The sequence below is a fragment of the Cervus elaphus genome, chromosome X (genome assembly GCF_910594005.1).
Source record: "Cervus elaphus chromosome X, mCerEla1.1, whole genome shotgun sequence".
Lineage (NCBI taxonomy): Eukaryota > Metazoa > Chordata > Mammalia > Artiodactyla > Cervidae > Cervus > Cervus elaphus.
Genome location: NC_057848.1, coordinates 26,125,043 through 26,196,917, shown reverse-complemented (window position 1 = coordinate 26,196,917; position 71,875 = coordinate 26,125,043). Strand labels below are relative to the sequence as shown.

Here is a 71,875-nt window from a genome sequence, read left to right as displayed (position 1 = left end):
TTGGACTGTAGGACATCAGGCCTCTCTGAACCTCACTGTCTCCCATATTCTCCCTGAGATCATATCCTTAGAATCGCTGATGCTATCCAAACTTTTCAACCTCTCTCACTCACTGCTCCTCCTGCTTTCAACATTTCCTAAAGATCATGGTCTTTTCTAATGAGTCAGCTCTTTGCCTCAGATGGACAAAGTTTTGGAGCTTTATTTTCAGCATCAGTCCTTTCAATGAATCTTCAGTGTTGATTTCCTTTAGAATTCACTGGTTTGATATTCCTGCAGTCCAAGGGACTCTCACAAGTCCTCCCCAGCAGAGCAGTTCAAAATCATCAATTCTTTGGTGTTCTCACATCTGTACATGTCTACTGGAAAGACCAAAGATGTGACTCTTATAGGCCTCTATTGGCCAAGTCATGTCTTCGTTTTTTAAAACACTTTCTAAATTTGTCATAGGTTCTCTGCCAGGAAGCAATCATCTTGTAATTTTAAGGCTGCCTTCACCATCTGCAATGAATTTAGAGCCACAAAAAATGAAATCTGTCATTCTTTCTGCATGTTCCCCTTCTATTTGCCTTGAACTGGTGGGAACAGATGCCATTATCTTGCGTTTTGTAATACTGAGTATTCAAATGTATTGCTTAGCAAATGTTTCCCTCTAAACAGTGGCAATTATTGTTTTCTTGTAACTTTGTTTTCCCTCAGTGTTTAGAGTAAGAAATTATTCTCTAAGTGTTTTCTAAGAGTCTGGCTGCTCATTTTATGTAATACTGATAGCTTTAATTTTCCTGCTGGAAGCATATGCCCTATGGTTCTGTGACAACTGGGTGACGTGTTGATAAAATACCCAGCCTATAAAATATCTCCACATTAACATAATGTCTTGAGCCTGTTCAAGGTATCTAGCTGGTTTTTCCCTAATATGGAAACTAGGCAAATACAAAGGATGACAATACCAAGAAGATGTGATATGGAGAGGGGGCAGGCAGCTGAACCACCATGGCATGAAGGGACAGAAGTTTGGTTCATCAATGCTTTCTATTGTAATATTTAGAACAAAAAGTTAGTGATGAAGGGAAATTTTACCTACTGAGATATGGAGAAGAGCTTCTGATTTATACATCATTTAATTGCAAAGTTAGGCTATCCAGAATAGCCTGATTATGGCCTATGCACTGTGCACTCTGCATCTGTTTTACCCATTAAAGCGAAATATATTTTTTTGGGTGGGGTAGCTCTTATCCCAAAAGCAACTAGTTGACCACTGGGAATATTATTCAGATATGTTCCTATGTTACTGGAACTTGAATTTTAAAAATTTTATCCAATGTAAGAATAGCAGCTGCTTTCTTACAACAATGTCTTTAAGCACCTGACAGTTGCAATTTTATGGGCTCAAGGTCTCATCAGATGTATGAAACCCATCTCTTGTTACAGAAAGAATAGCAGAAGATGAGCCAGATTATGGCATAGCCTTTCAGCAACAGGACCTAAATTATTCAGCCAGAAAGTTATTAACAAATCTTAGGTTGCCCAAATAGTTCATTTACTCTCTTGGGAGTGCAAATTGTTTGGCCAGTTTAATAAAGATGCTGTAAATTATATTTTGACAAAAAACAAAAACAAAAAAGTTGGAACAAGATACAAGTCCTGAAGCCATTTAAAGTGGTATTTACTGTAGATTTATAGCATACTTTACTTGAGAAGCATAATTTCTACTATTATGTAAGTTTTTAAAACTACGAATGGAGGGGGATTATTTGATGCTATTAACTTTGTATGATTAAAGGAATCAATTTTTATAGTTTAGCTTTGTTTTTCTGATTTACCTGGGTTTAAAAAGTTACTAAACAATTTTCTCCTTTGGTTTCAGCTGCAGCTCTATCATAATCCAAATTTTGTATGAGGTTATCCCCAAATTTGGTAAGAATGAAAAGAAGAGTTGAGAATAAAAATTTCTCTACAGTATCTTCATTAGTCCTAGATTGTAAGAAGCATGTTAAGCAAGGGGTAATGTGGATGATCATAACTCTGACTTTCATCCTGAAACTAGAGGGGAGAATGTATTTTCTGCCTGCCCAAGTTTAAGTATGCCATTCCTATGAAAGCCTGCTACCATCCAGACAGTTGCTGATACAAGTGCTCCAACTCAAAATGTTTTCTCTTCTCCATCATCAATATCAGTTAGACCGCAGAAGCATATTGTGATACATCAACCTGGTGCTGCTGTCGTTTTTAATTGAAGGGTAATTGCTTTACAGGATTTTGCTGTATTCTGTCAGACCTCATAATGAATCAGCCATAGATATACATGTATTTCCTCCCTTTTGAAACTCCCTCCCATCTCCCTCCCCATCCCACACTCTAGGTTGAGCATTTTTCATGGGATTTCACATAGCAGCTCCACTAAATCAAATGGCCTGAATGAGAATTTTGCAGCTATGTCTGCTTCTATTTCTCAGTACCACATCTTATCTCCATTACAGAACAGTTACTTTGGACTGAGGGTAGAGACTTCTACCTTTCCAGGTTTGTACGGTAATATGTCAGCCCATGGAGAAGGCAATGGCAACCCACTCCAGTACTCTTGCCTGGAAAATCCCATGGGCAGAGGAGCCTGGTGGGCTGCAGTCCATGGGGTCGCGAAGAGTCGGACACGACTGAGCGACTTCACTTTCACTTTTCACTTTCCTGCATTGGAGAAGGAAATGGCAGCCCACTCCAGTGTTCTTGCCTGGAGAATCCCAGGGACGGGGGAGCCTGGTGGGCTGCCGTCTATGGGGTCGCACAGAGTCAGACACCACTGAAGCGACTTAGCAGCAGCAGCAGCAGCATGTCAGCCCATGACGGTCCTTTTCCTAAACTACAACACGCAGGCAATTCATGTTTCCCAGTGCCAAAGATCCCTGATAATATCTGCTGCCTCTCTTTCAAGGTCAACTCATCAACCATCTTCATTATTTGAAAATCATCCTAATAAAACTGAGCTACCAAATAGGTGTCAGATTATGCACGATAATGAAGATTAGAATTATTGTTGGGAGATAACAACAAATTCCTACAATTCTCTTATTTGAAGAATAAAGTTACATGTTCATTTTCATAGTGTCAATTTCTATTTTGAAATAATTAAGAGTAAAATGAGTCTTTATTTCAGTACCTGGCTATTTTACTGTGCTTTAATATAAATTCTTCTGTTCAAGGAAACACTCAATATGCATCCTATGTAAATTACACCTAACGAATTATTTGAAAAAATAGAAAATGAGAACAAAGTGAAAAGAGAAATGTAAATAAAGTGACTTTTGAAATCATCCAGGCTGAATTGACTGGGTGTCTAAGTTAAGATAGTATGGGAGAAGGAACAGATACAAATCAAACTTAGAAAAAGCAAATGAAGAATATGTAGTTTAGTGCTTTCTCAGTTTTATTATATTATGTTAGTTATCAGAAAGAAAGCTAAGAGGTTAGACAGTAGGTTGTCTTCATTAAATAAAAATTTGTTTCATACTTGAAAATATAGATGTAGCCTACTCAGTAACCATGATCACCATCATACCATCACTGGAATACCAACAATAACATGACATAGTCAAAGATTGCACCACAGTCAGCAAATGATAGGTATTTTACAAGTGGTTTTATAAAGGGTCATTTTTGCTTTGCTCTCCTTGTATCATACCTTTATTTCATCCCACCAAGACACCACCCTATTTTTCCTAATGTATATTTTGATGTTGCTTTCCTGTTCCAGAAAGACAGACTTGAATCTTTGTGGCAAAAGCAGCAACTCAGCATGGTTAACCAGTTCATGGAAGACATGGCATCTGTTTCCCTTAGTAGCTTATCTATCTGTTTTGCTGAACATCTAGAGCTACAATCAAGCAAAATATTTTCAGTCATGCTTAGCCACATTTCACAACTTTTCCTAAACTCTCACTTGGGATTGGAAAGAACCTGTTTGCCTACCTACCAGGTTAACCACAGATATCAAATTCTTCTATATGTTTCGTGTCTACCCAAGTTTCCTTATGTATCTTGCACATCAGCTAAGACTTGAAAGAAAGAAAGCACAGTCGCTCAGTCATGTCCGACTCTTTCTGACCCCATCGACTGTAGCCCACCATGCTCTTCTGTCCATGGGATTTTCCAGGCGAGTATACTGGAGTGGGTTGCCATTTCCTTCTCCAGGGGATCTTTAAGACTTAGTGCCTGCCAAATGATGTATTTTAAGTACTTACTGAATTAGCAATAAAGAGATGTAATAACCAATCAAAAGCTATACACATTATTCAACAACGTCCCATAGCCTCTACTATTATCATAATTGACTTTTCTTATTTAATGAAAATTTAGTAAGGTGATGTGTCTTCTTGTTAATGCAATGTCTAGGTTTCTCTTAGATTTTACATCAAGAAGCAAGTGACATTTAATTTGATGACCACAGTCACCATTCTTAGTGATTTTAGAGCCAGAGAAAATTAAGCTTGTTGTTATTTCCATATGTTTACCCCTTCGATTTGCTGAGTAGTGATGGGACCAGATGCCCTGGTCTTTGTTTTTATGATTGTTGAGTTTTCAGCAAGATTTTTCACTCTTCTCATTCACCCTCATCAAGATGCGCTTTATTTCCTCTTCACTTTCTTTTTTTTTTCTGTCTTACCATCTGTATATCTGAAACCTCAGATATTGATGTTTCTCCCAACAACCTTGATGACATCTTGTGATTCATTCATCTGGTATTTTGATAGTATACTCTGCATATGTTTCACATAAGCAGAGTTATGAACAGGTTTGTCACTCTCGTTTCCCAGTTATGAACTGATTAATTGTTCCATGTCTGGTTCCAATTCTTGCGTCTTGACTCATTTAAGGGTGGTTTCAACTTTTACCTCCTCAAGAATTTTCCATGTACCACACGCCCCCCATTTTTTTTTGTTTTCTCTGTCTAGACACCTGTGATTCTCACTGTGGGGCATTTTTTTCATCTATTTTTATTAGTTGGAGGCTAATTACTTTACAATATTGTAGTGTTTTTTGCCATACATTGACATGAATCAGCCATGGATTTACATGTGTTCCCCATCCTGAATCCCCCTCCCACCTCCCTCCCCATCCCATCCCTCTGGGTCATCCCAGTGCACCAGCCCCGAGCACTTGTCTCATGCATCCAACCTGGACTGGAGATCTGTTTCACACTTGATAATATACATGTTTCGAAGCTGTTCTCTCAGATCATCCCACCCTCGCCTTCTCCCATAGAGTCCAAAAGTCTGTTCTATACATCTGTGTCTCTTTTTCTGTCTTACATATAGGGTTATTGTTACCATCTTTCTAAATTTCATATATATGCGTTAGTATTATGTATTGGTATTTATCTTTCTGGCTTACTTCACTCTGTTATACAGAGTTTTATCATCTCATTAGAACTGATTCAAATGTATTCTTTTTAATGGCTGAGTAATATTCCATTGTGTATATGTACCACAGCTTTCTTATCCATTCATCTGCTGATGGGCATCTAGGTTGCTTCCATGTCTTGGCTATTGTAAACAGTGCTGCGATGAACATTGGGGTACACGTGTCTCTTTCAGATCTGGTTTCCTTGGTGTGTATGCCCAGGAGTGGGATTGCTGGGTCATATGGCATTTCTATTTCCAGTTTTTTTTTAAGGAATCTCCACACTGTTCTCCATAATGGTTGTACTAGTTTGCATTCCCACCAACATTGTGAGAGGGTTCCCTTTTCTCCACACCCTCTCCAGCATTTATTGCTTGTAGACTTTTGGATAGCAGCCATTCTGACTGGCATGTAATGGTACCTCATTGAGGTTTTGATTTGCATTTCTCTGATAATGAGTGATGTTGAGCATCTTTTCATGTGTTTGTTAGCCATCTGTATGTCTTCTTTGGAGAAATGTCTGTTTAGATCTTTGGCCCATTTTTTGATTGGGTCATTTATTTTTCTGGAATTGAGCTGCAGGAGTTGCTTGTATATTTTTGAGATTAATCCTTTGTCTGTTTCTTCGTTTGCTATTATTTTCTCCCATTCTGAGGGCTGTCTTTTCACCTTGCTTATAGTTTTCTTTGTTGTGCAAAAGCCTTTAAGTTTAATTATGTCCCATTTGTTTATTTTTGCTTTTATTTCCAATATTCTGGTAGATGGGTCATAGAGGATCCTGTTGTGATTTATGTCAGAGAGTGTTTTGCCTATGTTCTCATTCAAAATGCTGTGCTGGATGAAGCACAAGCTAGAATCAAGATAGCCGGGAGACATATCAATAACTTCGGATATGCAGATGACACCATTTTTATGGCAGAAAGTAAAAAGGAACTAAAGAACCTCTCTCTTGATGAAAGTGCTTTTCACTCTCCTCTGTCACTTTCATCAAAAGAGAGGTTCTTTAGTTCCTTTTTACTTTCTGCCACAAAAATGGTGTCATCTGCATATCCGAAGTTATTGATATGTCTCCCGGCTATCTTGATTCTAGCTTGTGCTTCATCCAGCGCGGCATTTTGAATGAAGTACTCTGCATATAAGTTAAATAAACTGGGTGAGGATATACAGTTTTGGTTTACTCCTTTCCCAATTTGGAACCAGTCCGTTGTTCCGTGTTCGGTTCTAACTATTGCTTCTAGACCTGCATACAGATTTCTCAGGAGGCAGGTAATGTAGTCTGCTATTCCCATCTCTTTAAGAATTTTCCACAGTTTGTTGTGATCCACACAGTCAAAGGCTTTGGCACAGTCAATAAAGCAGAAGGAGACGTTTTTTTCTGTAACTCTCTTGCTTTATCTATGATCCAGTGGATGTTGGCAATTTGATCTCTGGTTCCTCTGCCTTTTCTAAATCCAGCCTGAACACCTGGAATTTCACAGTTCATGCACTGTTGAAGCCTGGCTTGGAGAATTTTGAGCATTACTTTACTAGCTTGTGAAATGAGTCCAATTGTGTGGTCATTTGAGCATTCTTTGGCATTGCCTTTCTTTGGGATTGGAATGAAAACTGACCTTTTCCAGTCCTGCGGCCACTGCTAAGTTTTCAAAAATTGTTGGCATACTGAGTGCAGCACTTTCACATCATCTTTTAAGATTGGAAATAGCTCAACTGGAATTCCATCACTTCCACTAGCTTTGTTCATAGTGATGCTTCCTAAGTCCCACTTGACTTCCCATTCCAGGATGTCTGACTCTAAGTGAGTGATCACATCATCGTGGTTATCTGGGTCATGAAGATCTTTTTTTGTATAGTTCTTCTGTGTGTTCTTGCCACCTCTTCTTAATATCATCTGTTTCTATTAGGTCAATACCGTTTCTGTCCTTTACTGTGCCCATCTTTGCATGAAATGTTCCCTTGGTATCTCTAACTTTCTTGAAGAGATCTCTAGTCTGTCCTATTATAGTGTTTTCCTATATTTCTTTGCATTGTTCACTGAGGAAGGTTTTCATATCTCTCCTTGCTATTCTTTGGAACTCTGCATTCAGATGGGTATATCTTTCCTTTTCTCCTTTGCCTTTCATTTCTCTTTTCTCAGCTATTTGTGAGGCCTCTTCAGACAACCATTTTACCTTTTTATGTTCCTTTTCCTTGGGGATCACTTTGATCAACACCTCCTGGACAATGCCATAAACCTCTGTCAACAGTTCTTCAGGCACTGTCTATCAGATTGAATACCTCCAATCTACTTGTCACATCCACTGTATAATCGTAAGGGATTTGATTTAGGTCATACTTGAACGGTCTAGTCATTTTTCCCTACTTTCTTCAACTGAAGTCTGAATTTTGCAATAAGGAGTTCATGAAATGAGCCACCGTTGTTTTTGCTAGCTGTATGGAGGTTCTCCATCTTCAGCTGCAAAGAATATAATCAATATGATTTTCATATTTACCATATGGTGATGTCCATGTAAAGCCATCTCTTGTGTTGTTGGAAGAGCGTGTTTGCTATGACAGGTGCATTCTCTTTGCAAAACTCTGCTAGCCTTTGCCCTGCTTCATTCTGTACTCCAAGGCCAAACTTACCTGTTACTCCAGGTTATCTCTTGACTTCCTACTTTTGCATTCCAATCCCCTAAGATGAAAATGACATCTTTTTGGGAGTTAATTCTAGAAGGTCTTGTAGGTCTTCATAGAACCGTTCAACTTCAGCTTCTTCAGGATTAGTGGTTGGGGCATAGACTGGGATTACTGTGATACTGAATGGCTTGCCTTGGAAATAAACAGAGATCATCTGTCACTTTTGAAATTGCACCCAAGTACTTCATTTCAGACTCTTCTGTTGACTATGGGGTCTACTCCACTTCTTCTAAGGGATTCTTGCCCACAGTAGTAGATATAACGGTCATCTGAATTAAATTTCACCCATTCCAGTCCATTTTAGTTCACTGATTCCTAAGATGTCAATGTTCAATGTTGTCATCTCCTGCTTTACCACTTCCAATTTTCCTTGATTCAGAGTCCTATGCATTATTGTCCTCTACAGCATTGGGCTTTACTTTCCTGCCAGACACATCATCAACGGAGCGTCATTTTCCCTTTGGCCCAGTCTTCATTTTTCTAGAGTTATTAGTAATTGCCCTCTATTCTTCCCCAGTGGCTTATTGGATACCTTTCCGGCCTGGGGGTTCATCTTGTGGCATCATGTCTGAGAAATTTCCTCTCCTTTTCTTCTAAATGATAGTCCTCCTCGGTAGAGAATCCTAGGCTGTGGGGTTTTCCCTTTAAGGGCTTTGAATTTATCTTGCCACTCCCTTCTAACTTGCAATGATTTTGGAGAGGAATCTGCTGGCAGCCTTGTGGGGGTTCTCTTGTAATGAATCCTTTGTTTTCCTCTTACTTCCTTTAGATATCTCTTTCACTTCTGACATTTTTATGACCCTCTGTCTTGGTGTAGGTCTGCTTGGGACCCCATCCTTTGTGGGGGTGCAGGCAGGCAGCCTTGGTGGCTGTCAGGTGCTGTGCTCACAAAGTCACCAGTGCAGATCCTCTGAAATCAGTAGTTGTGCACCTGGACCTGCCATGGAAGCGGGGAGCAGCTCAGGCCTGGCCCGGCCCCCGTGTACACCCACAAAGCCCACAGCTGCCCGGGCCCAACCTGTCCCAGCCGGGGAGCCCCCGCTGTCTGCTCGTGTGTCCTGCAGGCACCAAGTGGACAGAGCTAGAGGCAGTGGTAGAGATTGGTCCATGGCACAGCGATGGGGAGGATGATTTCAGCTCTGCCTCCGTGGGTGAGGGCCCTGCTGGTGCCAGCATGCTCCCAGAGCTCGTGGAGCCAGTGCTGTGCTGGGTGAGTGAGGAAGAGGTTGATGGGGGCCCTGCCCTGCTCTCCACACACCCCTTAACATCTGTGCTTTGCTTCTACGACAGCTGGGGCATCTTCCATGCCACCCCAGTTGCGGCCATACCACATTCCAGCCCTTCAGGCTCTTCATGCAGCCAACTGCAGTCCTCTCCCTGGGTCAGTCCTGCAGGAATCAGCAGGCACGCATCTCAGGCTGGAGATTGTGTGCAGGTAGCACAGAGCCTCTCTCCTGGGCTCTCTGCTCTGCCTGCTCCATGCTCCTCCAAGTCTCTGAAGACCCCCTCTCCATCCCGGCTGGTCTCCGCTTGGGAGAGGGCCTTTCAAGGGGAGCAGAACCTGTCTATCAGAGCTTCTTCCCAGGGTGCCGGGCCTGTCCTTCTTCCCTTTTTATCCCCCCTTTCATCCTACGGTGTTACGTGGAGAACTTTCTTGTGCTCCTTGGTGCCTGAGCTTTCCCACTAGGAGGTATTGTGAGATGTGTAGATGTATTTGTGTGAGGAGGTGATTTCCATTTCCTTCTGTTCTACCATCTGGATTCAAAGTTTCCTACTTGTCTACACAAAGGTATGATATGATCCTGGGCTTGTTCAGATACCAAGTGTGCCATTTTCAGTGGCATCCCTGTTTCTCCCACCTGTTTGCAAAGTGAAACAGTGGAGACCAGCCACACCAGCTCACCATGCACTGGACATATGCCTGGTGTGAAAGATGGGCTCAACTGTCAATCATCATTAACGTTAACTTTAAAAAAAAATAAACCCTACACGTAAAATAACTTGGGTATGTAAGCCTACTTTTTGAACTGTAAGTGCTGTGAAATCTAAAGTATTTTAAAAAAAATTTTAAATATTACTTGCAAATTAAATAACACTTCAGGTATATTAAACTATAGAAACTAAAATCTAAGAGCATTTTTATTGTGGCTACTAGAAATTTTTAAATTACATATGTGGTCTACATTATACTTCTACTAATTCTTGAGTCAGACCAAACAACAGGACTGAAAGACTTCCTTTCTTATTTTATAACCTAATCAACCTAACAAATTGATTTACTTTATCATTTTTTTTCTTAAATCTTCATATGTAATTTCCTCTGATCCTCCAAGTCAGTGTTTAGCAGCTGTGCAGGTCTTGGAGTTTTTAAGGAGTATTTCTTGGCAGCTTTTGAAAAAAAACACTCACTGAAAGGTTAATCAAGTCAGTCAGACTTGCATGGTGCTTAAACAAACCCCGTTCTTCACTGAAGACTGAACAGATGCATAGACTCTACCCAGAGGCTTTTATGCCATTATCATGTTCACTTTTCTTCAAGGGTATAAGCAGCAGGCCCATACTCTGAATACTGTGCAATCAACATTTTGTGTCAACTCATGAAACTCCTCTGTACTTTCAGGACCTTGTGGATTCTAAATTCTTTCACATTAACATTCATTCCACTTGTGGGTCGTGAGAAGACAGTCAGTTCTATAGATAGGTTTGTTTGCTTAGGTACAAAAGTAGGAACTGAAAAGGACACACATTGTGAGATAGTCTGTTAAAGATGTAAGTGCCAGCTGGGTGTGTTTTAAAGAGCTTGATAGATTGATGTTTCCAGGAGACCATCAGCATGTCATCCACGTGTGCTGAGAGACTTAAGGGTGCCCACATGGTAAGAGACGGGTCACGGGAAAGTCACCACAGTCCAGGGCCTAGAGCACAGGTGAGGTCGCAGGTGTGGAGCCTCACTTCACAACTGTGACACTGAGTGGTGATTTGCAGGACTAACTCCACGTGGCTCCAGGTCAGAGCCGGGAGGACATCCCACGTAACTAAGCGACTCCTGAGCCTTACGGCAATGCTGACAACTCCTGTGACGTGGAAGTCCTAACGTGTTTAATGCATGTGCTCCACCTAAACTGCGTTCGGGAATTAAACTGTACAGATTGCACAACTGGAGAACAGACTGGAGCCAATTACAGCTCCTTCTAGGAAGACACCTCAGCGGTTGCCGTGGAGGCAAATTCAGTGTCTGAGGAGCACACTGATGGGCAGTGACATTGGGGCAGGGCTGAACCTCTGTGACAGCACTGGTCTTGAGCACACTAATACCTGTAGTATATTAAACACACTTGTATGTCAGTAGTCACTGGTAAGACGATGGTCTCCACTTACGTTTTTGTACCTACAACCCGACAGGAAGTGTATTAGAACCATATCTGGAACAAAAGCAGGAGAGATGTGGGTTTCTGTGGTATTAATGACTCTGGCCAGTCTGTGCCTGTGGTAATAACTGCTAATGTTCTGAACATAGCTCTGCTCAGGAGTCTATGTCTCACCTTGATAGGAAATGGCTACCTTCCAGAAATTACTTCCACAGGAAAAAATTCTACTAGAAAATATTTTGCCTTGAAATTACTTAAAATGTGATCCAGCTTAATGCAAATCCTATAAACTATACCAAAAAAATGTGTCATAATAAAGGATCACTCAATTCTAAGTAAAGTTCAAAAGTACATATATTTAAAATGTGGGCAAGATTTCAATATAATAGAAAAGAATATAAGAAATAAAAATAAAAGTACAAAATATTTCAAACCTTTAACATCTATAATTTAGAGATAGCAAGGTCTTTATTTGCATCATTTTATTTGAAGCTAAAGTTCCATTAACAGTGTTATGAAAACATTCAAAAACCTGGCAAATGAATCATAAAACCTAACATAGGCTCTTTAAACTCATATAATACAAAACATGATTTATGTTTCCTCAGAATAAAATTACACACCTTAATAAGATGCAACATATTTAATATATTTGTCTTCATGCTCAAAAACACTTGTCTCAAACAAAGCAGCTGAAAAACAAGGGCGTCTGAGGGAGTAGGGCCAAGGGCATGCCTGTGCGGCTCCTGGCACCAGCGCACGTGCATCGGTTAAATTTATATGTAGGCGTGTTGAGGAAAACAACTTCCCACAGCAGTGTGGACCGCTGTCAACACCCAACAAGGTTCCCGAGTTCAGATAAAGAGCCCAGGTGCCCGAAGCCATGCCACAGAAAATCAGCCCCTCCCTTCTCCTGCAGGGCACATGCCAGGCCCTGCAGCCCAGGCCACCGCCTGCGGCAGGACGACACGGCTGCTCTCAGGCTGCAGACGCGAAGAGAGGCCCAAGAGGTCACCCACAGATGGCTCAGGTAATCTTTACACTAAGTCTTCCTCCCACAAGGAAAGGCAGGGCAGATGGGCATTCAGATCTCAACATGGAGGGTGGGAAAGAGCCTGGAAAGATGTAAGAGCACCTACTCTAGAAGAACAGCCTACGAAATTCAATGGGCCTCTCAGCAGTTCTATCACTAACCCTGGCAATAGTGCCCTAATCTGTGGGCTCATGGAGCGCATGCAGCTCTGACACTAACGATGAGAGGGGCCCACCCACCACCTTCCCAAAGGATATGACTCGTAGTCCAGTGTCTGAGTGAGCACTCCAGTGAGAACAAACTCTGCATTGTGAACATCTGCAAGGAACAAAGACAAAACCTGTCAAACAGACGCACCTGCCGGCACCCATGCACACCAACACGCAACAGAGCAATGAACATACCTAATCCTCTGGCAAAATATTCTTGACACAAGTGAAGGTCATTTTCACAGAATATTAAAATTTCTGATAGACTCTAAGAAAGAGAAAAGCAGCTTCTTGGTTATTGAGCCTCATACATGACACTGATGCATTCAACAGTGTTACACTTCTGTGTACCTTATCCTCCTTATGTTCCATGAGTTTCCGGAAAGATGGCTGTTTAGACAATACTTTGCCTCCTGCACATTCCATAATCATTTTCATGGTTGATAGACTTGGGCAGATCCCAGGAGTGATGTAAAAGTACTTCACCTAAAAATGAAAATATGTGTACTGGTTTCAAACTGAATTTTCAGTGTGTGTAATTTTTCATTCTACCCAAGAATTTTGACAAAATGTCTAATTTAATGGAGCTACACAGTACTAGACCCCCCTAGTCCCCAATCTGAAGTGGACCTGGTGAACCCAGACATGAAATTTCAGAAATAAGCACTCTCATATGCTAAGTGTGACCTATAATTATTAAAAAGTGACTAGAACTTTAATTCCTGTAAGACATAAAGTATTCTGTGATAAGAGCAAGAAAAACATTTTCCACAATTTCTAAAGCTCAAATGGATTACAAAATGATTTTGAAGGTTAAATTTTTCTAACACCTTTACTCTTAAATGTAACAAAAGTACCATTTTGTTTTAAACTCCTCAAACATTTAGAAAAACACAGACTATTTTAGGTAATGTACTCTTAACTCAGTACTGAAAATCTCTTTGAATTCCAAAGTTGCCTCCTAAAGAGTAAAAAAAAAAAAGAAAGAAAGAAAAACTGATTACCTCTATTAATCTACTAAGCCACTGTTTGATACAAAAAAATTTCCAAACTGTTCTAACTTAGAAACATTTAAACATTGTAGTTTAGAATTATTAGACACGTATTCAGTAATATTTTCTCAAGATTGGTCTCCATTTTCCAGCTGAATATACATTTTATGAGAATAGTATTAATGTAAGTTGGTAAAAGCAAAAATAAAAATGTAAATCTCTTATACACTATTCATAGCATACTCTTTGAACCCGGGTTATTTGTAATGCATCTCTCCCCGTATCGATTCTCTTCGACCCGGAACAGAACCTAGAGGAGGCCTGACTGCACAGGGGGAGTGGGGAGAGCCCAGCTCTCTGGGTGTAAGCCGCCCACTCCGTCATGGTTGCCCAGCTGCAGCAGCTGATCTGAGTTCCAGTCCAGGCGTACCTTGAAAAGCGGAGAAACATGGGCCCTCCTCAAGGACTCCTCCAAACTGAAGGAGAAAAGCACTTCGGTCTCCGCATCTCGGAGAAGGTAGTTCTGCTCATCTGAAAAGGAAGACAGCACAGCCTTAGAAAGTGCGTGGCACTGGGATGCATCACATGTGACTGGCTCCAGGTGCCCCAGTGAGCCATGTGCTGGCATTCACCTGTGAAACCTGTGAATGAGTAAGTCTCCCCGATTATATTTCATTTACTTTCCTCCCGAAAACAGCCAGCCAGGCCAAAGACACTCTTCCTCCTGGATCAGTGTTTCTTAGCTTTTAGGAACAAATGTTCTGACAGCCGTCCATGGACCCTCCTCTCATCCCTGGGCAGCTCCCCACTCCCCGCTCAGCTGTAACTTCACACTGTTGGGGGGCCACAGCGCCCCAACCCAGACCCAGGTGAAGAGTGCCAGCATGGAGGGCCAGGCCGGGAACCAGCTTCACAGCCAGCGTGTGCTCACAGGGACCAATGACTTCAGAGCCACTGGACTCCAGCTGAGAGTCAATTAGCCATATTTTACAGATGTACCAAAAACAAGTTCCTTTTATACATGAACATGTACAGCAATTTGTAAAGAATGGTTTTACCAGATTTTGAGGATCTAAGAATTTTTAAATAATACCTAATTTGTGAAAAAGTAAAGATCACAAAATGTTTTAATCTTCTTATGAATATATCTTGTTCAGAAAACCATTTATTTCATCATCATAACCAAACTAACAGTCCAGGGTCAGGCTGAGTCACACTGTGGGTCTGCCAGTTGCCCTTCTCTTTTTAAAACAATACCTTAAAAATGAGAAAACCATTCTCAGCTCAGAGAGCATAGTTGCTGACTCCATCAGGTCACTCAGGAGACACTGAGATTTAACAACTGCTAGAAATGCAAGTCCATCAGCCACCAGCAGAAAAAGAAGGCACTACACTAGGTGAAAGAAGAGAAGAATGTCTAAAAAATGAAGTTAAGAAATGAACAAAGAAGTATTGTCATGCATGAAGTTACATACTTAAATGAAGTGATGTATTTGAAATGCTAGTTTCTACAGCAGAATGAACATTGCTGTGCCTGCTGAAGAGCTGTGAGGGATGACAGGAAGCAGTCCCTGTTTAGGTGAGAGATGACACTGAAAGGAACACAGTAGCTGCAACAACCTTGGGTTTCTAAGAGGAGCAGCAGAATTATATTTACTTGGTCGGAGTTGTGGCAAGAGTCAAACTTTCCACAGCAGTGCAAAGGGCATGTGTATTCCAGAAAGAAATATCCTACACAATTAGTGTCCCAAACTATATAGATATAAATACAAAATGTCAAAATACCCCTCCCCCATGATAGGAAGCATCCAGTCTTAAAGCTGTCAGAACCCAGGCGGGGGCAGTGTGCTGCAGGGGTGGGAAGGCAGGGGTGGCCAACGGGGGCTGACTACATGGGACTCGTCCAGGAAGCTAATGTATTTAGGACATCAGGAGCAGGCGTCTCACTGCTGGAGTACAGACACGGGAAGTGAGAGACGAGCCTGAGCCCTGTGGTGTGGGACTGGAACCGGACAGACAGACACGAGAAGCACTGTGTGAGTCAGCTTGGCATAGGCAGACCCCATGGGCCTGAGCGCCATCAGCTCCCCAGGTCTGCCCTGAGATTGGAACTGGGGGTGGGGTGGGGGGTCCCTGGGACATGATGGTGCCAGAACCAGGGCAGAAAAGCCTAAGACAAGTCTAAGACACTCTTGTTTTGCCAAAAGCTACCAGGTGGTCACGACTGATGGGAAGAATGGAGAGGAGACCAGCAGTCACTGGTCACAGCGGGGCGACATGGAAACAGTGACAGCCCCATGGTCAAGAAAGAAAGGAGACATGTGAGGAAATAGGGGATAAATGAGAGTCGGTTGAGGAGCAACAGCAACTACAGACTTCAGAGTGCTTCCCACAGATGACTCGAGAGCAGCACCAGGTGACAGCAGGCAGAGCGGAGAAGGGACCACCATGGACACCACCCAAGGACCACCTATGCAGCCTCTGGCAGGAGGCGTGTGGGAGGGGGGCACAGAGCAACGGAATGAAGGTCCCACCACAGATGCCCCTGCCTGTCCTGGGGGTTGGTGACCCACACTGTCCCCCCAGGCCACTTGCCCCATGTTCGCAGGACACTCCTGGGCTCCCTGGCCCTGCTCCATTCACTGTCCCACACCTGGAACCCCGTTCAACAGCCAGCATGACATACAGGACGTATCATCAGGAGAAGAAGGCAAGGCTACAGAGCTCTTCCCCAGTACTTCCCCAATTACCACAACCTTCCTATTTCACAGTAAAATGCACAGATATCAAATGCCTCACTGGGACATGAAAAAATTTGTTATTTATCCATTTAAATTCACAGAGTTAAAAAATGAACTTGATGTGTGCTGGGATGAAAATGGGGACAAATTTGAAGGCAAAAACCCTCCTAACTGGGCATCCAGTGCACAGGGTGCGGCTCGGCCACTTACTGATGAACTTGCGGCACTTGAAGCACTCCTCCAGCCACTCTGGGGTGACGATGTGCTTCACCACGGAAACGGCCATCAGGAACTTGACGGTCCGCGTCACCTTGCTGGCGATGAGGTGGGTGCACTTCTGTGCAGACTCGGCGACCTCCCCACCCAGGATGTGGAGCTTCTCAGGGCCGGGAACACAGAGCAGAGGTGAGACCATCTGGTCTGCAGAGCCGCCCGCCCAGCCTCAACCCGGGACTTGTCTAGACCGTGAATGGGGCTCTCGGCAGCACAAAATGGTGAAAGCGGTGAAGCCAGACCTACGCCACCGTGCGAGCAAAGTGGAAACTGGAAGTGACAATGTACATTTCCCTAATCCGTGCCACACAAGTCAAGATTAAAGCAGGACCTCCACTGGACACCAGGAGGACACCCCTTTGAAGAAGTAGAAAGCTCTGAGAACAAGGCAGCTCGCTACATAAGGAGTGAACCTCCCAGGCTGTCTACGCCAAAGTGAGTATTGATAAGGCACGTTAAGACACAGTCTCTAAGAAATGATGACATAAAAATCGACTTAAGACATAGACGTGTAAAAGATGATCTCTTCATACCCAATTTTAAAAGTAAAAAATAATTTTATGGTAGCACTTATAATTATTTCTTTTCCTTTAAAAAAAAATAAAGGGAAATGTTTGAATCCCTGTGATACAGGTCAACTATATTTTAACCATTCCCTCCCCAGACACAAGCCCACAATCCCTCCTGGTGTTACTTCCAGAAGTGCATTTATGTAAATAAATACAAAAACACCTGTGACCCCTGGGCCCGCCCCACCAGAGAGAACAAGTCTTGAGAAGATGGTGGGTTCATTTAGGAAACCTGAAGGGGCACAGCTACTCTCATAAGCTAATGCCCTTATGAAAATGATATTTGCGCGGCTTTGCTAATGTGTGATTACAAGACTGCTCTTGGTCTCCTCACCTGAGTCGTCCTAACAAGAAAGAAAGCGTCTAAGGAGGAAGTAGCAGCAATAATGAGGCGGGAAAGCAACGATGTAATGATGACGCAGTTTATAAATAAACACGATGAACAACGTTACAACATGATATTCCTAATTACATGTTAACCTAATAAAACTGCTAGCCTAAAGCAAATATAAACAAAAAGGAACATTCCTAAAAATCCTTATGCGAAATAGAAGGAAATTTCACCTTTATGTACTCTTGAACTTGAACAGACTCAAATCCAGTGAAAAGCACAAAACGGGTCAGTTCCGGTGGTAACTTCTTGGAGGGAGGTGGAATATCTTCCATTCTATGAAACACACATAGAAAAGAACGGCTATTACTTCCCTAATATGTTCTTTACCAAACAAGACATTTTAATTTTAACAGTGTTAAGAAGCTCTGAGAGCTTTACCTGTGTGTGGTTTTCTGTTCTTAAAGGGAAAGTGCAGTGATTCACCTGCTCTTTCTTTCCCACCATTTACACAAAGTCACCCCAAAGGACTCTCAGCTGGCACCCCTAGGGGAAGGGCTGATCAGGCACCACCCCCCACCCCCCAGCCTGCACTGTCCCTGGGGGTCTGTGAGGGTGGAAGGGAGGGCTTCCAGGGCCCTCTGTGGTCCCCAGTCCCCCACCGTATCCCACAGGACCCATCTCACCCCAGAAGCTCTGATGCAGAGCAAAGCTGGTCGACTCAAGCACACACTCTATATTAAACTTCTTTGCTTAAATCTGTTCAAGCCCTATTTTTAGCTTATATTTGAGACAGTCTATGAAATAAAAAAAAAATCTGTAGTGTTTTAATGATGTATATAATCACACAATTAGGCTTTTGCTAAAGAATCCAACAATCCCCAGATTGGGTGGCTGTGGGGACTGGAAGGAGGGGACTGAGGAGCAGGGAAGAGACAAAGACCCTCACTCAATGCAGCTCAGAGGGTCTCTCGGTTCTAGTTAAACCACCGGCTTACCTCCACCAGGTGAGACCAGAGCAAGTCTGACAACACCGCCACCCCAGCCCCACAGAGGGGGCTCCATCCCCCATCCTGACCTGGGTCAGGGGTCGGACGTGGGCTCCCGGGCACACACTGAGGATGCCTAGAGCCGGGTTCCAGTCCCCCCACCCCCATCCCACCACAGCAGCTCGTTTCACACAATGGGGGTTCTGGCAAGATAGAAAAAAGATAAAACTGAAGATTGGACTTTTTTTTTTTTAATAAGAAAGGAAAAGACACTGGCTAATCCCTGTTTATCTCCAGTGATGAAACGAGAGATGTCATGATACAGCTGCAATTCAAGCAGCGCATCCTTCCAAGTCCTGGTGGTTTAGTTGCTCAGTCGTGCCCAACTCTTTGTGACCCCATGGACTGTAGCCCGCCCGACTCCTCTGTCCATGGGGATTCTCCAGGCGAGAATACTGGAGTGAGTAGCCATGCCTTCTTCCAGGGGATCTTCCCGACCCAGGGACTGAACCCATGTCTCATGTCACCTGAATTAGCAGGCGGGTTCCTTACCACTAGTGTCACCTGGAAAGCCCTTCCAAGTGAAAATCTTAGGAATTTCCCCAACTGCCACCATTTCCTAGAACAGACTGTAAAAGATCATCAACCATTAAAAAAAAACCAAGGTGATTCTTCCTACCTGGCTCTTCTGGAAGAAGGCTGGATATTAGTTACTTCATTCTGCTTCGCTTTGGGAGGTAGTCTTACACCCTGTAATTAACAGATGATTTACCTTAGTCAACCTCCCCAGTGACACAGCAGCTTCTGAGCGCTTCCTACCCATCTCACCACACACAAGAAACACTCCCCAAGGCACAACTGGCAGAGACCACGGGCACATGCAACTGTCCAGGGAGGCCCTGGCGCTGGCCACCCTCTCTATTCACCAGACCCAACAGTTCTTAAGATGTCTTCACCCCTCTCCTAGCACTTGTGATAGATTTAATTAATCCTCAACCTTGAACTTCTCAAAACACTTTTTACTTCAAATACTTTGTGTCTCAATGGAATCTGGAAAACACAGTGATTGCAATTACACCCCTCCAGAAAGACGGAGGTTCCCCTATGAGGGTGCAGGACGGTCGGGTCACAGGACACTGGAGGGGAAGGCAGGCCTCTGACGGCCACTCTGTGTCCCGGGCACAGCGCCCGTGCTCCTAAAACCAGCTGGAGGCCCTGACGTGCAGAGATGTGGAGCCAGTGCCCCTAGAGGCCCCCACAGCCAGCCTCCCACTCTGGCTGCTGCCCCCTCACCCCTTCCTTGCCTCTAACCCAGTCTTTCTTACACAAGCACACTCATTTATGTTCTACTATGGGGAGCAACCACCTCTCCATCTGAGATGAGGGTGGAGATGACCCTCCCCGCCAAGTGAAAGGCAGCCCTACCAGAGCTGCCTACCAACCAACCCCTGGCACTCCAGTGCAGAACAGCCCATCCTGAAGGCAGCCCATCAGAGACCCCAGCCAGTGGCCTGGAAGTCCACCACCACAGTGAAGTGCTGCGGTCAGGGCTGACACTCTGGCGCCCCAGTTCCCACCTCCTGAACACCACGGAAACACACGGTCTCCCTGTATTCTGCTCTGCGGTTCTGTAAGCACTCACGTAGCTCTCTGAAGAAGTCATGGGGCTAACGTGTGTCATGTGACTGAGTAACTCCCAATATCACCAACGGAGAGGATAAAGACACAGGGTGCCCTGAACAGCTTACGACAGGCGAGAAGATTCAGCCTTCATTGGTCATGACGGCCAATTACTAAAAGAATTAGTTACAGATACAAACATATCCCTACTTCTTTGTAACACAGTAAGTAAGGTGACTAACTTGACATACCATCAACAACTCTGCTGACACTTTCAACGGAACTCTCCAAGCATCTGAAGAGAGAAACAGGTTACTTTTCAGAAACACTATGTACATAAAGGAGCCCTTATCAATATAAAAGCCCTTTCAGGACACACACACACACTATTATAAAACAGGTTAACAATAAGGACCTGCCATATAGTACAGGGAACTCTACTCCGTACTCTGTAATAGCAACGTGGGAAAAGAATCTTTAAAAACAGTAGACGTATGTACAAGTATGACTGATTCAGTTTGCTGCACACCTGAAACTAGCACAACATTATGAACCAACCGTATCCCAATAAAGAAATTAAAATGGAAGTGTATCAATAATAGCAGAAATGAGAAGCCTCTCCAGGTGTGGGTCATCCTGGACACGCAGCGGCTCGGGTGATGGCCTCCAACAAGGGGACCGTAAGGACTATTCCTGAGTTTACAGGGAAGCCTGGCGGGGGCCGAGTGTTCCGTGCGAGACCAAGCTGAGCAAACCAGCAGCCTGTGGCCCAGTGCAGGCACCACCCACCCGCATGTGCTGAACCCCAGACAGTTCCGGGAGCCCCGTGGTCTGGCGTCCTAGAAACTGACTGTGAGGAGCACAGCACGTGGGGGTGGCGGCCCGGCTGGGCCCTCAAGGACACGTGTCCACCGAGGAAGGGCCTGGCGTCTGCACCACGGCTTCAGAGTGGACGTCATAGCCAGGTCTGTCCCAGGGAAGCAGGCTGGCTGTGGCTCAAAACCAGAAAGGGATTTCTTGCGACTGAGACCTTTAGGACCAGAACTGGACGGGCTCCTTCATGGGAGCACATGTTAAAGCAGCGTTCGAGCGACCACTTCCTGGAGTGACGCTCAGGTGGGTAAATGGGGTTAAGCACCATCTGGTGTACAGTCAGGGCAGTGGGCCTTCCTCGGGATCTGTGCAGCAGAAAGTGGGGGGCGGGGGGTGCCGTTTCTCACAGAGCAAGTTAACTGAGAGCTGGCTTGAAAGACAAGACCAAAAGGCTTTCTAGTGTTCCTTCCACTTCTGAGAGTCCATTTAAAAAAAGCAAACAAGAATACAAGCCAACAAAACGTCTGGGCTCAGTGCAGTGGGAGACAGCATGGAGAGGAAACAGGAGAGGAGATAAAAACTGACGTGACCCTGAAGCCAAGAGCGGTGTCTGGAGCCCCAGCCCACGGCCACAGGGAGTTGGCCTGCTTACCCAGAAGGTTCACCACCAGGTGTGGGGTCGGGGCGAAGGGGTCCTGCAGGCCAAAGGTGGTATAGCAGCCATACTGTGTCTGCTGCAGGGCCTCGAAGTTCCCCAGCAGGATGTCCCCCAGCCACTTGACATTCACGCACGGGATCTGCCACTCTTTGGCTTTCTCGTACTTTAAACCAGTTGGTCTTTTTTGGTTGGGGTCGGGGGGAGAGAAAACACATTCATTAGAGTTATCGGCGTTCAAATTTGTACTTCTGTTAACACAAACCAGCCCACACTTGCTCACACTGGACATGGCAGGGACGGTTCTGCAGAGCTGATCGGGCTGTAAGGAGGTGTCCATGTGATCATGAGGTCATCGTCCACCCTGCTTTCACCTCACCACTGTCACCTAATTTGACTGCAGCCTCCTTAATCATATGCTTTCCTTCTTCTGCTAACATTACGACAAATATCACTGCCATTCTTTCAACAGACTCTGATGTCCACCATGGAACTCTGACAGACTGAGAGATCCAGAATGGCCCTGTGCAGGCCGAGACAGAACCTCGGCTGACTGAGGGGCCCGGAGCGGCCCTGTGTGGGCAGAGATGGAACCCTGGCTGACTGAGGGACCCCGAGAGGTCCCATGTGGGCTGAGACAGAACCCCGACTGACTGAGGGACCCTTAGAGGCCCTGTGCGGGCAGAGATGGAACCCTGGCTGACTGAGGGACCCAGAGTGGTGCCAAGCAGGCTGAGGGCGGACGTGGCGGTGGCTGCGTTTACTCTCTGCAGATGAGGATGGTGTTGCTGCGGCACAGGTAGCCCGTGTACTTGGCACCTGCCAGGTACACCATTCGCTTCAGGTCGTCCCTGTCGCTGTTGACGAACCCAGTCACGGAGATAATCTGGGGGGGAAAGGTCCAGTAAGGTCAAGATGTAATGATGGTTTAACCCAGTTAGTGTGACTCTTTCTTCTCCCTGTTGGTTGCGCTACAGACACACGTGTTTCCATTCCTCCTCCGGCATTGAGGGGCACTTGGCGACATCACCTCTGAGAATGCTGTCACTGCTGACAATGCTGCACATGAGACAGCAAGGGGGGGACGGAAAGCAAACATACCAAATGGAGAATGCCTTCCTGTGTTAGCATGACACTGTTCCGATCATGTTAATGAAGTTACTTTACTAAGCCTACGAATATTGGTCAGTTCCTCTTACTGATCCCGGTTTTGGGCTCATCTGACAGGGAGAACCGACAGGAGATGATGTCCGCCCAGCTGTGGCCACTTCTGGTGTCAGACGCTTAATTGTAAAGTGAAAGTGAAGTCGCTCAGTCCTGTCTGACTCTGCGACCCTATGAACTGTAGCCCTCCAGGCTCCTCTGTCCATGGGATCTTCCAGAAAAGGATACTGCAGTGGGTTGCCATTTCCTTCTCCAGTGGATCTTCCCAACCCAGGGATTGAACCCGGGTCTCCTGCATTGCAGGCAGGAGCCACCAGGGCGTAGGCATTTATTAAACAGTGTCAAAGACTTGGGGGAACCTGTTAAATGTCAGGAAGCTGTGACTGTTACAGGGGGACAGAGAAGGAAACAAGATGCTTATTCTGTTCAGGGAGGCAGGGAGAGCCTTACATGCTGGGAGCACGGCTTGTCCCCCAGCGGGAAGGCCAGTGGAAAGTGCAGGGCCCGATGGGGTGGCACCAGCTTCTTCTTCTTCAGGACCGTGTTCAGCCAGTGTGCCGTGATGCACCTCTTCCTCTCCTTTATCGCCTGCAAACACAACAATACGGGCCGGTCGTTGGGGGCTTTACTGCAGGTGACATACAGAACTGTGTAACTACAAGGTCATTTTTACTGGAAGTCCAATAAATATAGGAATTTCAGGAGCTTAGCACTCAATTTACTAAGTTAATAAACTACAACAGTGTCACAGGTTAACTTGAACACAACCTGAAACACAGGAACAAGAGCCGACCACGGGGAGGAGAGCTGACAGCCCAGGAAATGACTTTAATGATGGAAAGAGATGACACTCCCGATCATCAGAATTCAAATTGCCCCGTGAGAACACAGCGAGTTATGAAAACGTAACTGCCCCTGAAGTTAACCGCGGGATGACCCCTACGTGCTCTTCACCAGGCATTTCTCAGAGGCCATGTACCACATACACACTAACAGCAGTCAGTCTATGAACAAGAACCCATCAGAGAAGAACAGAAATGAGCCCTGAGGGGATGAGCACAGGCCGCCCCGAGGGGGAGCTGCCTGTCAGCAGCTCCGAGCGACCCTGCTCCCGCCGCTCCATGCTCGGGTGGCCCTGCCGGGGCGGACAGTGTCCACCTCCCCCTTATTGGGAACCTGCCTTTCCTCCCCAGTCCTCACAGACAGAGAAGCCAGGGGCCAGAGGTGTCCACACGCCAAAGGTGGATGGAAACCAGTGAGAAGTGGTTTCCTGTCTTCAGAGGTGGGAGAAAGACCTTTCCAAGCATGACCGTCCCAGCATCTCTCAGAGTCCCCCAGTCCCAGAAGAGCTGAGCCCTCACCTGTGTGAACAGCCCGCTGACCTGACTCTCGCAGAGCAGGTGGGTGCAGCGGCTCGAGAACGTGGGGTCCACGGCTCCTCCATGTGTCTGGATGATCTGCACACACATGAGACCCATGGTCAGTCAGCTCCCACGCCTGGGGAAGAGGGACTTGTGATCTCCAGTCGGACAGCAGTTCACGAGACCCACCACATCATGTACACAGTGTATTTCCCAAAGTGTGAATGAACTATCAGTTATATCTATGGGCTTTCCCATCCAGCACTACACAGCAAAAATGAACTCTAAGCCCCGTTTCATCTGAACTTCTGGAGGAAGAGCGGGATGCTCTCTTTCTAAGACAGGGCGCTGTGGACGTTTTAGATAAACCAGCTGATCTGAGCTGTGGGGCGTCCCACGTCTCAGGGGGCCAGCTGCACCCCGACCCTCACCCCAGGTGCCATGAGCACTTCCCCTGCTGGGATAGCGAGAAAGGTTTCAGACATCACCAGCTGGTCCCTGGGGCCAGAAGCATTGCCTTTAAGAAACTTTATTCTAAAAAGAAAAAAGAAAGCAAAGCAAGATGAAGTTAAATTCAGTTTCTGAATTTCTGAATTTTTTGATACCATCCTATATCCCAACTGCAGTGGTTACACGGTCGTGTGGCACTGAGGGGAACACCGTTACCAAAAGGGTGAGAACTTCTTGGGTTGGCAAAAAAGTTCCTTTGATTTTTTTAACTAAAAGACATACTTTTTATCTGGCCCAAGAATTTTACTGAACAACGTATTCACCGTTTTGTTCCACTATCTTCTGCCATTTTCCAGGCAATGTCATAATTCCATTTTCCCAAGACTTTTTATCTTTTTGAGCAAAGAACTGTTCCAGGTACCTTTTACAGTCTTCTAGGGAATTAATTTTTTTTTCCAGTAAGAGAATCTTGTAAAGACCAAAACAAATGGAAATTCAAAGGCGCCATGTTTGGTGAATATGGTGGATGAATCAGAAATTCCCAGACAAGCTCTAACAGATTTTGCCTGGTCCTCACACATCAAAGAAACATGCGGTCTTGAGTTATCTTGATGGAAGAGTGTGAGTTTTCTGTTGATTAATTCCTGGTGCTTTTCATCAAGCCTGTCCTCAGATGGTCTAATTGGGAGGAGTACTTGTTGGAATTAATCGTTTGGTCTTCCAGAAGGAGCTCACAACGGAGGACTCCCTTGCATTCCCTCCATATACACAATACCACCTTCTTTAGTGTGGTTGTTGGTAGTTCATTTCACTTGCCCCCAAATCTCTTCTGTTCATTATTGTACAGTATCTTTTCATCACTGATCACAATTTGTCTTAAAAACAAAATGTTTTTTTGTTATGTTTCAGCAGAGAACTGCGTGTGGAAAAAAAGGTGAAGAAGGCATTTTTCGATTCACTTGTGTGGCACCCAAACATCGAAGTAATGAACACAGCTAAGCTGGTACAATTCATTTTCAGTGCTGGATTTGGATGTTCTGAGTATGTCGGCTATCTCACACCCAGTATAATATTGACTGTTCTCAGCTAACATCTCAGTTTGATCGCTATCAACTTCAACGGGTCTACCCAGCCGAGCGGCGCTGTCCAGCAAGAAACCTCCAGCAGAAAACTTTGCAATCCACTTCTGGCACATTTGATCAGTCACAGCACCTTCTCCATACACTGTGCAAAGCTATCTTTTTTTTTCTGTTGTGTTTTTACCTTTCTTTAAATAATTAAGCATACTATGCCAAAAGTATTCCTTTGTTTCTTTCTTCTTCAATATTAAAATGGCTACACAGAAATTGACCAATTTTGATAACTTTTTAAAAGAATGCACACTGATAAGACAGCTGTCACAGAACAATCTAAACAAAGTTGTTTTGCATGAACTTAAAGTCATTTAAGTGCTATTAGAGCCATCTTACAGAAAAAACAAATGAGCTTCTTGGCCAACCCAGTGTGTGTATATGTGTAGGTACACGTGTATGTGTGTGCGCAGGTACATGTATCTCAGTGACCTCACCCTTTTCCAGGTGGCCAGCAGCTGCTTGTCAGACATCTGCTCTGGATAATCCGAGATTGCAAACACACATTGCAGTAAGAAGCCTTCTTCTGGGACTACAGCAGAATTTTACAAGGAAAATGAATTTGAACCCCCATTCTGTGAATGTGTGCACAAAACATGAAAAAGCCCATTTTGCAGAGTTTGATGTGAATTTATGAAGTTAGTCACGCTTGCCCATGATGTCTCCACCAGTAGTCTGAGGAACTCTGCAAAAGGTCCTACAAATACAGCTGCTACAAATGGAGCTACTCGATTGTCCATATTACATGATTAAAAACTGGGAACCACCACAGTTTATGTCTGGGCGCCAAGTACTCCAAGTGGTCCTTCTGGCAGCGTGCCATACCAAGGACACTGGTGTTCACTTCAGGGTAGGGATGGAGGCCCAAACCACCAGAAAAATCTAACAATTTCTAACTACAGTCCCTATTTTCTAAGTATTACTCTGACATAAATCCTTAGCCTGCCCTCAAACGCTCTCAGAGCAGGTACAAGAGATTCGGGAGAGGGAAAGAAAGAGATGCATATTACTAACTCTCCACCACTGGGTTGTGTCCAAACAGTGGAGGCTGTGCCTGCGCCTGGGCAGCAGGGTCTACAGGCCCTGGGCCGTCTTGCTGGATGGCTCTGCCGTCAGCGTTTGCTGCATCTGGTGCATCTGCTGCAGGTGCTGGTGTGCTGCTCTCCAGGTGGGTGAGCTACTGCTGCTGCAGGGGTGGTTGTGGCTGCTGCAGGGGCTGCTGGAGGAACTGGTGTGGGTGGGCCTGTGGTGGCTGGAATGGGTGCAGTGGGGTTGGGGGGGTAGAGCTGCTGCATCAGGTGCTGCTGCTGGAACTGCAGGAGCTGCTGGGGATGCAGGTGCAGGATGGGGTGCAGGGTCAGGGCCGGCTCCGGGGCCACTTTCACCTGGCTGAGCAGCACTGCACTCGTGGGGCCCTGCTGGCTGTGGTTCACCTGCTGCTCCAGCGTCTTCATATGTGCCAAGAGGGACTGCAGTATCTGGAAGTGGAGATCAGGCAAGATCGTGTCAACAGCTGCTGCTCTCAACTCACAGGCCCCTCAGAGAGTAGAGCAGCACACCCTACACGCCACGGGCTAACTCTCAACAGCGGGAGGCTTCAAACACACCCGCATTCCCCCCAGGGCATGCATACTGCCAGCTCAGTGAAGTGAACATACTCGTACTTGAGACCTCTTCACCAAAAATGAAATGGAGTTAGTAAAATGGAAGAGGCTAATGAACGGACATGGGCAGATATACACCCTGGAGTGGCTGACTCACTCAAGAGCAGAAGGACTGGAGGGGGTGTTGTACACATTTCTGTCCTGCTGACCCCACAGTCCTGCTGTGAGCACAATGCCCCGCCAACCGCCATCTCCCTGGTGGCCATATAGCCTGATCAAACCTCCCTCCCACAGCTGCCATTTCCCAACGAACAAAGGGTCTGGAGGACGCCAAGACCCCACCTGCATGAAGGCACGGGACACTGCAACCCTGGACTGCAGCTGCCAGCCCTCCCCATCTGCAGCCGCCCTGCTCCGCCACACACACAAGGGACAGGAGAGACCCAGCCCCAGGTGTGTGCATGCAGGTAGCCTTCCCCAGGTCAAAGGCCCTTGCACAGCTGTCCATTCCCCGTCCTCAGGGTGAGGCAGGGCCCTGCACACACACTGGACAGAAGGCCACAGGCTGGAGCTTCCACTGGCCATGGCGTCCCCTGAACTCTCCCCTTCCTTGGGACAGGTGTTGGCCAAGTGCCTGACAAGCTTCAGGAACCAGGGATATCACCTAGCAGAGCGTCACATCCCATCTTATTTTACTACCATGTGCAGCTCTGGATGTAACAAAAAGAAACCGGTTGTATGATAAATTTTCCCTACATGCTCAAAAAAAATTGGAAGCCAACTTCCTATGGTCAAGGAAAACAGTAACAAACAGATTTTATTAAAGGTGATGGCAAAGAATGTTCAAACTACCGCACAATTGCATGCATCTCACACGCTAGCAAAGTAATGCTCAAAATTCTCCAAGCACGGCTTCAACAGTACATGAGCCAAGAACTTCCAGATGTTCAAGGTGAGGGCAGAGAAACCAGACATCAAATTGCCAACATCCATTGGATCATAGAAAAATCAAAAGAATTCCAGAAAAAAACATCTGTTTCTACTTTATTGACTACACCAAAGATTCTGACTGTGTGGATCACAACAAACTGTAAAAAATTCTTAAAGAGATGGGAATACCAGACCACCTGAGCTGCCTCCTGAGAAATCTGTATGCAGGTCAAAAAGCAACAGTTAGAGCTGGACATGGAACAACAGCCTAGTTCCAAATCAGGAAAGGAGTACATCAAGGCTGTATATAATTACCCTGTTAATTTAACTTCTATTCAGAGTACATCATGCAAAATGCCAGGCTGGATGACGCACAAGCTGGAATCAATATTGCCGGGAGAAATATGAATAACCTCAGATACACAGACTACATCAGCCTTATGGCAGAAGTGAAGAACTAAAGGCCCTCTTGATGAAAGTGAAAGAGGAGAGTGAAAAAGTTGGCTTAAAACTCAACATTCAGAAAAGCTGTCCCATTACTTCATGGCAAATAGATGGGGAAACAGTGGAAACAGTGACAGACTTTATTTTCTTCGGCTCCAAAATCACTGCAGATGGTGACTGCAGCCATGAAATTCAAAGACATTTGCTCCTTGGAAGAAAAGCTATGACCAACCTAGACAGCATATTAAAAAGCAGAGACATTACTTTGTCAACAAAGGTTCATCTAGTCAGAGCTATTGTTTTTCCAGTAGTCATGTACGGATGTGAGAGTTGGACTATAAAGAAAGCTTAGTACCGAAGAATTGATGCCTTTGAACTGTGGTGTTAGAGAGGACTTTTGAGAGTCCCGTGGCCTGCAAGGAGATCAAACTAGTCAATCCTAAAGGAAATTAGTCCTGAATATTCATTGGAAGGACTGATACTGAAGCTGAAGCTCCAATACTTTGGCCATCTGTTGCGAATAACTGACACATTTGAAAAGATCCCTGGGAAAGATTGAAGGCAAGGGGAGAAGGGGACAACAGAGGATGAGATGGTTGGATGGCATCATCAACTCGATGGACATGAGTTTGAGCAAACTCTGGGAGTTGGTGATGGACAGGGAAGCCTGGCGTGTTACATTGGGGTCTCAAAATGTTGGACACAACTGAGCCACTGAACTGAACTGAAGTTCTTCCTAACTAAGGTCTTGATGATGACTCTACCTAAGACTCAGACACTGTCATTAATAATCAATAATCTAACTCTTTACCTATATAACACCCTAATTGTGGCCCTAACTCATGACCTGACAACGGTCCTATTTCTCTGATCCTATTCCTTCATAAGGTCAAGAATTTCCTCCACACTAAGGCCCTGGCAGTCTCAGTAATAATGAACTGAATTTTTCCCTAAGTAACACCCTGATTTTGTCACTAACTAGTGCACTGACACTGGTTCTAACTACAGCCCTGAGGCTGGTCGTATTGAAAGCCCTGAGATATCCCTAAGGAACAACCTTAACTGAAGTCTTGACACTGTCCTTAGCTTAGGCCCTGATGCTGTCCCTCATAGTCTTTGCTGACACTAAATATCCCTCTTATCCTGTCCATAACTAAGACCCTGAATATGGGAAAGAAAAGCTGTTCAAGACCCTCAATAATTTAAAGGTGTAAGGAGGTCCCAAGACCAAAAGATGGTCAGGAAAAAAATTGTCTCTGATAATAAGAAAGGAGAGAGGGACTTCACCAGTGGTACAATGGTTAGGACTCTGAGCTCCCAGCAAGGGGGGCACATATTCCATCCCTACTCAAGGAACCAAGATCTCAGAAGCCATACAGCATGGGTGGAAAAAAAGAAAAAACAAAAAAAGAAGAAAGAACAGAAGGAAGAAGAAAGGAAGGAAAAAAAAAGAAACAAGGGAGATGTGAAGAGGATAAAGAAAGCGTTCTGCCCTCCACTTCCCAGCTACCTTTGCTGAGTTAACACCACTTTCAGACTGACACAGAACTAGGGTTTTCCACAAAGGTGGCTACTAGAGGTACCTGGGTTGTGGAAGAGAGGACCCATGCTTTGGAATCGTAAGGGCCTGAGTTTGAACCCAGATTTTTCCACCTTCTAGAGGCTTTAAATTACTTGGCCTCTCTGAGACTCCATGATCTGTTCTATGTATTATTAAGACTACCAGGTTGTTCAGATTAGACAGAATCTTTGTGTAGAATATAACCCAGTGAGATACCTCTAAAATTACAGCTCTGCATATAGCTGTTGATCAATCCCAGGTGAGGCCCAGGGAAGCCGCATGACCTGGTGAACAAACACTGGTCTGCATGTCATTTTCATCAACTCTCCTCACATAATCCCCTCTCTAGACAAACTCCAAATCTTTAGACAGGTTATTCCTGAAGCACCTACTTTACCACCAGCCACTGAAACATAACTTCCTCATCCTCTCTACTCTGAATACAGCTGTGGGGGAGGAGAACAAACTTTGAACATGGAATCAAAAATTTAAACCATGTCCCACATTTATTGATTGGTTAGTTCTGTGACCTTCAACAAACACTTGGCCTCTTTCAGCCTGTTTCCTCATCCATAAAACAGGGAATAATAAAACCTGGTCTGTGGGGTGGTTGAGAAGGCTAAAGTAAATAATGTCTATGAAAACACTGAGCAAACAGTAATATATATATACATATAGTTGTCATTAATAAATCTCATCTATTTTATGTTTAAAACTGATTTAACTTAAAAATTTCCATAATGACTACTTAATCAAAATTGTCTCCAGGTAACTCCCTGAAGTGCTAACCAAGACATCATGCTTTCACTGCCAAGTGCCCAGGTTTGATCCCTGGCCATGGAACTAAGACTTAAAACTTAGGCTAACTGTAAGTCTTGGAGTCAGAAGAAGAAGAAAATTATCTCCACATATACAAAAAACATCTATTTCTGCTTTATTGACTATGCCAAAGCCTTTGACTGTGTGGATCACAAAAAACTGTGGAAAATTCTGAAAAAGATGGGAATACCAGACCACCTGACTTGCCTCTTGAGAAAGCTGTATACAGGACAGGAAGTAACAGTTAGAACTGAACATGGAACAACAGAATGGTTCCAAATAGGAAAAGGAGTACATCAAGGCTGTATGTGGTCATCTTGCATGTTTAACTTATATGCAGAGTATATCATGAGAAATGCTGGGCTGTGAGAAGCACAAGCTGGAATCAAGATTGCCAGGAGAAATATCAATAACCTCAGATATGCAGCTGACACCACCCTTATGGCAGAAAGTGAAGAAGAACTAAAGAGCCTCTTGATAAAAGTGAAAGAGGAGAGTGAAAAAGTTGGCTTAAAGCTCAACATTCAGAAAACTAAGATCATGGCATCCAATCCCATCACTTCATGGCAAATAGATGGGGAAACAGTGGAAGCAGTTTCTTACTTTATCTTTCTGGGCTCCAAAATCACTGCAGATGGTGATTGCAGCCATGAAATTAAAAGACACTTACTCCTTGAAAGGAAAGTTATGACCAAACTAGACAGCATGTTAAAAAAACAGAGACATTACCTTGTCAGTCAAGGTCCATCTAGTCAAGGCTATGGTTTTTCCAGTGGTCATGTATGGATGTGAGAGCTGGACTATAAAGAAAGCTGAGTGCAGATGAATCGATGCTTTTGAACTGTGGTATTGGAGAAGACTCTTGAGAGTCCCTTGGACTGCAAGGAGATCCAACCAGTCCATCCTAAAAAAGATCAGTCCTGGGTGTTCGTTCTTTGGTAGGACTGATGTTGAACCTGAAACTCCAATATTTTGGCCACCTGATGTGAAGTACTGACTCATTTGAAAAGACCCCGATGCTGGGAAATATTGAGGGCAGGAGGAGAAAGGGACAACAGATGTTTGGATGGCATCACTGACTCAATGGACATGGGTTTGGGTGGACTCCGGGAGTTGGTGATGGACAGGGAAGCCTGGCGTGCTGTGGTTCATGGGGTCGCAAAGAGTTGGACACGACTGAGCGACTGAACTGAACTGAACACACATGCAAGTGTGTGTATGATTGGATAGTAACATGAAATTTGCACACATTTTTACAAGCCCACAAGCTTTGTGAATGTCTTCTGGGCAATCCCCCCAATTTGTTTTTCTGAAGTCTGAAGTCAAGCCCTAATAAAAAGAAAACACTATGACATATCAATCTTTATTTCTAAATACATTGACTTAAAAGTGGTAGTAATGTTGATAAGAACAGCAAGGAAGAACTTTCTTAGAAAATTGAAATGTGACACTCATCTGGTTTTCTCCCTACTACCTGGTCACTTAGGAGGGAAAAAGAGAGCTTGAGGAGGAGACACCTTCAGGGGTTAGAATTTATAAGCAGAGCTGCTAATGAAATCTTTTGTCTGCAGGTGCTTTTTTGTGGTCTCCCCGTCCTATTCCTCCACCATCTCTTTGAACTGCTTGTATATTTTGGAAATTAATCTTTTGTCAGTTGTTTCACTTGCTATTATTTTTCTCCCATTTTGAGAGTTGTCTTTTTACTTTGTTTATAGTTTCTTTTGCTGTGCAAAAGGTTTTAATTTTAATTAGTCCTGATTGTTTATTTTTGTGTTTATTTCTCTAGGAGGTGGGTCATAGGAGATCTTGCTTTGATTTATGTCATTGAGTGTTCTGCCCATGTTTTCCTCTAAGAGTTTTATAGCTTTTGGTCTCACATCTTGGTCTTTATTCTATTTTGAGTTTATCTTTGTGTATGGTGTTAGGAAATCTTCTAATGTTCATTCTTTTACATGTAGCTGTCCAGTTTTCCCAGCACCATTTATTGAAGAGGCTGTCTTTGCCCCATTATATATTCTTGCCTCCCTAGTCAAAAATAAGGTATCCATAGTGCATGGGTTCACTTCTGGGCTTTCTCTCTTGTTCCATTGGGCTATATTTCTGTTTTTTGCCAGTATCATACTGTCTTGATGATTGTAGCTTTGTACTATAACCTGAAGTCAGGAATGTTGATTCCTCAAGCGCCATTCCTCTTTCTCGAGACTGCTTTGGATATTCGTGGTCTTTTGTGTTTCTATATGAATTGTGAAATTTTTTGTTCTAGTTCTGTGAAAAATGCCATTGGTAATTTGATAAGGATTGCACTAAATCTGTACATTGCATTTGGTAGTAGAGTCATTTTCACAATATTGATTCTTCCTACCCAGGAACATGGACTATCTCTCCATCTGTTTATGTCATCTTTGACTTCTTTCATTAGTGTCTTATATTTTTCTGTATACAGTTCTTATGTTTCCTTAAGTAAGTTTATTCCTCGATATTTAATTCTTTTTGTTGCAGTGGTGAATGGGATTGATTCCTTAATTGCTCTTTCTGATTTTTCATTGTTAGTATATAGAAATGCAAGTGATTTCTGTGTATTGATTTTGTATCCTGCAACTTTGCTAAATTCACTGATTAGATCTACTAATTTTCTGATACTATCTTTAGGGTTTTCTACGTACAGTGTTGGAGAAGGCAATGGCACCCCACTCCAGTACTCTTGCCTGGAAAATCCCATGGATGGAGGAGCCTGGTAGGCTGCAGTCCATGGGGTGGCTAAGAGTCAGACACGACTAAGCAACTTTACTTTCACTTTTCACTTTCATGCATTGGAGAAGGAAATGGCAACCCACTCCAGTGTTCTTGCCTGGAGAATCCCAGGGACGGGGGAGCCTTGGTGGGCTGCACTCTATGGGGTCGCACAGAGTCAGACACAACTGAAGCGACTTAGCAGCAGCAGCAGCAGCAGCATGTACAGTGTCATGTCATCTTCAAACAGTGAGAGCTTTACTAATTCTTTTCCAATCTCAGCTCAGTTCAGTTCAGTCATTCAGTCATGTCTGACTCTTTGAGACCCCATGGACTGCAGCCTGCCAGGCCTCCCTGTCCATCATCAACACCCAGAGTTTACTCAAACTCATCTCCATTGAGTCTGGGTTGCCATCCAGCCATCTCATCCTCTGTCATCCCCTTCTCCTTCTGCCTTCAATCTTTCCCAGTATCAGGATCTTTTCAAATGAGTCAGGTCTTCACTTCAGTGGCCAAAGTATTGGAGTTTCAGCTTCAACATCAGTCCTTCCAATGAATATTCAGGACTGATTTTCTTTGTGAAGGACTGGTTGGGTCTCCTTACAGCCCAAGGGACTATCAGGAGACTTCTCCAACACCACAGACCAAAAGCATCAATTATTCGGTGCTCAGCTTTCTTTGTAGCCCAACTCAGATATCTATACATGACTACTGGAATAAAAAGATAGCCTTGACTAGATGGACCTTTGTTGGCAAAGTAATGTCTCTGCTTTTTAATATGCTGTCTAGGTTGGTTATAACTTTCCTTCCAAGGAGAAAGCATGTTTTAATTTCATGGCTACAGTCACAATCTGCAGTGATTTTGGAGCTCACAAAAATAAAGCCTGACACTGTTTCCACTGTTTCTCCATCTATTTGCCATGAAGTGATGGAATCGGATGCCATGACCTTTGTTTTCTGAATGTTGAGCTTTAAGCCAACTTTTTCACTCTCCTCTTCCACCTTCATCAAGAGGCTCTTTAGTCCTCTGGTTTCTGCCATAAGGGTGGTGTGACCTGCACAACTGAGGTTATTGATATTTCTCCTGGCAATCTTGACTCCAGCTTGTACTTCATCCAGCCCAGCGTTTCTCATGATGTACTCTGCATATAATTTAAATAATCAGACAACATACAGCAATTCAAATCAGGTAACTTAAATAATCAGACAACATACGGCCTTGAAATACTCCTTTCCCTCTTTGGAACCAGTCTGTTGTTCCATGTCCATTTCTAACTGTTGCTTCCTGACCTACATACAGATTTCTCAAGAGGCAGGTCAGGTGGTCTGGTATTCTCATGTTTTTAACAAATTTCCACAGTTTGTGGTTATCCAACAGTCAATGGCTTTGACATAGTCAATAAAACAGATATAGATTTTTTTTCTGGAACTCTCTTGCTTTTTTGATGATCCAGTAGATGTTGGCAATTTGATCTCCGGTTCCTCTGCCTTTTCTAAATCCAGGTTTGAACGTCTGAAATTTTATGGTTCAAGTATTGTTGAAGCCTGGCATGGAGAATTTTCAGCATTACCTTACTAGCATGTGAGATGAGTGCAATTGTACAGTTGTTTGAGCATTCTTTGGCATTGCCTTTCTTAGGGATTGGAATGAAAACTGACGTTTTCCAGTCCCATGGCCACTGCTGAGTTTTCCAAATTTTCTGACATATTGAGTGCAGCACTTTCACAGCATCATTTTTTAGGATTTGAATTAGCTCAACTGGAATTCCATCGCCTCCCCTAGCTTTGTTCGTAGTGACGCTTCCTAAGGCCCACTTGACTTCACATTCCAGGATGTCTGTTTCTAGGTGATTGATCACACCATCATGATTATCTGGGTTGTGAAGATCTTTTTGTACAGTTCTTCTTTTTATTCTTGCCACTTCTTCTTAATATCTTCTACTTCTGTTAGGTCCATACCATTTCTGTCCTTTACTGAGCTATTGAGTCCATCTTTGCATGAAATGTTCCTTTGGTATCACTAATTTTCTTGAAGTGGTCTCTAGTATTTCCCATTCTATTGTTTTCCTCTATTTCTTTGCACTGAACACTGGGGAAGGCTTTCTTATGTCTCCTTCCTAGTCTTTGTAACTCTGCATTCAAATGGGTATATCTTTTTCTTTTTTTTTTTGGAATAACTTATTTATTTTGTTTTTTTTTTTTTCATTTATTTTTATTAGTTGGAGGCTAATTACTTTACAATATTGTAGTGGGTTTTGTCGTACGTTGACATGAATCAGCCATGGATTTACATGTATTCCCCATCCTGATTCCCCCTCCCACCTCCCTCTCTACCCAATCCCTCTGAGTCTTCCCAGTGCACCAGGCCCGAGCACTTGTCTCATGCATCCAACCTGGGCTGGTGATCTGTTTCGCTATAGGTAATATACATGTTTCGATGCTGTTCTCTCGAAACATCCAAATGGGTATATCTTTACTTTTCTCTCTTGCTTTTTGCTTCTCTTCTTTTCACAGCAATTTGTAAGGCCTCCTCAGATAGCCCTTTTGCTTTTTTGCATTTATTTTTCTTGGGGATGTTCTTAATCACTGTCTCCTGTACAGCATCATGAACCTCCATCCATAGGTCATCAGGCACTGTGTCTATCAGATCTAATCCCTTGAATCTATTTCTCACTTCCATGGTATAATCGCAAGGGATTTGATTTAGGTCATACCTGAATGGTGTACTGGTTTTCCCTACTTTCTTCAATTTAAGTCTGAATTTGGCAATAAAGAATTCATGATCTGAGCCACAGTCAGCTCCCAGTCTTGTTTTTGCTGACTGTATAGAGCTTCTCCATCTTTGGCTGCAAAGAATATAATCTGTCTGATTTCGGTGTTGACCATCTATTGATGCCCATGTGTAGAGTCTTCTCTGGTATTGTTGGAAGAGGGTGTTTGCTACAACCAGTGCGTTCTCTTGGCAAAACTCTATTAGCTTTTGCCCTGCTTCATTCTGTACTTCAAGGCCAAATTTGCCTGTTACTACAGGTATTTCTTGACTGCATACTTTTGCATTCCAGTCCCCTATAATAAAAAGGACATCTTTTGGAGGGTGTTAGTTCTAGAAGGTCTTGTAGATCTTCATAGACCCTTTCAACTTCAGCTTCTTCAGCCTTGCTGGTTGGGGCATAGACTTGGATTACCATGATATTGAGTGGTTTGTCTTGGAAATGAACAGAGATCATTCTGTCTTTTTTGAGATTGCATCCAAGTACAGCATTTTGGACTCTTTTGTTGACTAAGACTTCTACTCTAATTCTTCCAAGGGATTCTTAGCCATCTGAGTTAAATTTACCCATTCCAGTCCATTTTAGCTCACTGATTCCTAAAATATTGATGTTCACATGCACCTTTACTATTTCCTTTTTACCAGTCAATGAGCAGAAGGTAAATAAGTTGGCAGGGATGTGTGGAGTGAGACGCCCATGGCCCTTTAAACCTGTGGTTCAGGCCTTCAGCTGTGAGCTGCAGATCACATGGCAATGAAGGTGATTAAATACTATGGTGGGAGACCCCTGACTCACTTATATAAATCCTTTAAGCCAGCAATATTTCTTAGGATTAATGTGCTAATAGCAAAAGATTCACAAAAGATGCAACAGAGAAATAGCTTCTGGGACAAAACCTTTCCTCTTGGGACAAAGACAAGTAATCCTGTCAGCAAACCAGCTGCAGAGGTTACATGCACGGTCAGGTGAGGCCTGGCTAATGCATTTATCCACAGCCTTGTCCCAGCGCTCCTTATTCCAGGTCTGGCTAAAAACAGTTTCCAGGGATTAAGGGAGCCTAGCAGGTTGAACGTTACTCAATGTGGAATGTCCTTAGCATTATTCTGAGTAGTCACTGAGAGGACCTCAACCTCTAACATGTTCAACACCAGCCTAAGAGTAATGAGAAAGAGTTTAGGGTCAGCGGGCTTAGCAGAAGCTTTACTGAACACCCAGGGCAGCTTGCATTCTTCCTCAGAAGTCTGTTTCTCTCACAGTTGCTTGGACTCCTATACAGAAGCAACTCCCCCAACTGCACTCCTATGGGCCATGAAAACTTCACAGCAGGTGTTAGACCAGCCCCATAAGGAAACTTGTGGCTCAGGCACAAGACAACTTATTAAAACCACTCCACCTTGAAGCAAACACACCTACCCATTATGGAGATGTGATGCAAGAGTGCAGGCTAAGCAAGGACATGGAGGGAGGAGAGGAGGGAGAAGGTGAGTTACATGGAGAAAGTAACATAGAAATTTACAAGACCATATGTAAAATAGATAGCCAACAGGAATTTGTTGTATGACTCAGGGAACTCAAACAGGGGCTCTGAGACAGACTGAAGGGTGGGATGAGGAGGGAGGTGGGAAGGAGGTCGGGAGGGAGGGGACACTGGTGTACCTATGGCTGATTTTTGTTGATATGACAGAAAACCACAAAATTCTGTAAAGCAATTATACTTCAATTTAACAAGTTTTCAAAAAAAAAACAATAACTACTGAAAAGAATGAGCTTTAGTGTTTATAGAAGAAAAAAATGCAGCATAGTTGATTTGACCCAAAGGCATTTCCACAAGGCAGGACTTTAGAATACCCTTTCCTCCAAGGACAGGCTCCAGGATTCACCAGTTGATGAAACACTTACCACCTTACCACAGAAAGAATTGGGTGCAGTATTGTTGTTTAGTCAGTAAGTCGTGTCTGTCTCTTTCACAACTCCATGGACTGTAGCCCACAACACTCCTCTGTCCATGGAATTCTCAAGGAAAGAATATTGGAATGGGTTGCTATTTCCTTTTTCAGGGGATCTTCTCGACCTAGGGACTGAACCAAGTCTCCTGCATTTACAGTCAGATTCTTTACCATTGAGCCATCAGGAAGGCCCCAATGCAGTATATCATCTTGTTAAATTAGAAACCACAGCAGCCTCTTTAAATACAGACATTTCATATGAACACACAGAAAGCAGGTAGCCCTAGTTTTGGTTCCCCCAGAATCACACCCTAAAATAAGAATTCTAGGGCAAGTAGTTTCCTTGGGAGATGTGCTTTACAGGAGAAGGATGGAGAGCTTCCATAGAGATAGGAAGGGAGCCAAGAAAAGGTACATTTCAAGAAAGATTAAGGGAGCTTAATCCTGCTGGAGAACTCTGCAATCCTATGGAGAGTTATCTGAGTTATCATGTTTGAGGGTGAGGGAGCTGGGGTATTTATACTCAGTTCTTATGGGTCATAAAGCATCAAATCTCTGACATTTTCAGTCTGCCCTGAGCACTGACAAACTAGGTTTCAGGTACAAGGAAAAAACCTCCAAGCCACTGACGAGATGCTGGCAGTTTAATGTCTGGCTGGTATGTGCCATAGCCATGAGGCAAAGGGGACATGGGCAGGATCTGCCACACAGGTCTTCCTCAGAAAATCTCCCAAATATTAGGCCAGGAGACAGAGTTTTTAGGCAAACATGTTGTTTCCCCCAGAGTATATTTTTCTTTCTTTTCCTTCAAGCAGATCGCAATTTTCTGGAGTTCTATCACTAGGAAGAGGCAAAGGCACAAAAGAAGAAGCAGGTATTAGTTTGCTAGGGCTGTCAGAACAAAGTGTCACAGACTCGGTAGCATGCACAACAGAAATTCATTTTCTTTTGTTAAAAAATATTTTTTAATTTATTTTGGCTGTACTGGGTGTTTGTTGCTGCACAGGCTTTTCTCTAGTTGTGGCGAGTGGCAGTTACTCTCTAGTTGTGGTGCACAAGCTTCTCATTGTGGTGGCTTCTCTTGTTGCAGAGCACGGGTTCTAGGTCACACAGTCTACAACAGTTTCAGTTACCAGGTTCTAGAGCACAGGCTCAACAGTTCTGGTGCATGGGGTAGTTGCTTCGCAGCATGTGAGACCCTCTCTGATCAGGGATCAAACCTGTGTCTTCTGCATTAGCAGGCAGGTTCTGTACTATTGCTGCTGTTGCTGCTGCTAAGTCACTTCAGTCGTGTCCGACTGTGTGCAACCCCATAGACAGCAGCCCACCAGGCTCCCCCATCCCTGGATTCTCCAGGCAAGAACACTGGAGTGTGTTGCCATTTCCTTCTCCAAAGCACAAAAGTGAAAAGTGAAAGTGAAGTCGCTCAGTTGCGTCCGACTCTTAGTGACCCCGTGGACTGCAGCCTACCAGGCTCCTCCATCCATGGGATTTTCCAGGCAAGAGTACTGGAGTGGGTTGCCATTGCCTTCTCCGTCTGTACTACTGAGCTACCATGAAAGCCATAGAAATTCATTTTCTGACAATTCTGAAGGCTGGAAGTCCAAGATTAAGGTGTCAGCAGGTCAGGTTTCTGCTGAAGCCTCTCTCCTTGGCTTGTAGATGGTGGTCTTTAACCTTCTTCTTCTTATAAGAACCACAGTCAGAATGAATTAGGGCCCACTCACATGACCTCATTTAATTTTAATTACCTATCTTGAAAGTCCCTATCTTCAAACAGAAGCACATTCTGAAGTGCTGGGTTTAATGCCTCAACATGTGAAGTTGGAGGGGGGTAAAAATTTCAGCCTATGACAGAGAGTTAATGAGCATATTCATCACTTAGATTTGTAAAATTTCTGTTAAGAAGGAAAGCAGTATTTTAACCAGGGTCAAGTAAGGGTCAAGTTAGGCTAACAATGAATAGGTGGAACTTTAACCACTGTCTTAATTTGGAAGAGACCTTTCATGAGTTCCTTGGGATCTCAGTTCAGGATGTGAGGATCACCTGCAATAAGATCAGCCTTGCCTTTCAGTAAATCTTAGCTCTATTGTATTAAATCCTGAAATGCAGAAATGATAAGGACCTAACAGAAGCAGAAGAGATTAAGAAGGGGTGGCAAGAATACACAGAAGACCTATACAAAAAACGTATTAATGACCCAGATAATCACAATGGTGTGATCACTCACCTGGAGCCAGACATTGTGGAATTCGAAGTAAAGTGGGCCTTAGGAAGCATCACTACAAACAAAGCTAGTGGAGGTGATCAAATTCTAGCTGAGTTATTTCAATCTTAAAAGATGATGCTGTGAAAGTGTTGCAAAGCCAGCAAATTTGGAAAACTCAGCAGTAGCTACAGGACTGGAAAATGTCAGTTTTCATCCCAATCCCAAAGAAGGGCAATGCCAAAGAGTGCTCAAACTACTGAACAATTGTTCTCATTTCACGTGCTAGTAAGGTAATGCTCAAAATGTTCAAAATTCTTCAAGCTAGGCTTCAACAGTATGTGAACTGAGAACTTCCAGATGTACAAGCTGGATTCAGAAAAGGCAGAAGAACCAGAGATCAAATGGCCAACATCTGTTGGCTCATAGAAAAAGCAAGAAAATTCCAGAAAAACATTTACTTCTGGTTCATTGACCATGTTATAAAGCCTTTGACTGTGTGGATCACAACAAACTGTGGAAAATTCTTAAAGAGATGGGAATACCAGACCACCTTCCTTGCCTCCCGAGAAACCTGTATGCAGGTTAAGCAGTAACAGTTAGAACTTGACATGGAACAATGGACTGGTTCAAAATTGGGAAAGGAGTATATCAAAGCTGTATATTGTCACCCTATTTATTTAACTTATATGCAGAGTACATCATGTGAAATGTTGGGCTGGATGAAGCATGAGCTATAATCAAGGTTACCGGGAGAATTATCAATAACCTCAGATATGCAGATGTTACCACCCTTATGGAAGAATTCGGGGCAAGGCCAAGTGAGGGAGGGAGCGAAATGAAAGGGAGAGGGCTGGTGGTCCAGGAACCCACCAAGCCACAGACTTCATGTGATGGACTGGTCCTCTTGGTCAGCAACCCCCTACCAGTGGACCACATGGAGACGGATGGAAGGAGTCAGCCCTCTCTGACCCCCTGCATTCTGTGTCAGCAGAATTGGAAGATGCTCAGGCACGTGAGGCTGAAGTCCAGCCCAGGACTGTGAGTTTGGAGGCTGCTGTGTCAGGCTCCTGGCCTTTGTTGCCTTTGTGATTCTGTGTTTCTGCAGCCACATGAGGCCCTGGGAGCCCTGGGAGACGAAGTTCAGCTGTCTGTCCTTTGGACAGCCTTATGTGGGTATCACCTTAAACAGTGTCAAGACCCTGGAGACGTGGTGGCGGCCCGTGCTATGTGGCCACTGGCACTGTACCTTGGCCGTCCACATCACGCAATGGGACTGGGAGAACTCAGCCTGGTGGGAGATGCTGGAGCAGAGGCTGGGGATGATATCCTCCCAGATCCAGGCCTTGCTGCAGGACTGGGACAAGTTCGGCAGCAGATTGATTGCAGGCCAGTGACACCCTGCCTCGCACTGCCTGCACGGCCCCAATGCTGCCCTGGATCCCAGCAGGGTTGTGCTTGTTTGTTTTCTGTTGAACTAGTTTGTGAGGTCGGGCATGGCGGCTGAGGTTTCTTCAGAGGGACAGCAAGGGTCCCTGGGCTGGGAACCAGCTGCCCGAGGTGCCTGATCACCACTCTGGGCCTCAGTCCCCGTTTGTGCTTGAGGCAGAGGTGGGTCCAGGCCTGCATGTGGCACTTGTCTGTGTGTCTGTGTGTCTGTGTCCCCACGTGTGTCCGTGTGCCCGGCAGAGACCATGAGAGGCAGTAAAGCACCCAGCCTGGGTTCCATACCCACACTGCCTGAAGCTGGGCCTAAGCAAGTCCCCTGACTCCCCAGGGGTGAGGCCCCACAGCAACACCTGTCTGCTGGTAAATTCCTTGGGGACCTGATGTCTGCTGGCCCCTGCTGGGGCCCTCCTGCTCTGTCCCTGTGGCCTGCAGTGGGCAGACTGAGAGCTGCCCGTGGCCTGGTGGGTTCATGGAGCACCAGGCCTCTCCCTTTCATTTTGCTCCCTCCCTCGCTTGGCCTCGCCGTGAGTTCCCTTTGCCAAGGTGAGACCGTCTGAAATGCTCAGCCAGAGGACCCAGTTCACCTCGTGTTCCCTCCACGATACAGTCTTAGTCTCAAGCAGGTGCAACTTTGAATGACCTTGTTCTCATTCTGTGTCCTGACCACACATCTTGTGGTCATCGGGGGCATTTTGCTGTGCCTAGAAAACCTAGGTCCCGACTAGGTGGAGGAGCTGGAGAATCAAGGCCTGCTACCCGACCTGCAACAGAAGTACATGACTGTGCTTGCCAAACCCCGCTGGCTGCTGCAGCCCATCGCTGGGAGGGGCGGGAAGGACATCTTCCAGGTGGACATCCTCCAGCACCTGATCCTCTTTGGGCAGGAGGCCTGTCCAGACTGGGCTCTCGAGAGGAAAGTGACCGAGAGACCAGAACATGCTGATACCATGCAGTCACCATTGCGCTCTCTGGACTTGCCCATCTGGTTCTGTCTGAATCAGCCCCACGCTGTGGTGCCCACTTGGTGCGGGGCCAGGAGCAGGGACTCCACTCACAGGATGCTGCTCTGGACTCAGCAAAAGACTCCGGGACTTTGACCTTTACGAAATGATGGTATTGCCACTTGTTTTGGCCCTGCTGGGTCTGTGTGGTTGAGAGAAATGTGTTGTTAGGAAACCGGTTAATGTTTTTCCCTCTCTGTTCTGGTCCAATCTCCCCAATGTTGGAACAGTGTCCAGGGGGTGATGGGGTAAGGCTGGGGGCAGGGCTGTGCACTGGCAGGCAGAGAGGCCCACAGGCCCAGAAACAGGCCACGGTTTATCCTTGCACATGACCCTTGTCCTATTGTAAAGTGTCCCTTGGCTGTCAAAGCGCGTGTGTTGGATGCAGTGCCTGGCCGCCTCACATCCAAAGACAGGCTCCTAAGTACAGCTCTGAGGGCAGAGTGACAAGGGCTGGTGTTCACCTTGTCGAAACCTTGTACTTGTCTTTGGGTTTGGGGTAATGTGTTTGCAAGGCGCTTGATGGTTGGAGTGACCCTGCTTTTCAGTCAGCCTTTTGGTAGGGGGGGCCTAGATCAGGAGCTGGGATGCTCAGCTGCTGATCAGAAACTTGTGGCATCATCGGGATACCCAGGAGGAGCCCGTTCTGCTGCAGGGTGCATGACTCATGGAAGGTGACACCTCCAAGGTCAGGAGCCCAGCTGGGCCATCTGCTGAGTGACAGGAAAGGCCCAGGGACCAGTCCACCCTGGGTTCACCTCAGCGCTCAGCTCATGGGTCAGACCCTTGGATGAGCCTGTGAAATGCTGCTGTTTCAAATGAAAAGAGACCATGGGGACTGAACTGAAGCCTGTCTGGTGCATGGGCTTCCAGCCTCATCTGGCTCACCCTGTGCCATGTGTGAATACAAAGGGCAGATAGAAAGAACACAGGTTTGCAGTTCTCACTTGATTGTTTATTTACTCCAGTGGAGTTTTGCTTTACTTTATCAGAGCCAGAAATATATTTTTGATTACAAGAGAGTGCTTTTGAGTGTTCCTAGGGATCTGGCAGCTCAGGGATTGGGCTTTTTCTTGGCCTGCTCACAGAGGGTGCACTTATAATCTGAGGAATCTCCCTGCTCCTCCTCTGACTCAAGGGCCTCATCTGGGGCCACGACTAAAAGGTCCGCCATCAGGGTGGAATAACAAGTGTTGTACAAAGTCATCACCGATTTGTAATCTGGGTTCACTGAGGGGCTCTCAGGCAGTTCCCCTGGGCTGTCCCTTCCAGCAGTAGCTGGGGGCACAGATGTGGCACTGTTGGATGGGCCTTCTCCACTGGGGCCACCCTGCTCACTGGGGAGATGGTTTCCCCCAGCCTGGCTGGCTACACTACCCATAGACCAAAGGTCAGAAAACACAAATGAGCACTGGCTGGGGGTTCTGCAAGCAGTGGGCATTCCCTTCTGGACTTTGTTGCCAGCCTCTTGGGTGAACTCATTGTGGTGGAGTCGGGGAGAGCGTCTGGTCGCCATCACTCGCTTCTTTCTCTTTGGGGTCGCTGTTGTTCCAGTGGCAGGCTGAGCAGTTGTTCTGGGGTCGCCTTTCCTCTGTATGTTCTGCAGGAGGAGAGGTTTGTCTCTCTGAAAATTGGAGTTGCGATAGATCTGAAAGGAAATTAATCACTTTAGCCATGAGAGGGGAGAAGAGCCCTTCCTTGCCGCACTCTCCCCACAACCATCGGGTCATGCCTATATATGGAGACAAGGTCTCTTCATTCCTGGCAGGTTATGAGGCCCTGGAATGTCACTCCCTAGAGCTCCCCCGGGGCCATCCTTGCTTGAGGTGTTCCCAACCCTCCCTGACATCAAGTGGCCCCTCAGGATCTGGCATCACCACCGAAAATTCTAAAGGGGTGGGGGGGTGGCAGGACATGACAGACCCTGCGTTCTCCTCTTTCCTTAACCACTCTCTCATGAGAACAACATTCTCCTGGGAAATGAAACCCATCAGCAGTCAGCTCATCTAGTCTAGTCTCCCCAGAAGGGCATTCTACATTACCATCATCTTCTTTCTTCCTGCAGAGCGACCTGAAGGGCGGATTTTTCTGAACCCATACAGGTTCAGTTCATGAATGAAGCTCTTTATGCTGTCTGTCTCGCAGATCTGATCCACACCTCTGCGTTGGAGGACCTCCATCTGGAAGAGATCTGCCTCGATGACCACCATGTCTCCCTTATCATTCCAGTGCACAGAGGTGAAGGTTGTATCCTCCACGATCCTCCAGAGCTTCCTGGGGAAGGACAGCCCAAAGCTGGCGTTGTTCTCATCCTTGTTGGCCATTTCTGGGTTCGGGCCCTGTGGGGGCAGATTGTCCTGGAGGCCTGGATCTGGGCCCTCAGGTTGGTCACCCTGCTTCTCCAAAGCCTCCCCTGAATCCACATTTGGATCCAGGGAGGAATCACGGGGGTCCCCTGCTGAGGGCTCCCCATCAGTTGATGGGGCCAGCAGCGCTGCCTGTGCCTCATGGGAACTCTGACTAGCCATTGAACCAGTCTAGCTCAGGAGCATTCTCTACCAAAGCAGTGAATGCTCAGGGCAAACAGGCCTCAGACCAGGGTCAGAGTGCCCCATAAATACTCTCTGGAGATTCTAGAATCTGGGTCATGGGGCAGGCAGCCAATTAAGTGGCCTGCTTCCTTAACTGTTTCATGATGTCACAGAGGTAATGTGGAGAAGCAGCCTTGCCCCAGTGTGGGGGAGGGGCCTGGGGACAGAGATGGGATCCCCAGCTGGTCTCTTGTCTGAAAGTAAAGAAAAGTATGTTTCAGGTTGCCTGCAAAGGCTCCCATCTGCTGCCAGGTGCCTTGTTTCAGGGGGCCAGGCCCTGGATGGGCTGACAAACATCCCCCTGTTCCACCCCCCTGCATACCAACTGGCAGGCCTGTGGCTGGCTTCTGCTGAAGGGCCTGGCCCTGGAAAGTCCTAGGTCTCCTACCACCAAGAGAGATCCCAGGGGTCAGATGGGCCCCTGGTGACTGTCCCTCCCAGAAGATGGGATCTGTAGCGGACTGATTGGCCTTGCCTGAGTTGGTGGCCCCTCCATCCTTCCCCCTCTTCTGGCTTTATTGTCTTCCAGCTGGCTGCTGCCAGTTGGTCAGTCCCGCTCAGTTGGCCCCAAAGTCAGAGTCCTGTTGTCCTGCCCCCACCGCCCCCCAGGTCAAACTCTCCCCAGAGTAGAGATGTGCTTGAGCACAGTGGAGCGATCTCATATTCCACTTGACTGTTCCCAAACACTTGAGACACAGAATCCCCAGGAGACTGTGTGGGAGGGCAAAGCCAGGCGTCCACTGAGCTTGCAGCCTCCCACATTCTGCCCACCCCCAGGCATCATCCCACTGCAGATCACACGCTGTTGTCTTCAGTTTCCAATTTTTCCATAAACACCACTCTGGTGGCCCTAGAGCGTTCACTTTGGGAACACTTGCATGTGCTTTTCCCGTCCCCTTCCCTGAGCCTCAGATTCAGCCTCCCTGGTGGCTGCTTTGAAAGCCCTGTTTCCTTTTGTCAATGGGATGGTTGGGCTTCTGCTACCTCCAGTTCTGGCTGCCCACATCCAACTTGGGTCTACTTGGGTACCTTCCTTTTGAAGTACTTGATTGGGGGCTCAAGGCACAGCCTGTTCTATTGAAAACAAGCATTTCACTGGTCCTCTTCGAGGCCAGCTCTGATCTTCCCCACCCCTGCCCCTGTCCCCACCACCACTGTGAACCTGTTCTCCATTACCCAGATGGCAGGTCCATCAAATGATTTTGTTGGCTTATGGGTTAGGTGCCTTTCAAGGGCCTTCCTTTACACACAGTCACTCCCAGGGACATGTCTGACTTGTTGAGCTAGATGTGACCAAAGGAAGCCCCCATCTACCTGTATTTGAAAAAGGATGAGAGTCCACGTGTGGGAATGGATGGAACTCCAGTGAGAATCATCGGTCTTCACTGCACATGAACAGTAGAGCAGTGGGTTTGGAGATGCGTGTTCTCTGGCATTTGTGGGCCACTGTTCTTGAAAATCAACATGTAGGAAACAGACTGGCACCTTGGAAAGGCAGACTATGAGGACTCTAGGGCATTGTCTCCCAGTTCTGCCAGTAGCAGGGTCATTTGCCCTGTGTGAGGGCCAGTCCCTGGTATCTGAAAGGGGAGAGCTAAGAGGGTGTGGAAGAAGCTCTCCCAGGGGCCTTTCTGCCTAAGGACTGGTGGCCTGGATGAGCTCGAGGCTTCAACTTGGGCTTCCCCATGGCCTTTCTGCTTCTAAGCAGGTTGACAAATGTTTCTTTCTGGTCAGTTCATCTGACTGGGACATGACTCTGGAGGCTGTGAACATCGGTGGGGGCCCCTGGTGACTCCTCCAAAGGGGACGGAAGTTCATGGAATTGGTGGGCAGCCTGGCTAGGTGGCCTTTCTTGCCCCCTCCATGTTCGGGGTCCCTCCTCACCCCCTGGGTCATGAAGAGGGTGCCTTTTATGGTACCCCTCTTTCAGGTACCACCCAGGCCCTGGCAGTGGGTTTCTGTGGCACCGAGGGGGTCTTTGTCAGCCGTGGCTTGGGACATTTGTGTTGTGCACACACAAGCCCTCATGATGTCCAAGGCCTTCCTTTTTCAGCCTCACTCTCATGCCCCTGCACTTGGCGTCCCCGCCCTGGTGTCCCCAGGCCAGAGGCCCTCCAGCTGCTCCCCTCCCTTGCTGCAGTTTGGGAGCCCTGGAGCCTTGGGGGTCCACCTGTGTTACCTTCCTTCCCATATCAGACGAGACTCCTGTAGGACCTTATCCCAGTGGGCACTAGGACCATACAGTCAAGCTCTCCCTCCCTCCTGCTCAGTGAAGAGCTGATCAGCCTGGCAGGTTCCATTGGGCAGGAGGCCCATGGCAGCAGCAGGGACAGGGCACTGTCCTCACACAGGAGGTGCTGGCACTGGACAAGGATGCCGGCCCCCAGCAGAGTCAGTTCTCAGCAAAGCACAGAGCAGCCCCACAATGCTTCTGATTCTCCTTGTCCCCTTCCTTTCACAAGCCTGTGTTTTGTCACCTCAGAGGCATCGTGTAGCACTGAGAAGAGGAAGGCGTGAGAAGTAGGAAGGTCAGGCTGTGGCCTGGGGTGGGCAGGAAGGGTGGGGGCTCCAGATGAATTGAGACCAGAACTCTGAGCCCACCCCGGCCCTCACTAGCACGTGGTCTTGGGAAGATGCCCAAGCCCCGTGGCCTCAGTTCTTCACCTGGGAGGCAAGTGGGTGTGAGGAGCCCCGTGTGTTGGGCTGCAGGATGTGAGTGAGGGATGAGACAGAGCTTGCAGGGCCTCGTGACTGTTGGCCCTGTGATGACAGGGCAGGAACTTCTCACACTGTTGCCCCCAGTCACTCCTCCACTCCACTGGATGGGGTTGGCTACTTTGTGGTCCAGGGTGGGTTAAAGAATATGCACCTCAATAGGATATGGACTTCCTAATTAGCCAAAACAGGATGTTTCATAAATAAAAGTAAGAAACTTTTCTACTTAGACCGTAGTGGACCATAGTGTTAGTCTCTCAGTCATGTCTGAATCTGCAATTCCATTGACTGTAGCTTGCCAGGCTCCTCTGGCCATGGAATTCTCCAGGCAAGAATACTGGAGTGGGTTGCCATCCCCTTCTCCAGGGGGAATCTTCCTGACCCAGAGATTGAACACAGGTCTCCCACAATGCAAGCAGATTCTTCATTGCATGGGCTACCCAGAAAGGCCCATTTCCAGTTAGAGGACCTGTGAAATTTGTGTGTGGAGGAGTGTTCCAGCAGGACCCAAGATGCTCCAGGAAATAGAAGCAAGAACCACTCTCTGCATGTGTCCCAGCTGGTCTTCCATCACAACCCTTACTTTTTGTCATTGCAGCACCAATAAATGTTGAGTCTTTGATTACAATGCCCAATTACAATGAAGATAATTAAAAGCTAGGTAACAGCTTGAGTTCTGTGTCCCTGGGACCAGGAAAGAGAGGGTCAGTCCATGGATTTCTGGGCATCATTTCAAGGGAGTGATGGGAGTTCTTCAGGATTCCTAGCTGATAGGGGGTAGAAAACACCTACGCCATCTTTGTGGTCAGCACCAGAAAGAGATCTCTCTGGGGTTTATCCAAGTCCCAAAAGGACACCTTCCAGCAATGTCCCGTTTCCCCTCACTCCCACGATGCACCTCATATGACTGTGGCTCCTAGACCATCGCTCTACGTGTGGGTGTGTCCTGCTTCTCCCAGTGTCCCCACTGCTAACACAGGGCCTTTCACGGAGCAGAGGCTCCATAAAGGTCTTTGCAATAAATGAGCCAGTGAGGAGGGGACTGCTTGACTCAAGATGAATTGCTACTTCCTTTGATAACCAAGGAAAATCCATATAAACCGAGATCACTTAGCTGTACAAAATGACACACACAAAGTATAAGAAGCAATTAATTCACTACTATCACTTTTTATTTTCTAATTTTCCACCAACTATATCACTGCTAAATAAATTCACATTTCCAAAATCATTCTAATTCTAATTCCATGTCATCTTGTGCAGGACCACAAAATAAAATGAAAGTGTTCTTAATCTCTTTTACAGAACAGGAAAACTCTTCATCTTGAACTGGTTGAGTACAAACAAAGTGTGATCAACGTCATTGACATAGTTAGGTACTGGAATGCACTGTCTTCTCTAAAAAGGAATAACATTTGAAAAATTCCTAAAGAAACAGAGATGAGTCTCCATGTCATTGTAGAGAACAGGACCACAAAGATGCCACACACCGGGTTTCCCCAATGGGCCTGGACCCTCACTGCTGAGAAGGCTGACTGTTCCCTCTTCAATCACAGAGGGAAGGATCAGCCTCCTTTCCTGTCCCCAAGAAAAGCTGTTGGACGTGGGCCTGGAAGGAGCCTGGCTGCTGCTCTGGCTCAGAGTCCTCCCCCCTCCTCCCTTGCAGCCTCTGCAGAGGGAGTGGAAGGAGCTGGGACCCTTTCAACTGACTCTGTCCAAATACTCCAGGACTTTAAACCTGCTGGTCTCTGCATAGACCTGGGGACCCCACAGGAACGTGTAGCGAGCAGGGTCACTGTCAGGCACCAGCTGATACACCAGGTACCCCTCCTGCACCCACACTTGGGTCAGCAGCATCCTGAGCTCCCCATAGATGAAGTGTTCCTACCGGGACACACTCCCTTCATGCTGAGTGCTGCCCAGATCTCCTCCTCAGGGGCGTGGTCATCCTCCATAAAGATCAGGCACAGGATCACCACCAGGAGGCTGGCCTTGGGCAACCTCTGCCCATCCCTCAGCATCTCATTGAGGGTGAGGCCCAGGGAGGGGACCAGGATATAGGTATGCTCACTGGGGTCCACCTCCTTCACCTCCAAGCCAAAGACCAGCTTGCAGGTACTGTGAGGTTTGACCGAGGACCACCAGGAAATGGTCCTGGTAATCTTTGAGCACACTATTCAGCACTTCTGCCTCTGTGATTGGCTCCTTGGCAAGTTGCTGCCTGCAAGACACCTGCTGAGCAGGAATTGCACCAGCTCTTTCTTCTTCACCCGTAGTGCATCTCAGAGCCAGGATCTGGCATTTTCCTGGTCACCTTGGGTGCTTGGCACTTCATCTTGCCTGCTAAGGCCATGGTCTTCAGATGGACTCCCCAGAGAGGCAGCCATGGCAGTGGGAGAGGGGCAGACACCCAGAGGACACTGGAGGAGACTGGGTGTTGCAGCAGCAGCCACTTCCTCCAGGGTGCCTCGGACCAGGAGAGAGGAGGAGAAGGAAGCTGCATCTCCTTCCTCCACCTTCTCCTCCACATCCTTCTCCTCCTCCACTTCCTCCATGTCCTCCACCTCCACCTCCTCCACCTCACCCCAAATGTACTGTGCCTCCATCAGGCCCTTATCCTCTCTTGGATCCTGAAAGAATCTCTCAGGCTGGTGGAGCTCATGCATCCCAGGCATGATGACTGGGGTCAAAGTGCAGACAGGAGTGAAGAAGGGGGACAGATGGGGACCTTGGGGCTGCAGGAAAGGGGGTTGTGAGCAGCCTCGGATGAGAAACCCACCCTGGGCAGTCTGACTCAGGCCACTTACAGGTGTCCTCTTCTTGGGGTGCTCTCAGGCCTCATAGAGGAGCTCCTCCTCAGCATCCTGACCCATGGCTATCTGAAGGAGGATGTAAGGTGGCTTTCCAGTGTGCAGCCAAGAGTGCTTGAGGTTGCAGGGCTGTCATGGTGGGGTGATTAGGGCCTTTTGGGGTCCCCTCTGTGCTGGGATGGGGAGTCCCTGGTGTACACTCAGGGGGACCAACTCACCTTGACTCCTGGCACTGCCTGGACCTCCTCTGCTCTCTGACCTGGGGACTCGGGCCTCAGACATCCACCTTCACCTCCTGGTTCCTGGAACCCTGTGAGAGAAATGGAGGGGCACCTCGGGGGTAGACTGTGGCACAGACTTGGGCCTTCTGTTACAGTGGGAGGGGTGGACTCTGTGAGGTCCTCCTAATTGTGGGGTGGGTGATCCCATTGGGGTTCCCTTGTAGTACCCCCTTTCCCCTGGCATGGCCTGGACCCTCCCCTTTGGGGACCTGCAGGGTAACTAAAAACAAGACCTGAGTCTCTACAGAAAGCACCTAGGGGCCCCACATGTGGCCACACCTGTCCAGGGCCTCCCACGGGTTCTAGCCTGGGGAGATGCTCAGTCATCACCTCCTCATCACGTCCCGCCTGGCCTCCTAACACTGACCACAGTTGTGGGGGTCTGCTCAGTCCTGCCTTGGGGTCTCGGGAGTCCATCCTCTGTGGATCTGAAGCCTCCACCCTCCAACCTAACACCTCACCTCACGGGGGCCCTAAGCCAGAGGTGAATAAACTGCTCACCCCGCTCTGGGGCTTCCAAGAACCACCATAAGGGCGAGGATGGCCTCTCTGCCCTGGCATCTAAGAGCCTCAACCCTTCCTCAACATGGAGCCTGAACTCTCAGGCAGGTCCAGGGATTCTTCCGTCTGCAATTTTGAGACTCCCCTCACCACCGCCTCCCACCCCACCCGCCCGCTCTCACAAGGTCTACAGTCTCTGAGACCCAGATGTCAGGAAATGCTGCATGAGGTCGTCCTGCCCGGGGACTACCAGGGTGCCCTGTGTTCTGGGGTCTGGCCTCAGTACTCCCTCAGGGTCCTCACCTTGACTCCCACTAGGACCTAAGCTCCATCCTTTCACATCTGAGGCCAGGATCCTCACACCATGGCCCCAGTCTCTCTGAGACCTGGATGTCAGGAAGTCAGGAAAGGCCTAGTGTGCTCTTCTCACCCCAGGGTCTCCCAGGGCAGATGACAGGGTGGGAATCTCTGATGTCCCATCAGTCTTCCCTAGGGGTCTCCTCAGGACATTACCTTGTCTCCAGGCAGGACCTGGGATTCTCTCCTCTCCCCAAACCTGGCCCCGTCTCTCTTACCAGGTCCGCAGTCTCTCTGAGACCCAGATGTCAGAAAGTGAGGACTGGCCTAGAGCGTTAATTCCACACCGAGACCTCCCAGGGCCGAAGGTAGGGGCAGTGGTCTATGGGGTCCCCCCAGATTGTGGTCCAGGGTCCCCTGAGTCCTCTGTCAGTGTACTCCCCTTGACTTCTTGGAGGACCTGCACCCTCCCTTCTACCCACGTGAGGGAGTGGGTACCCGCCAGGGAGGCCCAGGGCTGGCAGCAGAGACTTGGAACTGTGGGGTCACCAGTGTTCTTCCTCTGGGTCCTCATCCTGAACCCTGGCAGGTCCTGGGATGCCGAAGTCCCCGGCAGAGACCAGACACACACCAAGAGCTTCATTGCCCTGAGGTCCCAGGAGGAGGCTGTGGACATTACATCAGGGCTCCAAGCCCAGGGCTTCTTAGTGGCTGAGGACGCCATGGGCTGAGATGATGTCCTTGGAGTCACTCAGCCTTCCCTGTGCTCTCTGCCTTGAAACTCAGCTAGTCTGCGCACTGCCCTCTGCCCACCTGATTTTGCTTCCTTTAGAGACCCAGGCAGTCTCGAGTCAGGACACCCGAGAGGGGAACCGAGATTGAGGGGCTCATTCCCACAACCATATTGTGGTTTCCCAGAGCTAAAAGCAGCAACGACCTGTTTGTTCTGGGGCCCCAGAGCCCCCCTCAGTGGTCTACCTTGACTCCTAGCACGGCTGGGCTCCTTCACTCTGCTGACCTGAACGCGAGCTCTGTGATCCAGGCCTTCACTTCTCCCCTCCCAGTGAGATCAGTGACGTCCCATCTGGACGCCAAACCCCATGGTCTCCCAGGGCTGTCAGGAGGGCTGCACATGTATCCCCCGGGGACCCTTAGTCTCCTCTGGTCCTCAGCTCGAGTCTCTTCAGGATGTGGGCCCCTCCCTCTGTCCACAGGACACTAGTCCACAGACCAAGCCTCTGACTCCCTGAGTTCACTGAGGGTGCCAGGTGGGGGGCTTAGTCTGGCAGGCCAGCCCAAGGTCCTCAGGAATCCCAGTAGGTGTGAAGTTGTATTCTATGGGACCCTCTGTTCTGGAGTTACTGAACTCCCTTGTCCTCACTGGAGGGGCCTCCTTGACCATTTAGAGAAGGCTGAAGTCCCAACACAGATGCTTGATGGGGCGCTGCAGCATGGGCGCTCCCCATGACAGTGGGGGAGCACAGGGAACCACACATCTTCTCATGGGGACCCCTCACCAGCCACCAGATTTCAGAAACCTTTTGTAGAAAAGATGTTTTAGCTGAAGAGGGTGAATAGCAGCAGGTGAGTTAGGGGAACCATTGTTCTGGTGATTAGATAATATTACCTACTGGAGTGCCATGATTTTCACTGTTTAATCCTCATTCATAGAGAGGAATACATTTCACATGTCGGTGTGGTGTATGTCCGATATATATGTAAAAAGTCTACAGATTACATGTGCTTATATACTTATATATGGACATACCAGGTATATGGAGGGAGCATGTCCTGTATGTGCCAGTACCCAGATGGAGGTGTGTCCACATGGCCCTGAAGGACACAGATACTCACCCCCCTGTGGATGCCATGAGAGTCCATCAGCCCCATGATCACGGTGCTTTAAAGACAGGCTTCCCCCTGCCTGACATCCAGTCTGCTCAGGGCAGTGAGCCTGCAGGAGAGGTTGGAATCCCCAGGAGCTGCAAGAGAAGGGAGGAGAGGGGGCAATGAAATGAGAGAGCAGGGCTGTAGCCTGAACAGAACAGCCATCTTCAGTGGGCTGTGCCTCTGACCCCCACATCCAGGAGCCTTCTACATGCTCACACCCCCCTTCCTACACCCTGCCCTCCTCCATGGCCCTCGTGTCCATTTCAGGAGGGATGGTGACCCGATGGGGCTGGGGAGGCCACGTGGGCAGAATCCTGTGTCAATCTCTCATGGACAATGATGCCTGGCTTCCCTGTGTTTTCTCCATTATGTGACCTGAGGCATCAGGTGGGAGAACAGTTGGAACCCTCTTGACCATCAGGGAGACAGGTCAGGCCCCTGGGGGGATGGGACTTTGCACCCACATGAAGCTCACTTTGAATATGTATCCTGCTACTGATAACCCAGTGAAATCATGGACACACAAAGTCTGGATTTCTCCAGCTGTAAAATGGGCCTTGTAACAGTACAAGGTGAAAGCACTGGTGTGAGTCCCATTTGATGTGACCTGTCTGTAAAAAACCTGGTCAGTGAATGTAGCTATTGTTACTGAGGGTCTGAGATGTACCATCCCCAAAACTATAAAGGTTCGTAACCAGTACATATCTTCTGAACCTCATGTTCATTGACTGATGCAGTTTTTCTTTTCTCCCTGAAAATCTTTTATGGAGAATGGTACATCTCACACGTCATAACTGTTGCATATGGCATAACAGGTCTAGACTGAGCATGGGTGATGATCACAGTCCTGGCCCAGGGCAGGGCAAATGCTCTGGGCTGTGGGGAATGGTCAGAGGGGAGGAGCATAAAGATATCCTCCAGGTGGACTCTCCTGATCCAAACCCCCTCAACAAGGCTCTGTGAAAGAGGGTCCTCCCGGGGACCTATTGAATGTCTGGGGAAAGTTTCTTCTTTGGACCTACCGCCTCCTCTCCCAAGTGCATGTTTCCTTAGGTGTGAAACCTTATTCCAAGTCTCCCCTGCACAGCCTGGAACTGGAGGGTCTCCTCTCCACCTCATTACTTCAAAACCAGTCTTCCTCACACAAAGTCTTTCAAGGTGTGGAACACTGAGTTTCATTTCCAGTGAAACATTTCTGATCCTAAAGTGCTGATTTAGCTACTATCTTCAATTTCATTTTCTGCTTTTCCTTCTGGAAAGCAGTCAGAATAGGAATTATGTCCAGAGAACATGAACCTGCTCACACAGTGTGCCCAAAGCTGCCTCCTGATGGTTCAGGCAGGACTCTAAAATGCTTTAGTCTGGCTGTGCCTTTTCCAGCTTGATCCCTAGTGATCAGTTGACCTAAGAAGCCACTTGATGATGTCACACACCCAGGAACACACACAGAATATCTACACATCTATTAGAATGGCCAACTCTGACCCTGGGACAACACCACACTCTGTTGAGGACTTGAACCATCAAGAACTCCAATTCATTGTTAGTGAGAATACAAAATGGCACAGGCGTGTTGGAAGACAGCTTGGCAATTTTTTATAAAACTAAGTATGCTCTTACTGTATGACCCAGTAACCATATGGGTCTTTACCCAAAAGACTTGAGAACTTATGTATACATGAATGCTATTAGTGACTTTACTTATTATTGTCAAAACATAGATGTAAACCAGATGTCCTTGAGTCAGTGTAAAGATCAGTTCAGTTCAATTCAGTTGCTCAGTCGTGTCCAACTCTTTGCGACCCCATGAATCGCAGCACACCAGGCCTCCCTGTCCATCACCAACTCCCGGAGTTTACTCAAACTCATGTCCATCGAGTCGGTGATGCCATCCAGCCATCCCATCCTCTGTCGTCCCCTTCTCCTCCTGCTCCCAATCCCTCCCAGATTCAGGGTCTTTTCCAGTGAGTCAACTCTTCGCATAAGGTGGCCAAAGTATTGGAGTTTCAGCTTCAGCATCAGTCCTTCCAATGAACACCCAAGACTGATCTCCTTTAGGATGGACTGGCTGGATCTCCTTGCAGTCCAAGGGACTCTCAAGAGTCTTCTCCAACACCACAGTTCAAAAGCATCAATTTTTCAGCGCTCAGCTTTCTTCACAGTCCAATTCTCACATCCATACATGACCACTGGAAAAAACATAGCCTTGACTAGACAGACCTTTGTTGACAAAGTAATGTCTCTGTTTTTTAATATGCTATCTAGGTTGATCTAGTGTAAGGATAAACTTTGGCATATCTAGAAAGTGGAATTTCATTTACAATTGTCCAAACCAATAGAATGTACAACACCAAGAGGTAATCCTAGTATAAACTATAATCTCTGGGTGATTATGACATATCAGTGTAAGTTCCTCAGTTATAATGAATGTATTGGTCTGGTGGGGGTCTTAGTAATAGATGATGCTATATTTGTTTGGAGCCAGGAAGTAAATGGAAAATCGCTGTACCATCTCTTGATTTTTGTGTCCTTAGAAAAGTGCTTTAAAAAACAAAAAGTCTTGGTCTTCCCAGGTGGCTCAATGGTAAAGAATCCACCTGCCAATGCAGGAGATATGGGTTTTATCCCTGATCCAGGAAGATCTCACATGCCATGGAGCTAAGCTGGTGTGCTGCAACTATTGAGTCTGTGCCCTAGAGCCCATGGGAAAATGGATAGGCTATCCACTCCAGTATTCTTGGGCTTCCCTTGTGGCTCAGCCAATAAAGAATCTGCCTGCAATGCAGGAGACATGGGTTCAATCCCTGGTTTGGGAATATCCCCTGGAGAAGGGAAAGGCTACCCACTCCAGTATTCTGGCCTGGAGAATTCCATGGACTGTATAGCCCAGGGGGTCGCAAAGAGTTGGACAAGACTGAGTGACTTTCACTAGAGCCCATGAGCCACAGCTACTGAAGCCCAAGTGCCTAGAGCCCATACAGGACAGCATCGCTCATCCCTGGGGTGTGGTGGCCTCAGTCCCCCAACTACCTCAAAGGCCCAGAAGCCAAAGACAATGATGATGAAGTCCACGGGGTCCACCAGAAACATAAGCACATACATGTTGTTGACGGTGCTGTAGTCAGGGTGGATGAGGTCATAGAAGAACTACCTGATGGGCACATAAAACTGCATGGTCTGATGGGACAGATGCCCAGTGTTGGGTGAGTGGAAATGCAGGACCCACCAGAGACCCCATCATTCCACCCTCTGCTGCCCTCCCCACAGCTCTGCCCGCCCCCACCTCTGGCCTCAGGACACTCCACTGGGGGCAGAGGCCCCTGCTCTGACATAGACTCTGCACAATTTCATGACTTCTCCCCTGAAGCATAACGGAAATGAGGGGCTGGTTTGTCCCCTGATTCAGTTACTCTCCACCTGTGAGACTTGGATCCTGATACTGAGCTCTGTGTGCTTTCATCTTCACTTCTGTAAAAGGTTTAACAAGACCCGAGGGCCTGGGCTGTGGGGAGAGTGACAGGAACCCTGGTCCTGCTGGGCCCTGGTAGATTCCGGGTAGCCCTGCTCTTCCCCCTTCCACCCTCCTCCCTGGAGCCAGTCATCATCCTAGGCTCTGGAGCTCAGCTTCTTCCGTCCATGTGCCTCCATCCTGGCTGCCTGCCCAGCCTCTGCTCCTCTTCTTCATGGTTCACAATTCAAGATCGTGTCCAGGTGAGCATGGCCCTTGGTCTCAGAGCTCAGATTCAGGGCCAGCCTTGAGGCACCAGCCTGTTTTCACTCCCATCTGCTGCCAGTCTGCCTCCCTGAAACTTGGGAGGGGGGTCCTGTGACCTTGGATGGTGACCTTGGGCTGCATGAAGGACAAACCACTTCTTGAGTGCACCTTGGCTTCCCTCTACAGGGTGAGCATATATCTGAGAACCTTCCGATTTGACCTCACTGCCTGTCTGGTTGGACTCATTTGTGTGCCTGGAATTACATACCATAAGCTAGTGTGTTTAGAAGTGCAATGGATATAAAAATGAATCATCCTATTGGAAAGTGATTTTTGAAAGCAATAACAGCAGAGCCTTCGCTAATCAAACTCCCCAGGGTAGCTATTCCCTAATGATCTCATGTGACTTCTGCCAATAAGAGTGACGGCTGAAAGGAGCCATTTTGTCTTCCTGTCATGGAGAGCAAGAGGGTCCCCTGACTCCCCGCTTGCCAAATTATATGCATCTGTCTTTTCATTATGTACTCACTCCCATTTCAGGTCTTTCTCAACCACTGTGCTGGATGTGGCACGTGTGTGCCTTAACTTAGGCCAAGCTTGTTCTGAAAAGGAACTAACAAAGATACTACTTGATAAAATGAATGCAAGATATGTTATATCAATACAAGGAGACACAGTTAAAACAAGAGAAGGAAAGTGAGATTCTGACCACAGGCACATCAATACATGCGGGCAACTAGTGTGTTGTACAGCACATAGAAGAGCAGTAGGAAGCATGGCTGCCCCACGTAGAACTTCTCCAACTCCTCGAGCTCATCATCATGGAACATCCTGCCAGAATACTGGCCTCAGTTCCTCCTGGGCACTGATTCCATGTGTCTAGACCCTGCCCGCCCCTCCCTGCTGCCTGGCTTCTGCAGAAGTCCTGTGCTGCCAACCTACTATCATATTACAGAGAAAGACATGAGTATGCGTGTGGTTCTAAATGTCTGGGGAGACCTTTTCCACATCGTCTTTGCACCCAGCAGCCCAGTGAACAGTAAGGGTCACTCTCAGCTCCATCGCTGTGGCCACAGCTCTTATTTGTTCAGCAGTAGCTCACTGGCTGTCAGCTCATGGGTCAGGGGTGGCAGGATGCTAGCCTCCAGCCAGTCTGAGCAGCTGTCATCTGGGCTGACCTCCATGTGGGTCTGGCCAGCCGAGGTGTCCCAGACAGGTCGAAGGACAGGTGTTCAAAGCTAATGGCCCTGCTGTAGGATGGTGGGGTCTCCACATTGCCATCCTTTGTGGGGTCCTGTGGGGACCTGGCCTCATGGGCCCGCTTGGGCGTCTCCTCTTCCTGCTCAGCCTCCACCTCCTCGATCTCCGTGGTTCCCTGGCACAACTACAGCATCGTGCACTGTGTGGGCTCACTGTCGGGAGACATGGAGGGTGCTGCCTGGCCTAAGCAACGCCCCCAGCCTCCCACAGCACCCACAACACACCCAGACATGTGGGGTGACGCCCCCTCACCCCCTACATCCATCTGCTTGCTCCTTCTGGATAATCATGTCTGGGTGCAGAGACAAGGGAAGGGTGTGGGCGGAAGGTCCCAGGGCACCAAACCCTCCCATGCATATCTTTTCAGTTCCATCAATGTTCTTAGGCATGGGGCCCACTGTTTATTTCCAGTCCAGACACAGTGAGCACAGCGCACCTCCCAGAGCACAGATTATAAGCAAAGATGGTCAGGGAAAGGAGATGTCTCAACTGGCTGGGTCCACAGGTCTTGGCCGAGATGCACTCTACTCTCAACAGACCCCAGACCTTAAGGGGAGGCCTGGAACGGTGGGCCACTGGCAAGATAAAGCCTGCTTCGTCCTTCATGCTGGCTCCTCCATGCACTTCCATCCTGTGCCTTTTCTCACTGGTACCTCTGACACCTGACTGGACGCTCACCATCATCCTTTTCCCGGCTCCCCACCACCTGGCACCTGGAAGCCCACCCACCACTCTCTGCCCCAGGGTCTCTCCTGGGGCTGCACCCACTCTCCCCTCCGACTGCCCACTCTCTCCTCCCAATGGCTTTGCACTGCCAGATCCTCTTCCAGCTTCATTTTCCAGGAGCCCTTCTGCCCTGGTCTTCACTCTACTTCTGTGTCCTGTCTTCCCTTTTGCATCTCTCCTCTCCTTCTAACTCTCCCTGACAGGTTCATGCAAGAAACACTGGAAACAAAACTACAGCAGCCACAGTCATGAGATCAAGGCCCACCTGCTGTGCTGAGTACTTCAACACACCTGGGCCTGAAAAGAGGGGGAAATATCACTTAGAGATGCCAAGTGTATGGGGTGTGCAGTGATCATCTGTTAGGCTGAGAAGTGATCATCTAAGAAGGTGCTGCTCCCTGAATAGTATGTGTGAGCAGCTGGGGTCATATCACTGAGATGCTCAAAGGTACAGACTGTACCCATTCCTCTTGTCATAGACACTGGTGCACACATGTGAATGAATGAATGCATCTGGCTGAGCCCTGAGACTGAAGAGCCAGACTTGCATGAGCTCTTGATCCTAATTCAGAGATGTTCAGTGGCCCCAAGGCTTTGGCCCCACATGTGCACAGCACATTAGGCTCTCGGAATGCCAAGACATGGTTATTTGGCTAAGACTTACCTTGATTAGACATGGCCATGAAACTGACTGGTTACTCAGTTTTCAGACCACTGGAGCCAGCCCCACACCAGGTTCTAACTTCCAGAGGCACCGCGACCTATCACAGGCATGCTCTGTATGGTTTTTGATGAGGTCTGGCCCCAAAGGGATTCAGGTAAGTCCTGGCACGTTCAGGAACCAGCAGATTGGAATGGCATAGCATGTGCCCAGCAGAGGACATCTGAAATAGCCATGGCATTCCCCAAAATGTGTGGTGCAAGCCTCCTGCAGCTCTGAACATACATAAGTACATAGCTGCTAGTGACAAGGACCTAACACTGGCTGACTTGCCAATGCTACCCTTAGTTTCAGATTGGGTTATTTGCGTGGTTGTTTGGTGTCAAGATAAGCACAATACAGCTTGTGCTTCTGTGCTCCTGCTGACTTTTCAAAGAAGAGCTTTTGCATTTTAAGCAAGTGATTTCATTTCTATGCATGATTATAGTTTTTATCCTGGGATTTAATGAGAAAGCATAAGCCCAAAGTAATCTTTCCCAAACCAAACAAATTAAGGTCTCCCAAGGTAATATATGCTACTGCATAATAATATTATTTTAAAAACCATGGTTTAATATATTCTAACTTTCACGTCAGTTGGGCACATAGCATGTGGACAGATTTATTCTGTATTGATCAAATGTGACTACATACAGGGTCCTTCTGTGTGTATCTTTGGATGAAATTATGAGAAAGTTTCCTACACTTCCTGACCCATTTCTCCCTGTGAGGACGCCTACTGGCACCCTCAACCAAGGAGGAGACATGTTTGCTCCTTTGGAAATAGAAAGTGTGAAATACTTTGAAAATGGATGACAATGTTTATAGTAGGGTTTTTAAGAAACTCCTAACAGACAAAAAGCAAAAAGGAGTTAGTTGTATAGAATGCTGTCCTGGGAATGACCAGTTGTGTCCCACAAAGTATGCTGGTTATGCTTTCATTAGTCATGCACCTTCTTAAGACAAAAGTGAATGATAACACACAAGTCACAATAACTCATCTGTGCAATGACACGGGAAAGGGTTGACACAGTTATAGACAAAGCATGCACAGGTGAGCACCTGGAGGCTAAGCTGGTGCTCTCGACTGACAAGGAGGACACATCCATGCTGAGAATTTTACAGAGCCCATGCAGAGCACACTCAATCATTTTAGGCACAGTTTCTGGTCCATCTAAATCATCTAGGGTGGACTGCTTGAGAACAGCATAATTCCTTCCATGTAGCAGCTAGCAGTGCAAGCAGTTACAGAGACACAGTGTTAAAACAGCACTGTAACATGAGTCACACACATCAGAGACCCAGATGCTGCCATGCAGCAGACCACACGCCACTTGAGCACCACGGACAGCAGCCACTGCAGCAGGGCTCTAGGACAGAGGGGAAGATGAGACAGGATAGCACTGGGCTGAGAACAGAACTGCTGATAAAGGATGAAGTGTTGCTCTCTGGCTGGGACAGAGAACTATAATAATGGCAAGTCCTGACCTGTCTCTCACAGAGCAGAATTCATCTTTACAATTGTACAGCTGAGGTTTTCTTTTCAATGACAGGTTTCAGAGCCCCCCTTCCCCAATCCCGAGTTCAGTTCTTATGTAGAAATACCTGCTCAAGTAAAATTTATGTAAAACTGCCATTTAAAAAAACAGTTTCCAAAAGAAAAGAAGGAAGCTCAGGATTGACTGCAACAAACTGAATTTTCCACCCCATTTTCTGAGTAATATACAGTTGAGCCAAACTGGATGGCTTGAAGAAGAGATGCTTGTTTGATATGCAACTGGATATAAACCAACATCAAAAAGAAAAGAAAAGAAATGCTACAAAGGCAACAACATAGGAAGTCCAGAAGTGGCAGGGCCATTTTGTTGTTAACTGTTCATTGAGCCTAATGAGTGTTTTTCTCTGTGATTACATTCCAGGTCTCAGCGGATGTCAGCAGGGCGAGATCCCACTGGCTGAATTCTCAGCACCTGTCACTTGACAGTCAGGGAGGAAACCGAGGTAGATTCAGGGCTGAACTGCTACTGGATGAGTAGCAGCCAACAGCTCAATTGGAGGTATGATTGCAGTTCACATGCAGAGTTTAACCCCAGAAAGGAACATCCCCCGAAGCTCTTGACATGGAGGTTCCTGGGGCACTGACCTACAGCCTGAGAGCAAGTAACCCAGCTGACTCTTCATGATATGTACAGCTGATTTACTGGATGAACATCAGCCTCACATGATTGCACCAGGGAACCTACTGCATGCCGGCCACACATTAGGTGCCTTTAGTCAGTGACTGTGGGGCAGAAATGGAAACCATTCAAGACGATGGAGTGACCTCTGGGGTCCCCTCTGGGGGTGGGGAATTTGAGGCGCTCCTGGAACTGTTAAAGGACTTGCAGGTTCTCAGAGCCATAGCAGCTCCCACCCCCGAGTGCTCTGGGGGAAAACACCCTGACTGCATGTCACAGCCACATGACCAAGACAGGGCCCAACAATGGGATAGGGGACCAGGCAAGCAACCAAGCAGTCTCTAATAAGGATTTTAAAGAACAACCCTAACTCCTTTTGATATCAACTCATCCTGAACAAAAAGAAGAGATGATGGTGAGATGAACTAGAAACATAGTGGACATTGACTACCTGCTGGGTTTCAGATAAATCCCTTTCCTCTCTTCCGGGTCTCAGTCTCATCATTTGTGAGATAAGGGAACTGGATCTCTGAGCTTCTCTATTGTTTCATATTTTCAGAGGTGGACCCAACAGCCTTTGAGGAGTTTGCAGCAGAAAGAGACTGTGCACCCTGACCTGCCAGATTTTCTGTGCAGAATCAATGCTCTGATCCCAAAGTCCTCTTTACCTTGGTAATTCTTGGGTGATTGCTGCCACCATGCAGCCTGCCCTCAGACCTCACACTACTGGGTTATTTGCAGTGATTAGCTTGTCATCCAAGCCAGGACAGTTTTAAAACTGAAAGGTAAGAGCAGGAGCTTTACAAAACCAGGTGACGAATGTAATTTATGTCCTCAGGTCACTTGGAGCCATCCCAGGGGCACACAGCACATTCTTCGAATAAAAACCACTCTGAATGTTTCTAGGAATGTTCCTTGGAAGGTCACCAATGTTTCCTGAAGAAACTTCAATTTATTTTTTGGGAAGGTAGAAAATATCTGATTTCATAAAACAGCCATTTTTTTACATCTGAATTTGAAGGAAATCATGACTGTTCCAATAAGTCAAAGGGAACATAAGCACATTTGTTAGGTTCCTACCCCAATCCCCTCTACTGTCTGCTGAAGGGAAAAGTGGGTGAGATGGGGTGGGTGAGACAACTCCTTGCAGGCTGGGGCATTAAGGGGCCAGGCCACATAGAGCATGTGGGTCCCCACATCCCTGTTGGGGGTGATGCTACCTGCCCCAGGTCACAGGTGTGGTGACAGCAAATGTCCACACCGGGGTCCCTCCCAGAAAAGACCACTGCCTCATCTGAAATCAGCGTGGCTCCCTATGGACTCTATTGGAGACACACAATTGTTTGGAAAGTTTGAAAGTTTCCTAAACAAACAAACAAAAAAAAGAAATGGAAGTTCTCCTTGGCCTTTAAGAAGGGGGTAAATATGTTCACTCACTTACTAAGGGAATAAATGACCTATATTGTGTCTCCCTTTTCTTTATGTTACAAATAATGAGTAAAAGGACATTAAAAATAATTTTAAAGGTATTGGTTTTCTATTAGTAAATTTATTGATGGATTGACCATTTGAAAAGTTGGAATATTTTGACAGTCTTTGCTAAAAGGCAATCAATGAATTGTAATATCTCTCACCTCACAGTTTTTGACTATGGATGCAGATTTGTCATCTTGGATCAGATTTAAAGGCAGTTACTTGATTTTATTTTAGCCAGTCTTTGCTTTCTTTTTCTTCTTCTCCCTCATAAAGTTGTGGTTTACAATATTTAGTTACTTTCTTAACTGACCATATGAAAGTTACTAATACAGGAACCATGTATGTTTATTTTATGAACAACTGATTTTCAGTTCACTTTCTAATTTTCTGTTTGATTTATTTGGTTCAGAGTTTGGTTCTGGAGCCACTATTCTTAAGCCATGCTCATGGATATTATTCAGGAAGCCTGTGAAATGCCTGAAGTTCTATGGAAAACTGTGTAAGTATGTGTGGTTTTCCCCTTTGGGAACCAGCCTTATGAACTTTCATAAGAAGTTCATGTCCCTGTCAAATGGGGATGATAACAGTATATCTCAAGGGATCTGTTAAGGAAAAAATGAGGAAACCCACACACAGTGTCAGTGCAGCCCCGGGGAAGGGCCTGTGTAAAGCAGGGGTGTGACCACACAACTCGGAAGGTGGGGCCCACAGAACCACTTCTCAAATTTTTACAATTCCGAATCATAAAGTAAAATTTCTGAAAGGAGAAGATGGAGGAGAGCAACAGGTGGCAGAAGACTCTAGAACAGAAGATACTTGTGGAACAGCATTTTAAAGGCACTGAAGACAGTTCTTGATACAATTACTCATTTTGTGTCAGGAGGCTCATCTGAATTGACTCCAGCTTGAAAATCCCAGTTCAGGACCCATGGGTCATATGGGTCTTTCTAATTATCTATTACTGATTTTTGCTTCTCTCTGCCTGCACCAAGGGCAGCAATGCTCTGCTGGGCCATGCCCACGGAGACAACCCAGAGTGGCTGGGCACCCCCAAGGTTCTGATTAGCCTGCACCTCTCCCATCATCTCTCACCTCTGTCTTCCCTGCGGAAAGCAGCACTACTGTGGAATATGTGACATACCTGGAGATGCTGTTGTGGGGATCCAAGCTGTCCATCCTGTGGGTGGTCTGTGTGCCTGCAGCAGTGCCAGCACAGTCACTGATGGTGTCCAGTGCCAGCTCTCTGGAGAGGTTCATGATGTGGTTCTGGTAGTACATGTGGATCCCCACTCAGGTTGGGACATTGCCCTGTGGAGAGGAGACAGTCACAGTCCTGTGCAGACACCAGCACTTCTCAGTATGGACAACGCTCTGCCATCACACACACCTGGAGCAGGATGAAAAGCCAAGCTAGTCAAGCTGAAGATTGACGTCAACTCACTGAATTAATGGTACCAGATGCTACTGGGTCATGCTGAACAGTAAATCCCTCCGAGTTTAAGGCTGAAGATGGTGAAATGTGTATCGCTCTCTCAGTGTGTGCATCCCTGTCAGTATGTATGTGTGTCTCTCAGGTTGTGTGCATGTGTGTCTCTCTTCCTCTCTCACATGTGACCCCGATGCCCCGGGACATGCCTGCCTCCCAGCCCAGCCCCCCTACCTTGGTGCAGACCCCCGTAGTGGCAATGCACAGGGTGAGGATGGACACGTTCTGCACCCAGCTCAACCAGTTCACGGCGACCTTGGTGCTGGTGGTCCACTTGACCATGGTGATGTTGTATTCCCTGCAACAGGAGACATGTGATGAGGGCACCAAGGATGCCTGAACACTCAGCTGGCACGTGTCAGGTGTGGTGCTGAGAAGGGCACTCAGGAGAGAGCCCCCAGGGTGGCTCAGCAGTACCCCAAGTGGGAACCAGCAGCGAGGAAGGGGTGCACCTCTCTCTGAGCTGCACCCCCCAGAGCTGTGTGCACCTGCACTGACACCCCCAGCCACATCCCCAGTCCTGGATTTTGTAAGTGGGGCGGGTAGTGCTGCCTGCTGCCTGGGCTTTCCTGTCATGGGGATACCCAGCTCCATGTGAGGGAATTGGGGAGGACATCTCTTGAGCCATGAAGGGCTCTGGGGGGGGTGACACCTGTGCCCCCTTCCCCCCTCCAGGCCGCCGGAGGGAGCCACGGGGCTCCAGTCCCCAAATCCCCAGGGCCATTCTCGCACTAATTAGGGAAACAGGTTCAGGGCTCTGGGCTCTTGGTGGACTTGATCTGACATCACAGCTGTCACACACCTGCTTTTACCCAAACTTGAAAACCCCAGACTCTTCTGCCACTCTGTATTCAACCCCTGGGTACTGGGTCTTCCACTATTTAATTCAATTACCCATAGCCTCTCAAAACAGGATTTTTAGGGGAAAATGTACATTGACGAGTTAGAAGGACATGACAAAAAAAAAAAAAATCCCAAATAAGCAACTTCACAAAAACACATCCCTCTGCCCACCTGACTCTATCTGTAATAAGATCTCATGTTCAGAATGATGACTTCATGTCTGACAAGATCCCTTATCACTAAGACACTGCATGTTTGTGGGACAATGTTGGGTAAGCTGAAAGGAGACCTGGTACATTCAGTAATTACTGTCAGCAGAAGGATCTAAACAACGCAGCACACTAAAACAGGCTTCAGCTAATCAGGGGATTAAATCACTGTGTCCCCCATTTCTCACTACCATTATTAACAGTTGTTGTTAATTCAACCAAAGTCGAGAGCACACGACAAACACAGCAGGGAGGCCTCTGAGCCAGGCCATCAGCTCCCATGGGGTGGGATGGTGGGGGCATGGGGAACAGCCCCTGGAACCTCCGACACAATCCCTGAAGATTTGCTGAGGACACAGTGGAGGGTCATTCAGCACATCCCAACTCATGCTTTTCCACATCTCGGTTTCTGTGATTTTCTGAAATATGGCTGCTCCTGTTCACAGCATCCGCTCTGCAAGCCCTCAGGCTCCGGGAACCTGGGCCTGCATGTTTGTTTACAGGACCCACGTTCTCCCCTTGCTCTCTGGCAGCTCCAGCTCTGAAAGTCACATGTTCTTCTGGCAGCTTCTATGGCTGCCGCTTTGCTGTCATTTCACTGCTGTGAGGCTGGGAGCTGTGTGATGGGATTTGACAGTCTGCCTGCGTGTTTGCAGACAGGAAACGTGTACTTAGCTTTGCTCCTTAAAAAGCCAGTCCATGCTGCATACATAACACATTGAATTTCCAGTTACACCATAAATGAGCTCTGGTCCCTGCTGGACACTGTGGAGAGCTGGGCAGCTGAAGGGCCTGGTCTTTGGATCTGTTTGATGCAGGCATTCCTGTCAAGGTGTGATGGAAGGTCACAGAGACAGGCTGCAGAGGTTTGCTATTTAGAAATGCAACCAAAGAGGTGAGAAGAGGAGACTGTAAAGAAAATGTAATTGAAAATGAGAGAAATTTGATCCAGATTAATGGAAGAAAATTTGGGAAGCTCCCCAAGAAGGCAGAGGAAGGGGTCCTGGTGGGAGAGAGATGGAAGGAAGCAGATGGTACTCACTTCTGAGAATCTAAGTGTGTCTCTCGGAGGAACTGCAGTGATGGGAAGAGATGCAATCACCGAAGACACCGAAAGATGCCTACATATTACAGACATGAACTTGCAGATTAAAGGGTTTTCCGATTCCAGGGAAATTAACAAAATGCCTGAAAACATTCTCATAGAATCTTTGAAGTCTACAGGAAAAGAAATGCCACAACAGTCCAGTAACAAGGAAATAAGTTTTCAGAAAAGATAGATTTCTCAGCTGTTTTAAGTCTGTTGTTGTTCAGTCACTCAGTCATGTCTGACTCTTTATGACCCCATGGATGGCAGCACGCCAGGCTTCCCTGTCACCAACACCCAGAGCTTACGTAAACACATGTCCATTGAGTCGGTGATGCCATCCAACCATCTCACCCTCTGTCATCCCCTTCTCCTCCTGCTTTCAATCTTTCCCAGCATCAGGGCCTTTTCTAATGAGTCAGTTCCTCAAATCAGGTGGCCAGAGTATTGGAGCTTTAGCTTCAGCATCAGGCCTTCCAATGAATATTCAGGACTGACTTCCCTTAGGATGGACTGGTTGGGTCTCCTTGCAATCCAAGGGACTCTCAAGAGTCTTCTCCGACACCACAGTTCAAAAGCATCAATTCTTCTGCTCTCAGCTTTCTTTATAGTCCAACTCTCATGTCCATACATGACTGCTGGAAAAACCATAGCTTTGACTAGATGGACCTTTGTAGGCAAAGTAATGTCTCTGCTTTTTAATCTACTAACTACAATGCTCATAGCTTTTCTTCCAAGGGGCAAGCGTCTTTTAATTTCATGGTTGCAGTCACCATCTGCATCTTTGACTGTATCTTTGACACATCTTTGACTGTGTGGATCACAATAAATTGTGCAAAATTCTTCAAAAGATGGGGACTACCAGACCATCTTACCTGCCTCCTGAGAAATCTGTATGCAGGTCAAAAAGCAACAGTTAGAATCGGACCCAGAACAACAGACTGGTTCCAAATCGGGAAAGGAGTATGCCAATATTGTCACCCTGCTTATTAAACTTATATGCAGAGCATTTCATGAGAAATGCTGGGCTGGATGAAGCACAAGCTGGAATCAAGATTGCCAGGAGAAATATCAATAACCTCAGATATGCAGATGACACCATCCTTCTGGCAGAAAGCGAAGAGGAACTAAACAGCTTCTTGATGAAAGTTAAAGAGGAGAGTGAAAAAGCTGGCTTGAAACTCAACATTCAATAAACGAAGATCATGGCATCTGGTCCCATCACTTCATGGTAAAGAGATGGGGAAACAATGGAAAAAGTGACAGACTTTATTTTCTTGGGCTCCAAAATCACTGCATACGGTGACTGCAGCCATGGATGTGAGAGCTGAACCATAAAGAAGGCTGAGCAACAAATAATTGATGCTTTTGAACTGTGGTGTTGGTTCAGACTCTTAAGAGTCCCTTGGACTGCTAGCAAATCCAACCAGTCCATCCTAAAGGAAATCAGTCCTGAATATTCATTGGAAGGACTGATGCTGAAGCTGAAATTCCAATACTTTGGCCACCTGATTCGAAGAACTGACTCATTGGAAAAGACCCTGATGCTGGGAAAGATCGAAGGCAGGGGGAGAAGGGGATGAGATGGTGGGATGACATCACCAACTCAATGGACATGAGTTAGAGCAAGCTCCAGGAGTTTGTGATGGACAGGGAGGCCTGGTGTGCTGCAGCCCATGAGGTCTCAAAGAGTCAGGCACAGCTGAGTGACTGAACTGAACTGAACTCTCACATCCATACATGACTACCGGAAAAATCATAGCTTTGACTAGATGGACCTTTGTCAGCAAAGGTGTTTTAAGTCTAATGGTATTTAATACCTCAATGAGCTTTTAATAACTACTATCTTCTTGTTTAAAGAACGCCTTCTACTTGAATATACACTTTACTAAAACCAATTCAAAATGAAACCAATCCATTCACAGCCGGTCCTAAACTACTATCAATCTGATTATAAATTTGAATGCAAATATCAAAAGTAATTATTAAGTGGTAAAATAATATAAAATAATATAGATACATCTTCCCCACTGGGTCCTCTGGTCTATGTACCTCCCACAGCTGCCACCCTGGGAACCCTAAACCTGCTTCCTAGTCCTGGTAACTCTCTGAGTTTACTGTTCCTGGGAGATTATGCTGTAAAAGCTGCACTTGTAAATCAATGCTTTGAACCGATTTGTGTTGATATGTTATCCCATGCTATGTTCAGGGCATGTGTGTAAACTGTGCTTCCCTCTTGTTAATCTGTCTTGTTGTGAGGGTCCCAGCTGCAAGCCCAAGACGGGTAAAGGGTGGTCTCCTCTACAGCGTCCTATACTAAGACGGCAGAACGTCACCAAGGGCCAAGTATCTGTCAAGTTTTGTTTCCAGGACAACAAAGAAATCCGTAACTACAAGAATCCTACTGAAACAGGACTTTATCAGCTAATTTTAAACTTAATTTGCCCACTCAGCAAACGTTTACCCAGTTCGTACCATGTGCCAGGCCCAGCCCAGAACTGGAGTTTGAGCTTCACGTGTGCGTGAATGCTCAATCACTTCGGTTGTGTCTGACTCTCTGCGACCCCCTGGACTGTACCCCACCAGGCTCCTCTGTCCATGGGATTCTCCAGGCAAGAATACTGGAGTGGGTTGCCATGCCCTCCTCCAGGGGATCTTCCTGACCCAGGAATCAAATCTGCATTTCCTGCATTGGCAGGTAGAGTCTTCACTTCTGGGCCACCGGGAAAACCCAGTTTAGGATATCATTTAGAGATAGATGATTTATCTGAAACCTGCAAAGAGCAAGTAAAGTCACTGAGTATCTTCCTGTGCAACACCCAGCTTGCCTTGCAATGGCCTGGGTAGCCCTGCTTGGGTGGACATCTCACATGGACTTTTGTCCAGTGGGTTGTATAGCCCCAAGGTTATAGTCAGGGCCCTGGGGGATCTGTAACCCTCAAGCATGTCCTTATATTTCTTGTCAGACTGTCCACACACACGGAGCTTCTCATCTGTCCCTGAGACTGGTTCTAATGCCCCACTGGTTAAATAGTGAGTTAAATAAAACCCTTGACATCTGCTCATTTACCTTCTCTGAGAATCACAAGCTGACCAGTTGAAGGGAAGATGTTGGACCAGCAGTTAGAAATGGACCTGAAGTTCTGAGGGCAGGGCTGAGTGCCAATGGCCAGCAGGCAGGATTCACGGGCATGAGACGGGAGGACCAGCCTGTGCTGTGTGCACTGTCTAAACTTCACGACACCCACAAGCATGAACCCTTAATTGTTAACATTCATCCCCATCTTGCAGATGAGGAATTGGAATGAGGCAGGAGATGGGGAACTCACCCCAGAGCAGAGAACTGGGATCTGGACCCAGGCAGCCGCTTGTGAATCTTCACTCAGAACCAGTGGTTCACAGTCTGGTTCTGGGGCATCTTCAATGGTCATGCTGGCATCCAGTGGGGAGGGGCAGGGATGTGCCTGAAGCCTCTGTGATGCAGAATGCAGCCCCCACTGCAAAGGGTCCCCAGGCCCTGAATGCTGGGGGGAGAAAGACTCAGACTTGGAGGGACAGAGAGGGGGGCTCCTCATCCAGGCCCCACTCTCAGCACAGCCCCTCTCAGGTCTGCAACCCTCCACTTGCTTGTAATGCTTCCTTCAAGGCCAATACCTCCTCTGCATAATAACCTCCATATTTCATTCACACTAAATTCTCAGCCTAATGGACACAAATAATAAATTGCTCGCCAAACAGCTGCTCACATTTACTGCATGATTTCTGACAGATCTGCGGCTCACTTTGAAGAATCCCAAGACTGTGACAGGGAAGGAGATGAGAAATTGTGACATTAACACACTGCAGGTTACATGGCACCGGGAAAGCATCGCCACGTTGAG

At 46.8% G+C, this 71,875-nt stretch overlaps 1 protein-coding gene, 1 long non-coding RNA gene and 2 pseudogenes across 3 annotated transcripts; 1 reads left to right on the top strand and 3 right to left on the bottom strand.

Moving 5' to 3' along the window:
• Positions 1–12,267: 12,267 nt before the first annotated feature.
• On the bottom strand, positions 12,268–27,381 carry LOC122689398 (annotated as a pseudogene).
• A 14,511-nt stretch (positions 27,382–41,892) lies between these two features.
• LOC122689397 lies at positions 41,893–43,326 on the top strand (annotated as a pseudogene).
• Positions 43,327–44,284: 958 nt separating this feature from the next.
• On the bottom strand, positions 44,285–45,758 carry LOC122689150 (heat shock transcription factor, X-linked member 3-like). The gene is made up of 2 exons (XM_043895336.1): positions 45,273–45,758; positions 44,285–44,878 (listed from the first exon to the last, which is right to left on the bottom strand). Exons 1-2 carry the CDS (start codon positions 45,756–45,758, stop codon positions 44,285–44,287), a joined length of 1,080 nt encoding a protein of 359 aa, XP_043751271.1.
• Positions 45,759–50,942: 5,184 nt separating this feature from the next.
• On the bottom strand, positions 50,943–66,149 carry LOC122689781. Of its 2 annotated transcripts, XR_006339923.1 has the most exons (5): positions 66,030–66,149; positions 65,511–65,677; positions 54,280–54,407; positions 51,344–51,656; positions 50,943–51,003 (listed from the first exon to the last, which is right to left on the bottom strand). It is a non-coding gene; the product is annotated as an uncharacterized LOC122689781 (long non-coding RNA). The 2 variants fall into 2 exon arrangements; XR_006339922.1 differs by lacking the exon at positions 50,943–51,003 and having other exon boundaries at positions 51,142–51,656.
• Positions 66,150–71,875: the final 5,726 nt, after the last annotated feature.

Excerpts from the sequence above, each read along its gene's own strand:
- LOC122689150 (XM_043895336.1), bottom strand. The coding sequence starts at position 45,758 with ATGGCTAGTCAGAGTTCCCATGAGGCACAGGCAGCGCTGCTGGCCCCA. Across the intron at positions 44,879-45,272 it reads CAGGAAGAAAGAAGATGATG|ATCTATCGCAACTCCAATTT; the intron begins GTAATGTAGAAT and ends ATTTCCTTTCAG.